The following is a 72,089-nucleotide window of genomic DNA, read 5'->3' as shown; positions in this document are numbered from 1 at the left end:
AAATTAGGACCTGGGTCCTCCAAAAGGTACACTAGCTAGGTGCTTCATGCCATAGCTGCTGCATTGGCATAACCTTCACGTCTCTCTATATCTGGCGGTATATGCTATGTTGGCCAGATTTTACCAAGTCCCCTCATGCAAAGGGACTCAATTCAGGACCCCCAGGCGATAGGGTCAGAGAAGAAGCTGTACAGACGGTAACAGGAAGAGTATACACTTGGCCGACCATCATGTCTAATACACGTACATGCACTCCAGCATATGAAAACCCATGGGTTCTACGCAGGCTCAATAGTCAACGTCAAAGAGAATCTTAAGATGTGCCTGGAACGTGAAAGCCTCAGCGGATTGTTTGTGTCCATGGGTATAAGCAGCGAGCACACTGCAAATGTAATTGATAGGCAAAGGTCAAGGCTGTAATGGTGCAATTTTAACCAAAAGAAATGGTGAAAAATATCCCAATTTCAAACTGCATTGATGTAATATGGGCACGAGTGACGTTACATGGATGTGCACTGTAAATACAGTTATCTGTGTGTTAACTGTACGTTAGCACTCAAGTGATACAATCAAACGGAATGGAGGCCCCACTGCAATTGCCCTGTTATGCTTTTTTGGCGTTAGGTTATGTCGGTGGCTGTCAATTGCACAAACAAGATTCTGTGATTTCATAGAGAAATAGCTGGAAAGTGTGTATGGAACTTCCACTGCTCTACACATTTTCTGTACTATCTTATTTTTTTGAAGTTTACAATACAATTGATGTCATTTGTTTTTCGGGCAAAGAAGTCTTTTTAATGAACAAACCTTGTATTTTTTCATCATAGCCTCTGTAACAGCCTGCCTACTGTGCCCCTAAACAGTGGTCGTTAAACAAATGCCCACTTGCTAGCCAGCTTCAGGGGCTTGTAATGATTTACTAGGATTTCTCATGGCCAACATAAATTCCAAGGAATCCACGGTGGTACACTCCAGGGCAGTGCAAGTCTCACAAGAAGTTTGACAGCAGGACTGGACACTGTAACACAACCAACTGGCTTCATAGGTGGAAACCAGAAGCCCACCCACACAATGCCATGCAATAAGCCAATGCAGTGAGTCTGTAGTATTAAGAGCGTAGGTTTTCATTGATTTTTATGAGAGGCATTCAACGTGTGGGTCGACTAGTGAGGTCTAGCTGGCCAGTTTGGGCACAAAATACTCACTTTTATGATTTCAGACAGCTCTCAAAGGCCTATCTAGATGTCTTTGTTTTTTTTTTCGCAAAAAAAGTGCAAGCTCACAGTTGGGGATCTTGAAAACGTTGTTTAGCTTCTCCAGCAATAGTGCGAGCCTGAGGCAACCCTGCCCATACGTGGTCATGTTTGCTAGCTCCCTCAGCAAGTACATGAATGCAGTGACTGAGAAAGATGGTGGCCAAAGGGAGAAGAGAGGGTGGTTCCTGAACAAAAAGCCCTTGATCATCAAAACAGCAGAAAAGAGCACTGACGACTCAGAGTCCTCGGCTGGGGTGTCAAAATACCCTCTGGCCTAAATGAGGACACTCACTGGCCATACAGTGCATTCACAAACTTTTCTCTAAAAAACATCCCCCTCGCGAGGGGCACGATCAAATGCAGAGCATTTCTGCGGGGGGGGGGGGGCGCACCTGCAAGTCGTATGGATTACGTATTGGTTGTTGTTGTTGTAATTGTTGTCTTCCAGCGTAGACATTGTCGATGAAGTCGATGGTGAAACGTGCCGTGAACCCCCTGCCGCGGCTATGACGCAACGTGGAGCGGCTATGACGCAACGTGGCGCGGCTATGACGCAACACAATCCAACACAATCCACTTTAATCCAATCCAATCGAAATCCAAGCCAATCCAATCGAATCCAATCCAATGCCCCTCGCGAGAGAGTGTTATAGCGCCGAAATCGCCACCACGCGAACGCGTGATGGTGACGTCACGATCACGCCACAGATGTTAGCGACCGCAGCGCGCGCGAACGACATATGTGGTTTAAGCGCGAACCGACCGCGGCGAGAGAGCGCGATGCGAGCGCCCCACCTGTTCTTGCGCGCGAACCTAACGCGGCGAGAGAGGGTGTTGCGCACGTCCCCACCTGTTGTGCGCCCGAACCGAACGCGGCGAGAGAGGGCGTTGCGAGCGGAGAGAAGGCGAGGAGGACGCGGTGGAGAGGGCGCACCTCTGGCCGACGGTTGAATGAGTCAAGGATATAAGGCACGTTCGTAACCTTCCGTTCTGTGTCGGCTTTGTGGCTCAGTTGGTAGAGTACCCTGCACCTTGCGTTCCGCCCGCAGAGTCGTAGAATCGAAACCTGGCGCCGGCAAGTATTATTTTTTTATATAGTGTAGGGGGAGCGATGCGGACGCGGACTACGGACGCCAACGCGGGTGACATCGTGAGTTACGAAATGCTCTGCATTTAAAAGAAAGAGCGCCGTGAGCGCGAGAAGGCGGAAAGGCGGGAACGGAGGAAGGAAGCTGAAAGACAGGAACGCAGGGAGGAAGCCGAAAGGCAGGAACGGAAAGCCGAAAGGCAGCTCGAGTGGCTCGAGTTGATGAGGCTAGAGTCGGAGCTCCGGCAGGGTTCGCCGGCGCCCAGCGTGACTTGTCCAACAGTTCAGGCGAGCGGTCCGAGAAGTCGGGACCAACGGCCGCCATTCGTTGTGGAGAGGTTAGGGCCGGAAGACGGAGCGTCGAAGGCCAAACGCGAAGCGACCGCAATCGTATTCTTGGACAGAGAAGCGAGCCAGGAAAGCGAGAACGGCGCGGAGGCAGAGAGGCCACTTCGAAATAAAGATCTCGAAACGCGCGCATAGTCCCCGAGCAGTGGCCAGTGCATGGCACAGGGCATGGCACTTTCGAGTTCGCAAGCGGGGAGGCTCTCGGAGAATATTGACTCTTCCCTAGCGAGCGAGAGGCGAAAGGACGCCGAGAAGCTTAGCCCGAACTACGAGCCGACCGAAAACTGTCGCGGTAGGCTAGTGGAACTGCCAGCAGCAGAACGGGGTTGCGTGAAACCCTTCGGTGGAGAAACGCAGCCGGGTGACACGAAGAGTACGTTGTCACCGGTCGCCGATCGGCTGTTGCGCGAAAACGAGCTCAAGGTCGAAGCGCTGCCGAGGGAGAAATCCGGTGAGCTCTTAGCGAATGACGTTGACAGAGACCGTACCGCCGTCTCGGAGAGCAATGGCGTACCTAAGGCTGATAACGCACCTTCTGAGACGTCCGATAGAGGGCCGTACGAGTCCGCTGATCGAGTTCAGGTGTCGGTCTCGGGTTCAAAGATCTCGGCAGATCGCTCAGAGTCAAGGGAGGCCTCGGAGACTGCTTCCAACAGGATCGCGCACAGTACGCGAATGAATGAATAAAGCTTTATTGCGAAACTACCAGCCGGGTTAGGTACCCTCAGTTCAGGGCACCTCTAACAAATTTCTTTACAAAATCTGCAAGGCGGCGTTGGTCGTTTAGGGCTGGTGATTGGAGTGCTGCTCTCCCTCCGGGGAACGGGCTGCATCCTTCGAAGATGTGGTCCTGGTTAAGGGCCTTGGAGCACTTTGGGCAGCTGGGGGTTGGCGTTCCGTTGTAGAGGGCCACTCTGGCTGGGGTTAAGAGGGTACCCATTTGCGCTTGCCTAAAAAGTACTTGTTCGTGTTTCGATAGTTGTGGGTGTGGGCGAACGTACGAGTTAGGGTGATGGCGGAGTTCTTGAAGAGTAATGGATTTCGGGGGCGTAGGTTCCTGGGGTTGGCTGCGGCTGCAGGGAGCCCGGAGAGCGGTGTCACGGGCGAGCTGGTTGACTCCTTCATTGCCCTGCAGCCCGGCATGACCAGGCACCCAGTAAATCCTTACGTCTCCTTTGATGTTTTGAAAGAGGCTGTGTGCGCTAAGTGGAATGTTATTGTGTAGTATGCGGGTGCATGCTTCTTGTGAGTCAGTATAGATGTTAAGGGGACTGTGTGGGGATGCATGGGGGACAATGGCTTTTCCGATAGCGTAGGTTTCTGCTTCTGTGCTATTAAGGCAGGGGCATACGTCGGAGGAGGAGAAGCGAGCCTCGCACGTACTTACTGCCCAGGCCCAGATGTTCTTAGTAGGGTGGCATGCCGCGTCCGTGAAAACATGTTTTTCATCAAGGGCTCTAGTGATCTTTTTCGAAAAATATTTGGCTCGGATTTGTCGTCTTTCGTCGTTTTTGCGAGCCGCCATGTGCCTAGGTATTGGTGCTACAGTGATGCGGGCATGGTCTTCGCGGGGAATGGCTAGGTTTGCCGTGATTGCCTGATGAGCGGAAAATCCCAAAGAACTTAATAATTCCCTGCCTGGTTGGGTGTTCCGAAGCCGTATTAGTTGATTGTGCCGATGGGCCGCGATGATTTCCTTGCACGTAACATAGAGCACCGTGTTCTCTATGTGGGTGTTCGCCGTGCAGATAGGAACACCTAAAGCAAATTTAGTCGTCTTTCGAATGAGGGCGTTAATCCTCTCGTGATGTTGATTTGTGATAGTGCAGTATGGTAGCGCGTATCTAATTCAGGAGATAATAAGAGCATCCTGTAGTTTTATAGATCAGCTTCATTCAGGCCGTGGTTTCGATTTGCAATTCTTCTGCAGACACTGAGTAATTGCGCTCCTTGTCTTAATATATGCGCTACCGCAGAGTCTGCTTTGCCATTGCTTTGGATGTGTAGTCCCAGTATCTTAATCTCCTTGCTGGTTTGGATGGGTTGGTTGTCTAAGTGCAGTTGAATACTTGGAGGATTCCAACGTGGGTGGTGAACTTGGAGGAGTTGGGACTTTTCAGGGCTGCATTGAAGACCGATTTCTTTGGCGGCTGAGCTGATGGCGAGAAGGGCTGTTTGTAGAGTGTCTTGAATTTGTCCTGGGGAGCCTTTCGAGGTCCAAATAGTGATGTCGTCCGCATATATGAGGTGTTGGAGGTCGGGTATATTCTTCAAGGCCCTGTGTATTCTTAGCGTGGCCAACGTGAACAGTGTCGGGGAGATCACTGCTCCTTGGGGAATTCCTCGTTGTGGGTGTGGGATAGTAGGCGTTTGGTGGTCTCCTACCCGTAGGGTCAGTTTGCGTTCCCTGAGGAAGTCCCGGATGTAGTTATACATCTTTGGCCCACATTTTGTAGCCTCCAATTCACGTAGAATTGCATCGTGGGCTATGTTATCGAAGGCTTTCTGTAGGTCCACTGCTACGATGGCTTTGAGTTGCGCTGAGCTGGGCTCCTTTGTGACGTCTTCATATAGGTCCAGCAGGGCGTCCTGGGTTGACAGTTTGGGCCGAAAGCCAAGTAAATTGTATGGGAGGCGGTGAGCGACTTCCAGGTGGTCCTGAAGTCGTCTAAGAGCCATCCTCTCTAATAGTTTTCCCGCATTGGAGGTTAGAGTGATGGGTCTGAGGTTTGTGGTGGTGATGGGTTTTCCGGGCTTTGGTATGAAGATCATCTGGCCCGTTTTCCACTCCTCGGGGAGCGGAATTTTGCCTGCCCAAATGTCATTAATTTTTTCCAGGAGAAATTCCTGATCGGCATCGCTAAGGTTGCGGAGGGCTGGAGTGGTGATCTGATCAGGCCCCGGGGTTTTGAAGCCTTTGCAGGTGTTGATGGCCGCTTTGAGTTCATTCATTATGAAGGGTGCGTCCATGTATTCATTTTCAGGACCTTGATAGTCTACATACTTGGGGGAGGCCATTGGTGGAATATGTTTTTGCTGGATTTCTGTAAAGAGCTTTTGCGGCTCTTCGTGTTCATTGACCAGTTGGGCTATTTTCTGAGTGCCCACTCTCTTGGAAATTGCTGGATTGAGCAGGTGTCTAAGTAGCTGCCATGTCTTCTTCATACTAAGCGTTCCTTGAAGGCTGTCGCATAGATCCGACCATTGCTGCGCTAATAATTTTGAAGTATATTGATGAATGTAATTGTTCAGTTTGTTGATACGAATACGGAGTGAGCGATTCGTTTTGTTCCTTTTCCAGCGTTTCGTTAAGCTATGCCGAGCTTGCCAGCAGTGAAGTAAATGTTTGTCTGCAGCGGGTTCCCCTTCGTATTGTACTGGATATTGCGTAAATTTTTTCCACGCCCGTTTGAGCTGATCGGTCCACTCTGTGATGTCTTTTGCTGAGACTTGCGAGCGGGTGGCTCTGACTTTGTCCCAGTCGGTGAGTTGTTGTCGTCTCCACTTGATACGAGGTGGTGCAAAGTCGATGTCTATTAGGATCATGTTATGATCACTACCGAGATGTTCTTGTGTGTTGTACCATCGGATGTGTAGTCCTGCAGTGGAGAACGTCAGGTCGGGGGACGTATCGCGCTCTACCGAGTTCCCGTGACGTGTGGGCTCATGGAGGTCGTTGTGCAGCACGTACTGATTGGCGGTGGTGTGTTTCACCAGTAGTGCTCCTTTCTTCGTATCTCTGATGTATCCCCAGGAGGTGTGGGGCGCGTTGAAGTCGCCGAGCAATACATGTGTATGGGGACTTCCTAATGGGAGGAGATGGGAGGAGATGTCTTGCAGTTGGTGTTTAGGGGGGCTGTAGATATTCGTAATTATTAGCATCTGCTTGGGAGGGCCGATTTGTAATGTGAGCACATGCTCGTCATGATGAGTGATGTGAGCTAAGAGCTGCTTGCTCGTCAACATTGCAAGATTGGGGTCGTATTGATGCGTTACGTATCCTCTGATGTTCGGTGTTTTACCTGGTTCTTGAAGGGCGATGATGTCCGGTGTTCTATCTTGTGTGTGAAGCCATGCGGTGAGCTCTCCTTTTTTCTTCGGTAGGCCTCGGCAATTCCATTGTAGCACTCTAAGCGGTTGTGCCACCATGTTGTTGCTGAAGAATGCGTAGAATGGAATCCATCTTTGATTCGAGGTTATGGATACGTTGTGAGAATTGGGCGTTTATTTCTTCTTGTTTTTGGATGGACGACAGGATGGCTTCGAGTTCAGTTTGCTTTTGTTGAAGGATGCAATTTTCCCTCTTTATCTCTTGTACGGATGCAGTGAGTGTCTCTATAGCGGACTGGATGGAAACAATGGCTTTCTGAATGGAATCTAGCTTGTCTTGCGTAGGCTCTTCCCGTGTTCGCTTCTGCGATATGTGCTCTGTGTCCATCGGAGTGATGTGCTGGCTGTACGCAGAGCTTTCATATATCGGTGGCGCTTGAGGTGTTGGTACATTTTCGGTTTGTGGATGCATCGGACTAGGTACTTGCGGTGGGTTGGGCGCACTTGGTGGTAGTGAGGGCGTGCGGGGCTTCTTAGTAGGTGGAGGAAGTTGCGGAAAATGTTCTGCTGTATCGGGCGGTGGTGTTTGTTCCTGTGTTTTTGTTAGGGGTTCAAAGGGGTTGTGTAGTTTTGTGAATGCTGCCGGTCGAATAACTTGTGCGTAGCTAAGTCCGTTGTGGCGCTTCGAGGAGTTAGGTGTAGAGTTTTGTCTACTGTCGGGATTGTTGTGCCGTTCGGCCTGCGCTTGCTGGAATTTTCGGGTGGCTAATCGTTTTGCATACTCTTGTTTTCGAGTAATTTTGCTTGACTCGATACGAGCCGGGCATAACTCATCCAGTGCTGAGTGGGGGCCAGAGCAGTTAATGCACTTCGTAATGCAATTGTGGGCTCCCGATTTGTTCTGGAAGCCGCATTCAGGACATCTCTCTGTCGGCTGAGTACAAACATCCTGTCGGTGGCCCAACCCTAGACATTTGTAGCACTGTTGTACCTTTGGGCGATGAGTGTAGCATCGTATTTGTGTGTACTCGTATCGGACGGTGGTAGGGACGTAAGTGCCTTGAAATGTAATCAAAGCTGAAGTGGTTTGTCCCATCATACGTGCGGCCAAGATTTGATATCCTGGGGCTGATAAATTGCGAAGGAGTGTGTCCGAGGAGGTGTTGGCTGGAATTTGGTGAATCACTCCTCGGCACGTGTCGCGGTCTGCTGCGTGGTATACGCTCACTGGGTACAGCTGGCCAGAAAACTCTAACTGTTTTACCCGCAGCAGTTTCTCTTTTGCGGTAACGGAGTGAGTGATTATAACTATTATGTTCTTCATGGCTTCTACTTGCATGGTGGTGTTAGCCGATTCATTCGGGGCAAGCTGAGCAGTCAGGCCTAGCTTCTGTGTCACACTGATGGGGCTATGTGAGGCAAGCGCAAGGGTACCCCCTGCCCGTAAAATCAATTTGGTGGCCCTCACCTGTTGGTCCTTGGCGAGGGGATGGTGCCATCCGTTTTCGTCCAGACGGTAGTACCTTTTTGGGGCCATGGCAGTCCTCGCTCGAGTCGGCGTAGTCGGCACTGCCGTGGTCGGGTCGGCGTCACGGAGGTTGACCGAGTGGCCTTCCAACGTGCAGGGTCGAAAATTGGCTTTAAAAATCCAACTTTTCGGCGAAACCAGAAAATTTTGGTGTCATCTTGTTCAGGAAGGTGTCCTGAGTCTTCTGGTGCCGATGGTTTTGGCTGATGGTCAAAATGTCTGGGCGATTTCGGTGGATAAAGACGGAGCGATGTCACAGTACGCGAGAATGCGAGGTTTCGCGGGAAACTTTGGACAGCAAGGCTAGCCAGACGAAGCCGCTAGAGCCCCCGGAACCAGGTGTTCCTTCGGGAGCGAGCTCTAACTCGGGCGATGTGGTGGCTAAGCCTGCGAGCGGGACACGAGAGACGAGCGAGCAACGAAGGCCGAGCGGCGAGCGGACCGAAAGGTCGGGCAGTAGCTTAGTGGAGCCGCCGACGGCCGAAGCGGGTTGCGTCATCCCCATCGGCAGGGAAACCCAGGTGGCCGAGTGCTGCGAGGCTAACTCGATGTTGTCCTCAGTTCTCAATGGCTTGCTTGAAAGCAATGTGAGGCACTTTCACCCGCAGTTCAAGCCAGTGGAGCGAAGACGCACAGTGCGGAAGCGAAAGTTCAGAGCATTGTGCTCTGAGCGGAAACGCGGTTGCGAGGCATGCGTGCCGGCCGCTGTGTTGGCCTTGAAGTCAGCTCCGCGCGACATTACGGGCGTAAGCCGGCTTAAAGCGAGGCTTGTATATGACCGGGGAAAGAGAACGCGTTTCGAATAACGAAACTAGCCTGTGGGGAAGAGCTAGTTGTTACGCTGCTTTCTTGTTTCCCCGTTCGGACAGGCCGTCCCGTCATGTTCAGCTTTCTCGAAACTAACGCATCAAGTGTTTCGTGGCCTGTCAGAGTACGCGCTGGGTAGGAGCATGTCGTGTTAGAGTCGTGCTCAGCAGACGCAAAGAAGCAGGCCTATCAGACAAACAGTCGAGTGTCACATAGGATACGCCGAAGTGACGTATCTAGCGCATGTGGCGGTGGTAGCGCGGCCGACACAGACCGTCGGAAATCGAAGTGGCCGCAGTCGTAAACTATCGCCGACCAACGACTAAGTCAAAGATAACGATCCTCGGGTTTGACTGGATATGGCTAGACTTAGGGGAGAAATTACTCCAGACTGGCTAGTCCGTTACTGACGCTCTCAGAACGACGGAGCCAGTGGGGGTGAAATGGGGCACAAAGTAGGAGGACGCGCTATAAGCGCCCAAATGAGCCTTGAGCGAGGAGCCAGTTCTAACGCCCCGACTTTTCGAAAGGTTCGTTATTCAGTGCGGTCGTGGCATAGAAGCTGTACTATGCCAAGAGGATGCTAACGGCCGGGAGCGACCAGTTTTGTACTTCAGCCGCAAGCTAACTTGCAAGGAAGAGGCTTACAGTACTTCCGGAAAGGAGTGTGGTTACTGTGGGCAGTACATAAGTTTGCGTGCTATGTAGCCGGTAACGCTAACGCAGACGCCCTAAGCCGGGCGTTCTTAGTGCTACATTCGTCCTCCCCGTGTCTTTCATTTCGTCTCTTCGTGAGCAGCTTTTATCTTAGCAGGTAGATGAGAGCAAAATTATTGCCCTCATTTGCTACCTCAGTTGATTATTTCCGGACCGCGTGATTTCAAGTAATCAAGCTTACTTATCATTTAATGTCGCGTGTTACGTTTGACACTTAGTGTGAGTTCTTCTTTTAAGAGTTTTACGTCCCGCATGGGCCTCTTGGTGTAGATGGTCCAAATTTGGGATATACACTTAGCTAGGAGAGTTTGTCAAGTTTTGGAGTCTGGTGTTCTGATAGAGGACAGAGGGTGCTTGCTTGCGCTGGGTGTTGCCTGTTGTCGGTCGGTTCTTTGCAAGCGCCAGAACGATGAGCAACCGGTGCTGAGGACAGACCGGAAGAGCCAGACCAAGCTGGTCGAAACACCTGGGCAGCACGGCGAGGTACCTGTGATCCGGACCTGGCAGGTGGTACCTGTTCAAGGAGAGGAACTTGGTGGAGCCGCCCTTTTCCTGGGGCACTGGAGGTGGACCTGGATGAGCCTGGCGAACGAGCGCGCCCAGCATCCGAGCCACGTGGAGGCAGCTCGTCTTCACGGCGCATTGTCTGGCGGCGGGGGTGCTGTTGTGCCAGAGCGCCTGGCCCAAATGCGTTGCCCGAGGCGACGCCGACGCGCCGACAGCGAGGCTGAGTCACGCCTGTCCCTTTCGTCGCTGCGGCGCGGCCGAATCCCGCATCTCAGAACGCTGCGGTGCGGCCGAATCCCGCATCCATCTCGGATCGCTGCGGCGCGGCCGAATCCCGCATCTGAGAACGACCAAACAAGGGCATGTCTCTACGCCCGGAGGCAAGGTCACGGAGACGGCGGGGGCATCGCCCTCCCTTTCCCCATTGGCGGCGCAGCTGACTCACCGCTTCGCTACCATTCGTCGGAATTCAAACTTCAGGCAGCGATAGCCCTGATTGGAGCTTTTCGAACTTCTTGGGGCCACAACGAACTTCCCGGGCTATAAAAGAAGCCCCTCTCATCGTCGGTATTCCTCGGCGGCTTCTCTCCGGCACCAGTCTCTTCGGAAGCACCGAGTGAAAAGGGTGCTGTCGCCTTTGTGCGAGTCATGTAACGTTTGCTTACCCTGTATATACTGTATATAAATGTTACTTCAACTCTTCGACGGCTCGAGGACTTCGTCGCTCTGCTCTGCGCCGCGTCGATAGCGGACGGAGCAAGGCAACAACGCTACCGGTGACTGCGCTCGGGTGGCCAGTCGCAACAGTGGTGGCAGCGGTGGGATGGCTGATTCCCAACGTCGGTGACGAGCTGGATGCGAGTCACAACCTTGGCGACCGCCCTGGGATGCTCATTCCCAACACCGTGTAGCTGCAATGGCGGTAAACTATAGGAGCATAACACGCATGCATGCCCGCCGACGCAGATGGCCCTGCTATGAATCTCAACCCACTTCTTTTAACGCGGATTCGAGCGTTGTTCGCGACATACTGGTCTCAGTGTTGGCGCTGATAGCATACCCAGCTAAAAATATTAGAAAAGAAAAATTGTCACTTCAGATCCTTGCGATTGCAACTCTTCTCCAGCAGCTCGCGTGCGCTGAAAGTGTGTGAGCGACGCTGCCAGATACCGCCTCTACTATCAGCGCCACCGCTGAGACCAGTATGCTGCGAATAATGCTCGAAGCCGTGTTAAAATAAGTGGGTTGAGAAGTATAGATGGGCTATCACCGTGAGCAGGCGCGCATGCGTGTTCTGCTCCTTTCGTTTACCGCTGGTGCAGCTACACGGCGCTCCTATGCAGTTCGGCCACAGCTCCCGTGCTCCAATTACTTCTGACGGCACCTGTACATTAAGCTCGGTATTAATAAACTTAAAACCAGGGCAAGTGAATATAAATTTTTGTAAGCATTCTAACTGTCTACCAATACTTTGGGGGTAACTCAACTAAGCTCACCCTTTTTTCCCATGCCTTTATTATTGTTGTGCTCTACAAACACATTCCCAGCTGGAACATGCCTGCTGAATTTAGGGCCCAAACCATTCTTTTGCTATATCACACGATTTGAGCTGTATGAAACATTGCTTTTGTTTAACTAGGCTTACCCCTTTTTCCCATGCCTTTATTATTGTTGTGCTCTACAAACACATTCCCAGCTGGAACATGCCTGCTGAATTTAGGGCCCAAACCATTCTTTTGCTATTTCACAGGATTGCAGCTGTATGAAACATTGCTTTTGTTTAGTTTTAGCCAGCGATTTCCAACAGGCCACTTTACTGTCAAAACCATATTAAAACATTAATTGCTATTTATAACAAACAGTATTCCAACATTTTGCATAAAACATTTTGTTGTAATCTCACTTGACATTTCTGTTACACAGCCAGCCTGGTTCATATTTATCTAGGTATGAAGGACATCTACACAACAAATGCCTTACTGCAATACATTCACATGCCTGTCTTACAGCTAATCAGCAATGACAGAAGCCACACGTTTTGGCTTCGCAGCAAAGCTTTGGTGTCAACAAATTCTCTCCAGAGCTTTGCACTCAAGCAAAATGATCACTTGGTGGTTTGGCTTTCCTGCAGGACTGTAGTGTAGTGCTAGAAGGCATCACTTGCTTATTTGGCATTTTGTCGGTGTATTGTGCCAAGAAACCCTTGTGTTTTGTTTGGAAAAGGAACTTCGCACCACAGACTGTGCAGAGAAAGTAGAGCTACTCACTGACGTTTTTCACAGCCACGGAAGTTTGGCGGAATCACTTGTCATTGACAAACACCATGTTTGCTTTCTGTATGAAGGTGTGAAGCTGGGAGAGTTGGTTTATATTTTAGGGGAAAATACAGCGACAATAACAGTACTGAAGTACAAGGAAAGGTGCTGTGATTAACAGTGTCCATGTGTTCACAGCTTTTTTGTCCAGTTTCTTTCCCGTGTTTTTTCATAAAGTCTTGCTACAGTGCCTGATCAAGCCTGTTTTTGTGTAACATAAATGTGAACAGCGAAGCACTAATCAATGCTCACATGCTGCCCATTGACACCAAAGCAGAAGTACGTTCATTGGAGTCATTTTATTGTTGAAGCCTTCCAGGATACATACAGCTTTCAGCTGTACTGCAATATTCACAACCAACAAAGACATTCACGTCCACATAGGTGTCCTTGGCTCCAGTTCCTGCACAAGGTATTAAGTACTCGGGAGAGGGTAATGTCAAGCTGTACAAGAACCATTCCCTGGTAGGTGTGCTCCATAAACTGTTTTTAGGCTTGTTAGCTTAAAAATTATTTTCAGTGCCTTTTTTTTCAAGCTAATGACCACCACCCGAGAATGTGCTTTCTAGCAGTTGGACTCTGCTGGGTCTGCGTCGTGTTGCAAACAAAATATGGGACACTGCATATTTACTTAAGCAATTAGCCGAAACAGTTTTTTACACAGGACAGAGTTAAAAAGCAATAGAACATGAAATATCTCCTTGCAATTAGAAACTTTTACTTTTCACCCCCCCCCTCCCCCAAACACAGAGCGGACAATTACCAGTTGTGAGCAAAAGTACTAACGTCGAGTTGAATTCCACAGGGTGCTCCAGATAGGTACATTGATGTCACAGTCAATCAGAATTCGTGAATCCACTGTAAGCCTTCGAGAGAAGCTCTCACCATCACCGGCCATCCAACTGAGTGGGCATGAAAGTATTGTTGTTAGTTATGTTGACTTCCAAGCCAAACACAAGAGTAAACAAAAAAACTAGCGTACCAAAAATCGGTACAGATGCAGGATGAAGTTTTGTGGACTAACCGGGTTGAAGAAGGCAGAAGGCAGTGGGGCAAAGGTTAGGGAAATAAAATCTATGCGGTAATTGCAAAGTTATGAGACGCTGCCAGATGATCAGCTGATGAGGAGGGAGGGCTATCCTATCTATTCCTTGCTACATCTTTACTATAATTGAGCATATAACTAGCTTTCATTAAACTTGCTATCTGGCAGTTCCACGTACCCTATGTAGAAAATTCCAAGGTAGACAAAACGTTGTTTCCTGTGCATTCAATAATGGCTGCCTACAGATTGCTTAGAATTCGCAGCTCATTTGAGGTCTTGCCTATCATGAAAGCACAATAGTATTATTCGAAGCGACAAATTCGAAAAACATTGATGAACAACACGTGTCACTTGTTTACCTTGAGCACACCAAACTTGAAAGCACTATTTAACACAAGTGTCAAGCTTGGCACAAACGGCGATCTTATCGGCTTGACTTGTCTCGAACTTGCACATTTGGAGTTTGAGCCTCCTTGCACAGGAAGCCAGCCAGTGAGCGGCTGGTTTCAGCGATAGCCTGAGTACCTATGCTGCCCATGGACGGGCAGCCGCTGGGCTCTCCCATTCACCAAGCCACCCACGAAAGTGGAGGTGCGCTCTCTGCATGCAGCGTGCAAGGATCGTTTCCGCGGGGTAGAAAGGTTTCTTGCACTGCCCCGCGAGAAAAATTGCAGAACAGGCTACATGCGAGGATGGATTGCGTTCGACGGTGCCCTGCGCTACCTGACGATACTTGATTCGTGCACACACTGACGCCGCTGACACTGCGTCGCTCGCGTTATCACGTCATCAAAGTCAGCTACCTCGTTAGCCACGGCGCGAAGCGGTGGAAAACTGATCCGCACGTTTTACGTCAGAATCAAAATAGATGGCTCGGAATGCAAGTAGTGATCGGAACAAGTAGACAACAAATGGAGGAGCATAAAGCCGATGTCACGCGAACTGCAAGACAATATGAAGCTAGCACCATATTTAACGGCAACAAAAGGAGCACGGAAAAAAGCGGGGCGAAGCAGCTTGCCAAAATAGGATGCGTTAGGCTTACCAAGACTAGCAGCAGCACGTTCACGAAAAATGCTGAATAAATAATTGCAAACAATCCTCCCAACAAAAAAAAAGCCACGCGAGGCAGCCGCTGTGCAAGGCGATAAGGACGTAACGTTGCGCAGGCTTGCGGTTGGAGCCACGGCCGGAATCCCACATGGCGCACACACGCCGTAAAACAACGTCCTCAATTGTGCAAAAAAAAAATAGTGACGTCACAGGAAGTCACGTGACTAGTTTAGTTTGACGTCACTTCTGCGGGGCAAGAGCCACCGCGAGGGGGCTAGATCTCGTGCCCCACGCTGGGCACGAGACTTACCCAAAGCAAAAACACCCGTGTTTTCGAGATTTCGGCGCACGTTAAAAGGGCCATGCAGTGTTTTATAGTGCCATCATCGCCTGTCAGGCAGCAAACGATGCCGTATTAACTGAGAAATTAATTTAGGTTAAAATTCTGATTCTTCCTCCATATCGTGTGATTTCGTGACGTCTGACATGAAGTCACAAGGGTGGGTATTCAAACGAACTTCTATTAGTGGGTCATTAGGCTCTGCAGCCTTGCTTACCGTCAGTCCTAGCTCCCAAATGACGCTACCATACTGAGCCGCGGGCCGTTGTCCGCCGTTAGTTTGTTTTGTAGCGTGAGCCACACTGGCTGGGGTTGAGCAGTTTCGCGTGGCTGCTGGAGAGCCGTGCTGCGCAAGCGCGTCACGTGGCGGCCCGGGCCACTTGATGATCACACGAGGGGTGGCCGGGCGTGGAACCGATGGTTCGTGCGTCGCGGCAACACCGCCGTGCGCCTGTGGAACCAGCTTAGCTTTGGGGCGATTGGTGACGCTGTGCCAGAGCCGCTTGATAAATATACATGTGTCACATAATGCGTATACCGTGTGTGGGTAATTGAATCAGCAGTAAGCATGTTAATCAAGCTAATCCTAGATAACCAGGAAAGCTAAGAATAACCAGCTGAACCTTAACTCACGCTACGGATATCCTGGCATAGCCGATCTAAGCCCCTGCTAAGTTGACCGTATTTGCACCTGGCTTGTTTTTGTTACGGTAGAAAGTAATTATTTCGTGAACACGGGGTATGCTTGGCAAACAGGGTCACCTAAGACAACATCGCTTACGCCAATCGGCCAGTGCCGTGTACAACTTCAAAGCGACGGACTGCTACATGTGCAGCTAAAACAAGCAGTGCGCCCAGTACCAACAGCAGTGCGCATTGGTACTTGTATGTTTACGTGTATTAAATGCAGAGCATTTCAGTAACTCACGATGTCACCCGCGTTGGCGTCCGTAGTCCGCGTCCGCATCGCTCCCCCTACACTATATAAAAAAATAATACTTGCCGGCGCCAGGTTTCGATCCTACGACTCTGCGGGCGGAACGCAAGGTGCAGGGTACTCTACCAACTGAGCCACAAAGCCGACACAGAACGGAAGGTTACGAACGTGCCTTATATCCTTGACTCATTCAACCGTCGGGCAGAGGTGCGCCCTCTCCCCCGCGTTCTCCTCGCCTTCTCTCCGCTCGCAACACCCTCTCTCGCCGCGTTCGGTTCGGGCGCACAACAGGTGGGGACGTGCGCAACACCCTCTCTCGCCGCGTTAGGTTCGCGCGCAAGAACAGGTGGGGCGCTCGCATCGCGCTCTCTCGCCGCGGTCGGTTCGCGCTTAAACCACATATGTCGTTCGCGCGCGCTGCGGTCGCTAACATCTGTGGCGTGATCGTGACGTCAGCATCACGCGTTCGCGTGGTGGCGATTTCGGCGCTATAACACTCTCTCGCGAGGGGCATTGGATTGGATTCGATTGGATTGGCTTGGATTGGCTTGGATTTGGATTGGATTGGATTAAAGTGGATTGTGTTGGATTGTGTTGCGTCATAGCCGCGCCACGTTGCGTCATAGCCGCTCCACGTTGCGTCATATCCACGGCAGGGTGTTCACGGCACGTTTCACCATCGACTTCATCGACAATGTCTACGCTGGAAGACAACAATTACAACAACATCAACCAATACGTAATCCATACGACTTGCAGGCGCGCCCCCCCGCAGAAATGCTCTGCATTTGATCGTGCCCCTCGCGAGGGGGATGTTTTTTTGAGAGTTTAGTATGTGGACGAGGGAAGTGCTGTCGTTAAACCGGTAATATTGAGTAATATCTTGAAAGTCAGTAGAGGGACGGACGGTGCGGTATCCTAGTAGCCTGGAGCGACAGAGCGCAGGCTTGCCGTTGAGCAAAGTTTTTTCGCAACTTTCATTGTTTACCCCACCATTGTTACTGCTGTAAAATGAATACGCATTACACTTAAGCGCAAGCAGCTCGTTCGGAAAGCTTATAAGCTTTGTCTAATTTGCGCTTGCTTTTGCCGGCCTCAGCCAATCGCCCAGGTGGGCATATGACATCGTAGGTACTGTTGCGGGAAATGAGCTAGTGGGTCGCATATGGCCATTTCATTTTTCCTAATCATATAGCTTATTTGAGCGAAGTGTGCGTTAAGTGTTGTAATTATGATTCTAACGAGGCAATCTTTTGAATGAACAAAACTTGCATCTTGTCTGCATGGCCCCTTTAAAGATTATCAGGTGGTCAATACTAATTCGGAGCCCTCCACTACGGCGCGCCTCGTCGCCTGTGAAGCGTCGGAGCGTTAAACCCTCATAATCAATACATCTCTGTAATCGCTCGCTCCACTATCGCCTGATTCGTCTGCTCCTGCCGACCATCGGCTGCAGACTGGGCCGCGCAGTGACGTAGGGCCTCGGTATAGTGAACTCGTGGAGTGAAATAGTTCACTGTAGCCACTGTAGCCTCGGTTGGCCGGCCTTCGGCGCCGTTGCTACGACACCGGATGATAAGCGTCCCCAGTGAGCGTGAAAAAAAAAAAAAAAACATCTGACTTCCTCCACACTTCTCCCAATGCACCGGCACGGCCGCTGGATGACAGCGCACCTTTGATCAACCGGCCGTGGCAGCGGTGGCCGCCTGGACCTCCCCTATGCTTTTCTTTCTTCCATAGCCTCCAGTAACAGGGTGATGGGGACAAGAATCGCACACGAGTGTATCGCCACGGGGCGGCACCCAATCAAATCTTCAGGCTCGTAAAACTGTGTAACCCACCAGGGCGGATGGTAGCACACTGGCAACAGCAACACTTTATACCGGATGTACAAGTGCAGCTGAAGAAGCGGCCATAGCATTAGCGGTGGTGGACGCTCCAAGCTCCAACATTACCGTGCTCACCGACTCACAGACAGCCTGCCGACGGTTTGCAACGGGGAATATCACCGGCCTTGCAGCTGCCATCTTCCAACAACGACGAGAACTGCCAGAGACCCGCATTGTATGGATTCCAGCACATACTTCCCTAACTGGGAATGAGGTGGCGCATGCCACTGCCCGTGACCTTAGCCACCGGGCATTCCCAGAAGGGGAATAAGACGAACCACTTAGCGGCCCTCCGGTGCTGCACCCACTATCACAGAAGATTCAGCGTTAAAGGTCCAACGAGACGAAAGATCCAACGAGACGAAAGGTCCAACAGTGAAAATTCCGTCTCGTTGGATCTTTCGTCTCTTTGGACATTCAAACTCGGTGGATATTTCGTCTCGTTGGACATTCAGGCTCGATTGGACCTTTCATCTCGTTGGATCTTTCGTCTCGTTGGACATTCAGACTCGATTCGACCTTCCGTTTCGGTGGATCTTTGGTCTCGTTGGACATTCAGGCTCTCACTATTAAATGAATGTCCGGAGCACTCTAAAGTTACCGTGAATTACCTCTACCGCAATATGGCTGTGGGACCTTCTGCATTTTCTCATGCAAAAACTTTTACACGATAATTTGAAGTGAAATGTACGCCTGGCACCTCTGATTTCCGTCGCAAAATTTGAGTCTGCTTGCAAGGCTATTGACGACAGCAAGCTTGGACGTGAGTACTTTGCTGAGAGTACCCAAATATGACTTCAGTTTTTTCATTCGGACCTGTTTTATCATTCGTGCAAACTCTAAGGGTTTTTCTCATTTTTTTGTGTGCGATATCAGCGATAAAATAATGTTCCTGAGCATGCGCGTGGAAGGCACGTGAGCGCTAAGCAAACAAGTAAACAGTCACGTGCTATTCCATCCAAAAAAGGAGGGTGCTACGGCAGTCGCCTGAGCCCTCATTCGCACAGCCGTCACCTTCACCGTCACGGCACCGTCAGGTGAAAAAACCGCGACAGAGACGTAAACGGAGTAGCGTTCGTACTGGAGCTCTCCGTCAGAGTACAGGGTCGTCTACCTTGAATTGAGCGTGCTTAATATGAAAAATAAAGAAAATGGCTTAGATTTTACGTGTGCGCCCTTCTTGCGAAATTTAGCCGTAAAAATTTGTTTTCTGATTGGCTGGTTTACCACGCGTTGTACCGTCCCGTTGACGGAACGCAAATTTAGAGCTCGGCTTCCCGTCACCGTCGCACCGTTTTCGCGGAAAAATCTCCCGCGAAAATGTGGCCCATGACTGTGGTACCCAGGCTGACCTGGAACACCTCCTGTGGTTCTGCCCGCTGTAGTCGGCTCCCAGAGCTCGGGCCCTGGCCTCACTCCCGAGTGAGATAAGGCCGAACTCCCTTCAAAGCTGGGCTGCACCACCCCCGTGTACAACTGCAGCGGTCGCCAACGAACTTTGGCGGTCGCTAAACCAGTTTATGGATGATGCAGAAGCTTCTGCCACCGGTTCCCGGCTCGGACACATTGCCAGAACCACATCCCGTCACGACCGATGCCAGTGATCAAACGACGAAACGTTTACTGCTTTTTTTCTTTCACAGCAGCGTTAGATTGGCTTCAAAATGTGAAATAAACGTGTTCAACAACAACAACATGGCTGAAGACGGTGACGTGACGGGGTGAAAAACGGCTGTGTGAATGAGGGCTGACACTCACCGAGTACGCGCGCGAGTGTCCGTCAACTGCTCGCAGCCCGTAAGAGGTCGATGCGGATGAGGGTTGTATATTCTGTGTTCGGTCTCATCAAGGCGCCAATTTGATGTGTCATTTGTCATCCAGGATTTCACATATTGATCAGTTATTGAGATAAAACATCCAACTTTAATATCTTCCTTTCTGTAAATTCGTTTAAATTTCGCGTCCACGTATACAAATGATGTTATTGTGCTTCATGCTGTCACAAGAGCAAGTCCAAATACCAACTTCAAGCCTTGGAACGCCGTATGGAGGGACAAGGCGAGTGAATGAGATGCAGTCGCATCTAATAAAACGGAATAGCCGTGGCAATAACGACTGCTACCTTGACAGTTGTCCTTACCGAGTCCCTCATCCCGTATCTTTGTGTTTTACTATATATATATATATATATATATATATATATATATATATATATATATATATATATATATATAGCGAATCAGAAAATGGGAAATGAGGGGCTCCGTGAAATAAGACAGAAAATAAGGGTTGGCAGTCAAGAAAACCTCGGAAAGCAAAGGGGAGGTTGTGGTGGGTCATAGAAAGAGATGAAGAATTTTTTGAGTCGAAAAGAAAGTGGTGAAAAAATGCCCGCCGGGTGGGATCCGAACCCACGACCTCCAGAATACCGGTCTGGTGCGATAAACACTACGCTACCAGCGGGGCTGTTTCCCCAGCACTTTCTCGGGTATTTTATGTTAAGGTGTTTTTGTTTCCTGCACTTGGGGGTGGTAGCCAGCGCCACTCGGACTACTCGGGGTGAAGGGGACCTTCTTTTTAACCCCCGGGTCGTGACTCGAGTGTCTACGACATGTCGAGAGTGGTCGACCAGCGTTGAACCCTCTTAAGCTCCCTTTGGCACCAAGACTGCCAGAACAGAGGCCCTCGCTAAGCATGTAGCGAATCAGAAAATGGGAAATGAGGGGCTCCGTGAAATAAGACAGAAAATAAGGGTTGGCAGTCAAGAAAACCTCGGAAAGCAAAGGGGAGGTTGTGGTGGGTCATAGAAAGAGATGAAGAATTTTTTGAGTCGAAAAGAAAGTGGTGAAAAAATGCCCGCCGGGTGGGATCCGAACCCACGACCTCCAGAATACCGGTCTGGTGCGATAACCACTACGCTACCAGCGGGGCTGTTTCCCCAGCACTTTCTCGGGTATTTTATGTTAAGGTGTTTTTGTTTCCTGCACTTGGGGGTGGTAGCCAGCGCCACTCGGACTACTCGGGGTGAAGGGGACCTTCTTTTTAACCCCCGGGTCGTGACTCGAGTGTCTACGACATGTCGAGAGTGGTCGACCAGCGTTGAACCCTCTTAAGCTCCCTTTGGCACCAAGACTGCCAGAACAGAGGCCCTCGCTAAGCATGTAGCGAATCAGAAAATGGGAAATGAGGGGCTCCGTGAAATAAGACAGAAAATAAGGGTTGGCAGTCAAGAAAACCTCGGAAAGCAAAGGGGAGGTTGTGGTGGGTCATAGAAAGTCCGAGTGGCGCTGGCTACCACCCCCAAGTGCAGGAAACAAAAACACCTTAACATAAAATACCCGAGAAAGTGCTGGGGAAACAGCCCCGCTGGTAGCGTAGTGGTTATCGCACCAGACCGGTATTCTGGAGGTCGTGGGTTCGGATCCCACCCGGCGGGCATTTTTTCACCACTTTCTTTTCGACTAAAAAAATTCTTCATCTCTTTCTATGACCCACCACAACCTCCCCTTTGCTTTCCGAGGTTTTCTTGACTGCCAACCCTTATTTTCTATATATATATATATATATATATATATATATATAGCGAATCAGAATGGGAAATGAGGGGCTCGGTGAAATAAGACAGAAAATAAGGTTTGGCAGTCAAGAAAACCTCGGAAAGCAAAGGGGAGGTTGTGGTGGGTCATAGAAACACATGCAGAATTTTTTAGTCAGAAAGAAAGTGGTGAAAAAATGCCCGCCGGGTGGGATCCGAACCCACGACCTCTTGACTGCCAAACCTTATTTTCTGTCTTATATATATATATATAGATTCTGCTTTACAGTGGTAATAAGAACTCATCTGCATCTGGAGCATATTTTGTAGTTCGTCTTTCTCGGATCTCTATGTGTGCGAGCATTCTTGTAAGTTATTGTGAATAAAAGGTTTAGGTCAAGTTTAAAACTTGTTTAAATTTCTTGTTCTGTGTTGTACACCAGCTTTGATTCACAATCTCAACATTCCCAGTAATGTTCACAGACTTTCTCACTTGATTTCTTTCACAAATGTATAGTAATGACGCCTAAAGAATACACATCACAGGCTTAATTGCATGGGATTCGTTAGGTGCACTTGTTCAAGATGCTTTATAAAAGTTTTTATTGCAATGTTTTCAAAGGCGCATAGGTTTATCACAACCGAAATTTAGAGGCAATCCTCAACCACCTTATTCTGCTAACACTTCTAAATTTTGGTGCCGAAATCACAGCGTGAGGCTTGACGATCCGTGACTGGCGACCTTCTTAACACTTAGTGAAGGTAAAAAAGAGGTATGGTACTTACCTGATGCGGCATTCTCCAGCTGTGTATAAGACTTCTCTCTGACCGTCAAAAATCATTTAAAAAGCAAGGTGAAGGAAGATAATGTGGGATATGCCGGGTTTGTGGGCTTGGCGGGGCTGCAAGCTACCCAGACCACAAATACGACACAGCAACTATTGCCTTCTTTCAGCCGCCCTGTTTTTAAATGATTTCTGATTGTCAAAGAGGCGTTTTATACACAGCTGGAGATCACCGCGCAGGGTAAATACAAATTCTCTTTTTCACCTTCACTAAGCGTTAGGGCGATAGCCAGTCACGGTTGGCAAGCGTGAGAGCTTAGCGTGATAGTTTACCACGCCTAAAACAAGCGTGCAAAAATGTCATTTACTTACGCTTCGCAAGCGTTACGCATCGTGTGACTCATGCTTAGGAAGCGTGGTTTTTCAGCGTGAAAGTACATCACGCTTGGAACAATCGTGCAAAAAAATCGCCGACTGTATGCTTGCTAGGGGTGAAAAAATTTAGTGTAGCTGTAAATGCATTTGCGTCGGTGCCCATTCAAAAGAAAGGCGGTACAAAATAGTTGAGCTGCGACTCCAGTTTGACGACGCCGAGCATATGGTCCGTGCAATTACTGTACCAACGATTTGCCCGAACGCCCCAAGTAAGGCAATGAACGGTGCTTTCGTGAAACATGTCCGAAACTTATGTTACCCAATTGCTGATTAACGGACTGTCCCCAAGGATGGGTGGACCAAGGAATCTACCTACTCATAGGATCCGACCAGCTGTGGACAATAATGAGAGGAGACTTTATTCGCAGTGATGAAGTGCAAGGTTTAGTAGCTATAAAGACCTCGCTTGGATGGACGCTTCAAGGCTCTGTCCGGGAACCGAGTCCTGCGAATCAGACAACGGCAGGAGTGACTTGCGTGCTGAGTAGGTAGGCGCCACGCAACGAAGAATCAAAAGGGGACCCTGTATGGAGTCTACACAGCATCTTTGTTGTCCTATCTCCAGGGGCTGCATCGATCGCACGTCACACCACAAAAGGAACGGAAGCAAGGGCACTTAAAGGAGTACTGACACCAAATTTTGACGCCTAAGAAATGATATAATTGGCTTCATTAGTTTGTACAGATGCCTCACAAAAAATTTTGCAGCGATCCGAGGCCGGAATCACATCTAGAATCGATTTTGATTGTCCCGGCCGCGAGCTTCCACAAATCGGCAGCACTAGCGAAATCGCTTTCGGAGTAACGAAACATCGGCCGGCGTGTCTGGCCGGTTCAGGGTGACGTCATATAGTCGTTTTCGGAACCGGAAACGATATCCTGCGCTGCTGTTGTCGGTGATATTCGTTTAGGCAGGACACGTACGGGTGTAGGTGTGTGAGCAATGCTTGTAAACTTTGCGCACTTTGCGTGTTCGACGTCTTTGCTCTTCAGTTTGTGGCCGGCGCATGGTGTTCCCTTGCACTGGTGCCGAAAACCGCGCGGTGCCGGTACTGCGCGGTGCGCGATGTCGACGCGCCCCGCGGCGACGCGGCGGTGCGCGTCGCCGAGCTGGCCCAAGTTGTGCTATGGCAAGCTCGCGGAATGCGAAGTACTGCGCGTGGAAGCCTGTCCGAGCAAATCGACGATGACGCCAAGGTGCATTATTTTCCACGCGACGACATGCAGCGCTAAACGTGGACTGAGTTCGTGTGCGGCGGCCAACTGTCGCCCAAGCCAGCGGGCTCGGCGTTGCTCTGGTCAGCTTGGGTGTTGGGAACTTCAGGCTTAGTATCGTGGCGAATATTTGATCGCCAGTATCTGTACAACTGCGAATGACCATCCCTTACACAACTTTTCACCACACTATCATCCCCTTTTTCGCATACTGAGCTTTATTTTGGCGATAATTGCCGTTTCAGCGATCGGTGACCAAGACATCTGCCGCGGCCTGTTTTCATTCTAGCGCGCAGGTGGCGCGATCTTTCGGCCGCTCGCCGCACCGCGGAGCCGGCAGGGCTGTGTCGGAGCGCCGAACCTCCGCTGCCGGTGAGCGAAGGCTTACCATTGTGGCAAATATCAGAACGCCGCTTTTAAATTTAGCGCTGATAACAACCCCTAGCACACTTTTTCGCCACACTAACATCTATTTTCTCGCATGTGGAACTTCTTTTTCGCGATCAGATTGATTATAAGAGTGGCGACAAGCTGTTGCTATCATGAGTCTGCACCGGTTCGAGCCGCAGTGATATTAAAAAACGGACGACGGCGAAGACGTCGCCGGCCTAATCGCCTGGTCAAATAAAGTTGCTCTGTCTGTCGGGTGGCAGCGACTCATCCGAGTCTGACGATTCAGACGACATGTCGACTGCTCGGACGAGTGCGCACCATGTGCAATCGTAGCAGACGATGCGGCAAACGTCCCTGACGTCACGGGTGAGACCGTGACGTCAGACTGGCCCCTTGCAGGCTCGCCTTCGAACGGCCATTTTCCCGCACGGCGACCGAATTTGAAACTGGTTGGAATAAACGGGCTATAATTAATTCTGTGTTGGCGGCTGACGGCTTTCGGTTCGATTTTAGTAATTACTGGGCCAATAGGTATTCTTTACAGCATAAAAACTGAAAGCGAGAAATTTAGTGTCAGTACTCCTTTAAAGGGGCCATGCAGACAAAACACAAGTTTGGTTCATTCGAAAGATTACCTCGTGCCCGTACTGACACCACTTTTAGCGTAAACTTCGCTCAAATAAACTACATAATTAGAAAAAAATGGAATGGCCATGCGACTCACTAGCTCATTTTCCGCAACAGAACCTATGATGCCATAAGCCCTACTGCGCGATTGACTGAGGCCGGCAAAAGCAAACGCAAATTAGGCAGGGCTGATAAGCTTGCCGAACAAGTTGTTTGCGCTTAAATGTGAGGTACATTTTTTATAGCAGTAAGAATTGTGGGGTGAACTAGGAAGGTTACGGACGAACACGTAAACACGACAGTTAGTGCGGCAAGTTGCCGGCTGACACCGCTAACGCAGCCGTCTGACGCGCTGGACTTGTCTGAAGCAACACTGACCAACTGACACATGGTCGTTTACGTGAACATGTTTGTCGAGTCATAGCTGAAGTTTTAGGACACGAATAGTGTGAATGCTAATAAACATACGGCAGGTGTAGATGTCCGCCCAGAAGCAAAGTGCGAACACTAGCATTGATGATGATAATTATGATGATGATGATGATGATGATGATGATGACTAGAGGCCCCCCCCTTTCTATCGGGACGTCGGTTGTTACCAACCGACTTGCCCGTGTTATTCTACTTATTTGCCTTACCCTTAACTAACCTAACGGGTTAGCCCCCCTCCACCCCGGTTTTAAACTCCCATCGCTTCCCCCTCTTCCTGCACTTGCACACCTGTTTACCCCCCCCCCCTTTTCTGTTATACATTCTAATTCGATATATTACTGTCCCTACGTCCCACTCTCTTCCCTACTTTTCTTCCAGCGGTATTGCCCCAGGCAGCACAGGACTGTTCGGCCTTACTCAAGCCGGTGTACTTTGCCCGGTGATTTTCTGCCCGGCCTTTCTCCGGCAGCCATGTTCGGCCCTTGTCCAAATGTGGGCATTTTGGCCGTATACGGCCGTACTCCCATCACTGCCCAACGGCCAGTGTCCGCCGGCCAGTCGACCGGCTTACGTTCATACGGCCAGATTCCAGCCGTAGGGCTCCGGCCATCCCAAAGCCACCCGTGTGCGGCCGAAGTACGGCCACCGGAGGACAGCCGAGATGCGGTCGTCGGACTCCAGCCGGACTAAAGCTGCCGGAAATTCGGCCGTGCTACGGGCATTGTAGTTCAGCCACAGTACGTTAACTGTACTGAGGCCGGTGGACGAGCACTGCATGCAGCGCAAGCAGATGACTCAATCGCGCTGTGCAGCAGCACAAACCCACCATTTTGGGTCCACTGCACCCACATCAAAGTGAGCCCGCGCGCAACCACCAGCCGTCCAGCTTTCAGAGCAGCCTGGCTTAATTATCAGCGTCAGTTTACACCAAAATTAATTTATTGAACAGTGCTCAAATATGGTCGTTCCTTTAATTGCTGTGCCTCTTTTACTGTCGAATACAGCAAATATTCATTTCTTTGCAGAGCTGGAATAGATGTATTGTCCAGGTCCTGATATCTTCTGTGGGGCAGCTTACCTGTAATAAAAAAGGAAGGAGGGGGGGGGGGGGGGCAGCGGAAGGCGCATACTTTAGTTGGTTGAATTTCACAAAGATGAAAGCGCCGCTTTTAGGCAGTTTCTTTTGAGACAATACTTTCATTCTCTGACTAAATCAACTACTTTTACAATAGCTATATGACCAGTTTTTTGTATAGAAAACTGGTGTGAATGCCCTTATGAAGCGGTTCGGTACCGCACAAAACACTCAGCAGCATTCAATATAATTTACTTCACACAAAAATTATGTCCAGAATTTGCCCATTTTTCTTGCAAAGAAATTTTCTACTCGATCAACTTTTCAGATGATCTTTCACAGGGCTGATCCTAGAAGGGATCAAAGAAGTACTTTCAGTTTCAATATATTTTCTATGTTGTTTTCATGAGTTACGTGCACACTCCTTAATAGTCCAAAAGAACTTAATTTTCCTCTAAAGTCGTACTACGTTAAGAAAATTCTAGAAGTGTTGCGAATGACGCCCTTGTTCAGATGGCTGCAGTTGTGTCCCTCTGTGTTCACGCAAGGAAAGGCGTAAGACAAGAGTTTCATATTTTCTTTCAAACAAATAACTTAGTATTCATACAGCAAACCTTGCATACTGCAATGAATAAAGCAATAAATATTTCATTGTTCAAGTTTGAATGCGTAGGGTTCTCAACCCGTCGGAGGCGAACTTCCGGCTCCGCAAGTTTATTTATTTATTTATTTATTTATTTATTTATTTATTTATTTATTTATTTATGTATTTATTTATTTATTTATTTATTTATTTATTTATTTATTTATTTAATTATTTATTATTTATTTATTTATTTATTTATTTATTTATTTATTTGATACCTGCTTGCCCTTGCATGCATTACAGCAGGGAGATACATAACACTAAGCATCAAATATGAGACCAAATAACAAAATAATTCTACAAAGCGTGGTGAAAATCGTCATTATAAACAGTGGATAAATCATACGTGGAAGATAATTACACTCTCATCTTGATCTAAAATAAAATGAATCGCGCAAGGCGTCACCTTTAAGGAAAGTTAATAATTTGCTTCAAGCTAGCGATCCCACTTTGGGATATGTAGAATGGCGCTTGGATATACTCCTCCCCTTCTATTCTAGTTTTCGATTAATAGATATTACGAAAAAATTTCAACTTCAGGTTTCGTCTATGATCTTTCCCGTCTTACCATTTAAGTTTAATTTTACTTTCCCTCATCCTAAGTTGACAGTGCCAATACCTAATACAAATCGCACTGCCCTATTCTGTATGTTTTCGAGTGTATCAACCAGCTCTTTGCTGTAGGGATCCCAGAAAACACATGCATACTCCTACATTGAGCGCACATGAGTGAAATACGGTTGTTCTTTTAAGTTAGGGTGAGGTTCGCTGAAATTTTATTTCGGTAAGACAAAAACACGTGCAGCCGTAACTTTTATGTTGTGAACGTGCCTGTTTCTCTAACAACTCGTTAAATAAACTCCTCGTTATTTATATTCCCCGGCCGTTCTTAAAGCAGTGTAATTTACTGTATACGCATTCAATTGGAACGAAGGTTTTCTTGTAAAGTTGACGTTAACACACTTTTTAAGATTCAACGACTTTTCTGATCAGCACACCAGGATGTTATTAATTTGAATCATGCGGCAAGTATTCGGAATCACGTTCATTCGCTATAGTCCTGTAAATTACACAATTATTCGCGAATTCGCGAACATTTTTAACAAATATTTGAGGCCACACAAACAAAAGAGGGCCCGCAACTGAGCCTTGGGGAATTCCTGAGGTCGCGGGAACATATCCGGACGAACAACCATTGAGAGCGACCAACTGCTGTCTTAGAGAGGTATACTCGGCTATCCATGCAATAACCGATTCATTCAGTTTATTGCCCGGAATGTACTAACAAGAAGCTGATATGAAACACCGGCAAATGCTTTTTTGCCGCACAAGAAAATAGTCAGCTACTTTAAGCTTATCTATTGCTAGAGCCAAATCGTGCGTGAACTCAACAAGCTGCGTTGAGCAAGAAAAACCTGACGAAATCCGTGTTTGCTAGGATGCTGGCGATTATATTTAACCAAATGAGTCATATCCCAAGTGTAGCTAATCTCAATTTCAAACACCGCAACTAAATTAACATCCAGGCTTTGTGATTCACAAGGCTCTGTTGTTATGGCAAATTCAAAATAACACTTGTCTCTAAATAGGCAGTCATAAAATCCCATGAAGTAACATAGTGCAATGCACGAAGTTGAGCCTACCAATGCACGAGCTTAGCCTCTTCTACGTTTATCACAAACAATATAGTGCACATTGTTTTTCGCAGTATTATTGTGAGAAGAATAGCCGCAAACATGCGCTTTGGCGCGCCCTGCCTTTCTTTGGTGGGGAGTCCTTGACATGGCGCCGGTTGAGCTCCTGCGTGGTGGCCGCTTGCTCGACACCCTTTAAGGCCACTTATTTCGGTGAACCACCGCCATCTCGGGTCGGACATCGCTGCCAGGTCGATGTCTCCACTGGTCTCCATTTCTTGAGGGGGCGAATAGCCTCGAGCTGATGCGTCGACGAAACCGGCGGGCGAGGCCTTGTAGTGGCTATGACTGGCGAGGCTTAGCTCACCCGTCGGTGTGGCACAGTCTTCTTGTGGCAATAAATGGCATTTCGATGGCCTAAACGTTTCCCTGGTAATGTCCAGTGAGTCCTTGCCCCCTGCCCATTCACCTAGAACACTCATTACTGTTTGACAAACGAGGTTCGTTCATTTAAAACGCATAAACACCGAGCGGATGAAAAACGTGTCTGCGCCATTCGACTCCCTAACGGCTCTTTCTTCACCCAGGGAAAAACCGGTCCTACATCGGCGGGTCTTCTTCCAAGCACGTCTGTGCATGAATTCTCGGTGCCCAGACGCGCGCCGTTGTTGTCATAATGACGTATAACCTGATACCTTACGAAGGCCGGTCTCCTCTTGAACAACGGTTGCCGAAAATTCTGCGGCCGTTCGCTTGCCGTAATTCGGCCGAGGACCGCTAACCAAATGAACAACGTACGTTCTGAGGCCGTAAGTCGGCCGGTCTCCTTAATAACACCGGCTGCGCGAAGAAAACGAATATTCTGCCGCCGAACGCGCGGTTCACCGCTGAAAGAGCGGATGCGCGGCAGCCGCGCTACGGCCGGTCTCCTTTCGAACCCCAACCGCCACAAGAATACGGATATCCTGTGGCCGGTCGCTTGCCGTGCTTCGGCTGAACACCGCTTCCCGAAGGAAACACGGATGCCCTAAAGCCGTACTCCGGCCGATTTCTTTCTCAACATCGGCAGCCGAAAGGCAACTGAATATCTTGCAGCCGGACAGCTGCCGTTATGCGTTTGAACACGGGCAGCCAGAGAAATACCGAAGCGCTGGTTGCCGAATGTTGGCCGTTCATCGTATGATCAGTGGCTGCCAGAACCTGGATGCTGGCCGGACATGCCAGAAAGCGGCCATAGACGGGCCGGTCTTGGGACACACTTTCTGTGCCGCCTGGGGCAGCGCCGTCTATGGAAGTGGGCGATAAACAAGATAATCAAACGGGTGCCTGTGAGATGGGAGTATCCCCGGTCAGCAGACCATATTTATAATTTTAAGGCCCTGCTCTTAAGACGTCATTGTCAACGTCACGAAAATGCACGAATTAGCGGGATAATTGAAATTTTGACTTAAAATGTTTAATTTATCAGTGAAAAAAGCTTCGTTTGCTGCCGAACAAGCGCTTAGTGCCCTATAAAACACTAAATATTTCGAATAAAACAAAGTTGAATTTTGTCTGCATGACCCCTTTAAGGGATTTGAAGTGGATTTATAGGATCAAGGACAACCCAGCAAGCATCCAAGTTGCCCAGAGCCAGATAAGACATGTTAGATGCGTGAGCGCGAACATTCGCTTTTTAAAGAATTGAGGCAGTTGCCGACACCACCTTAGGCTTTACAGGTCACCGACATGTCCAGTGAGCCAAAGCCTACGAATTGTGATTGTGAGCCAGGGATCAGACGCATTCCATGCCGAAGTCAAAACAAGCTTTGCTAACCAATACAGCCACGAGGGATTACCGGAATGGCCACCGGCCCCGTGAACACAGCAAATACTGTTTAAGTTATAATAATCTTAACACGTCGGAAGCAACGCGGGTTCCAACCTGGACGCGCCGGAAGAAAGCAAGTAACCAACGGTGGAATAACAAGATTCTCAAAGTTGAACTGGCCTGAACGTTAGCGTTTCACAACGAATTGCGGTGCTATGTTTAAGCCAGGAGCCATTTGCTGCATTACGTTCTTTGGATCTTTTGTGACCGGGACTATGTTGAGAATTGTAGAACAGGGAGCTCCTGGCACATACCGCCGCACTATCATCATCATTGTACATTTTATCAGTCATCACCATTAAAGGGGTTCGATCGGGGCTCTCACGTCTCCGTTCCCTGGCGGCTCAACCGCAGCAGGGTGGTCGCTTCGCGGCACCAAGATTGCTACTCGGCACTAGAGGGGGGGACGGAGGGGGGGGGGGGGGTTCAGGGGACAAAAGAGAGGGCAGGCGAAAAGGAGGGGATAGGAACGGAGACGCGTACAAATGTTTGTCCCTTTGCGGGCACTATAGTCTTTCATCTAAAGCTGTGCCCTTCATGAAACATAGAGGGGCTTTTGTTGCCTCCTGCAAAGTCGATGGCAGGGGTCTATGCCCTAAAATGGTCTCTACTGTGGATGGTTGATTGTTCAATCGGCTGAGCTCGGCGGCCAACACGCCTCTTTCCGATGAATACGGGGGAGAACGACAAAGCACGTGCTAAATTGTCTCTTCAACCTCGCAGACGTCGCAGTGGGTGCTACTGGCCATCCGATGAGGAAGAGTGGCCAGATGATGCGCTGGGGGAGGGTAGCCGGTATTCTTCCTAGTATGGTGGTTGCACCTATATAATTGCGCCACTCTGGTAAGTGCGAATGTTATTTTTTCCAGACGAGGCTGCCCCAAGGCATTGGTATGTACGATACGTCCGCGGTGTACCCCGCCGCGTCTTTTTTATTAGTGTTAGCGAAGGTGTGCACGCAGCCACACTGCCATGGCCAAGGAGCAAGCGGTGTCTTTTGCGCGGCGTTAGGAATCAAAAGTACCACCAGAGTCCTTGGACTTTGGTAACACTTTGTGTGCGCATTGCCTTGTCTGGACAGGCAGGGAGAGTGGTTGTGCTGTTTTATAAAAACCAGTATCTTTCATATTCTTTGCTTATGAAGCAGGACAAATTAAACCCATGTGCGAGGACGGGTTATACAACGCAGTGTTCATTGCAGCTACCTGTGGAAATGCACTTTACGCAAGTGTATTAAAGTTGGTCGCATATCTCCGCGAAAAGGGAGTTAACTTATACCTCTAATGTAGACTTTATGCCTTAAGGCATAATAGCGCAATAAAAAAAGAATGATAAAGGACCAAATGAAAAACCAGGCTTCTTGAAATGCACATGCCGACATCGAAGTGGTGTAGAAACCAGAATTCAATCCACCGCTTGAATAAGTGAATCCAATCCACCGTATGAATAAATTAATGAAACCGCTTCTTTCTATAGACGTTGGTCTCTGCAATGATGCTTGTAATAAAAGTACCACTAAGGTTCTGAATTTCGGCATAAACGCTTTGCAGAATCAGCACTTATAAAACGTACGCTTTACCGCTTTTGTTAGCGAGCAAAAGTGGTCGCAATAAAGTTTTCTTTAACATGTGATATTGCTGGTTGTCCTGCGAAGAAATATGATGTCAAAGCCTTGGACAGATAGTGGCAACATCCGGTGCCTATTAGTCTAGTAAAACCTGCTGCACTGAAACGTAGCCAAAACGGCGGCATTCAGCAGGATGGCGTTGCACGAGTTCTGCGACATTAATTTTGTAATGTTCGGATAATAAGTATTCGCATTAGGCGGATAACCATCGGCCGTGAAAAGTGCAATACTTTATTTCTTTAGTGCATAAAAAAGAAACGAGAAACTGCTGGTTGTCGTTTGAGGTCATCGCGTGTGCGTCTTTCAAGGACGTAGCCGCCAGGCCAGTGGACCACGTATGGCCGGCCCGTCTTAGTCTCCTTAGTGCTTGTGCTCTTGAGCATCGGGGTCACAGGCGGTGGCCGCGTTGTGGATCTCCGTGATCTGCGCAGCCTGCGAATATGCGGGTAGACAACATTAGGAAAAGCCTCAAGCAGTGGAAGCGCCTATTCTGCCCTCATCGTGCTATCGTATACCATACAAGAGGCAAACTTCACTTATAGAAATGTCTTCGTTTGGTAACAGGTGCTGTACAATGTTTTAAACAGCTACGAAGAAAGTAGGGTCCTTAGCAGCTTTCCCCTTGCGAGGTGCCAAAGTTGCTTCTAACGAGCCACATCTACAATTCGCGGTATGTTGGCCGGCCCCACATTTGGAACATATTTCTCCTGGATAGTGAGTATCTTCGGTCGTGGGCGATAGCTCAAGAATTTGACAGTGAGCTCGTACACCGCACAAAAAAAAGGTGTCTAATATAACATTATTCAGCGGGTACTCTGGATATTTCATATTAAAAATTTTCAGATATGCATAGGGTGCGTCCGTACGGTTCTAAAAGAAGTCTCATTCACGTATTAGGGCACCGGAGTTGCACTTGGGATATGTGGCGCAACAGTAGAAGGTTCCAGAATATTTCGATTACATGGTTTTTTACATTACGCAGAAATTACAGCCCGTTGTCCACGTAAATATGTCTATATACGCCATTCATAACAAGATATAGCAAGACGGGGGTGTCGATTATGTCGGCAATGACTACTGTAAACATATAACAAGTGTAGGCGTTGCTGTGTCAACGGTAGTAACAACTGCAGTCGATATAACGTTGGCTGAAAACCTGTAGGCATTCCAGTGTGACTGCCTGAACGCCTCCCACCCTTCTTGTTTATAAACATGCTGTCGTACTGATGCTGAGGGGGCCGCATCTTTTTGTGCCTCATGGCATTTGTTACACAGGGCAAATGAAGCAAAGCTTAAAATCCCCTACACTCTTATGACCCAATCAATTTAAGTAAACTAAGAATGAGGAAGTCCACAATTACATCGCTTGGAGGAGCTAGTACTCACCGTGAAGTACTTGGCCATTGCACCCTCCTGTTTGGAGAAGGAATACAAAAGAGCTGATTAGCCATCTTTACCAGCACACAGAGTTCTTTTTTCTTCTTGATAAGATTTTGCGCCCCAGAAATCGATTTTTTTTAAAATGTATGTTTGAATGCAACATTTTTGTTCACCCCACTATGAGAAACTGCATATCGCAGGCAAGCCATACGGAGGAATCAGTGACCCAAGCAAACAAGTAATTTAAATTCTATGAGCGAACAATTGCGCTGTGGCTTTTTTTTACTGGCTCAATAATATCTGCTAGCAAATCTACTTAGGTATTCACGCAATACAGAATAACAACAATTAACGAATAACTGAGAAAGTGGGTACTCAATAATGCAGTGATAAAGTATACCGGACATACGAATTAACACGAAGTCCGGACTTTTCAGGCACCAATAAAACAACATAAACGCTATTACCAACGTTGAAAGTTAACCTACGGCCCATAAAGATCCGTTTATATTAGTTATGAATTGCTGTATTTGGGACCAGAGGGCTACATTCTGAAAGGGACCATGAAAAAAAACTACGATATTGTTCATTAAGAAGACTGTATTGGCGCAGTAACCATAGTTCCAATTTTGACGCAAACGTTCCGTAACTCCGCAGATATTAAGGAAAACAGATGAAGCAATGGCCACTCACAGGCCGCTTTTATGTCTTAACGTCACACGGATATGTTTGTGCCACTGGCGCCAGCAGGCTTACGCCCCGCTAATCTACATTACTTGAATTCCAACGTGCAGTTGACACACTAGTAACCAAATGTTTTAGTAATTTCTCTTTTAAGTTACTGCTGGCGTAGTGTAGCGCGAAATTTAAAATTTCAAAGTTTGTATTTTTTTAAAGGTGAAAACTATGTTTCGGGGTGGAATCGAGCCGAGTGCATTACCAAAAGCTATGTATTTCAAACAAAGACGTATTTTGTCTTCATGGCCCCTTAAAACTGCCTGCGAGTCTGATTCACAACAACAACCTGATTGTCCTATCATGGCGATCAGTCAAGCAACGTATGCTATCAACGCTGCGCTGCACAAGATTTGAGCAGAAAAATCTGGTCTGCGCAGATGGCGTTGTACATTTCGCGATAGCGTAGCGCAGATAAAATTTGATAAACCATACCTCTCGTCCCGCCTTGCAATTTGTGAAATTTTTTTCTTTGGACCCCACGAATGCACATTCAGGTGCATTGTGCGACTTGTGGTGCAGCAGACCATCGGTAGCTATTTGGAGTGTACAGCCCCAGTATGCGCAGCATCTGAGCCCTGCCACCTTCACTCCACTGGTACCATCTATTTATTTTTTCTTTCTATGCGCTGTTGGCGCAGTCGCGCCTTTCGCGTTTCTTCATGGCAGAATCGCGAAATTACTCAGTGCAAGCGGCCTCCAGGGCCTCATGAATTACGTGCAGCACGGCTGGGGTTTCCCTACAAAACTTAATGAAGTGCTCGTTATGCTACACCCAAGTTTAATTCAGGAAGCTAAACAGTATCGCATGCTAATGGTACGAGGTTCCGAATGTATATCGCCGCGGAACATGGATATCGCCGCGGGAAATAAAAGAAAACTGCTGCATTTTGTTTGCCTAATTGCTTCAGCTATTTTGAGTAATCGCAATGCCGTGAAAATAACACGTTCATTTTAAGGCTCGGGTGTTTTTCAAAGCCTGAAACTTGCGAATACATGGAACAAAAATAACTACGCGATAGTTCTGTTGCACCCCATGAACTATTGCCACTCACTCCCTTCCCCCCCCCCCCCCCTGTATATACGTAAAGACAGCGCCCTTAAAGACCAATCATTGCTATTGAATTGGTAAAAGTAGATCAATGGCCAAGTCCACCATATGGTTCGACCGGAAAAATCGGGATCTGTTCTTTGTCATTAGTCATTCCGGGCGCGGCGTTTTGTATTGCGTGATGTGCTCCAGCCCAGCAGTAAGGTATCATGTCGGGGCTCGCCATATCTTAAACTGCATCCGTAGGCTCAACGATTCGTCCTTAAGGCACATTGTGGGGAAGCGCATTCAGTGGTGTCTCTTAGGTTATTTTGTTGAGGGCTAGCACTGGTCGCTCTTTGCTGTTTTTTTTTTGTGCGTGCGCAATCCCTGTGGTTTCATTTCAGTAGTCGTTCTTCGTTTATAACACGTCGTTTCTTCAGAGAAACAGGAGAAAATTACCGTGCTCTACATTCGCATAGTGTTTTTAACATCTAATACCACGCTGCGGAAGCCGTTTATCTGCGAAGGAGTAGCACTACTCCCTCAAAAAGTTGTATCAAGAAGGAGGACACCAGGAAGACTTACCAGGTCGTTTCCAGCGCAGAGCTTCTTGATAGCGCACGCCCTGTCGGTGCAGTTCAGCTGTTTCACGGCCTCATCGAAAGCTGCGTTCGTCTGCAAACAAAAGGAGGCCCATTACAATTCAGCGGCACTATTACACGACCTCATGTTGTTTGGAAGCGGCATGGCAGGTGTATGGAGGAAGAAGGTTACCTGCCCATTCCAATGCTATACGACCGTCTGGAAGCCTTATCGGGCCTCCGTACTAGATAAGTACGCTTAAAAACCACGAAGCCACTTCGTAGCCACTGAATCTATTTATTTGCCGTCGCTCAAACATCTTTCTCGCCTATCGGGAGCTTGACATTCGGGCGGGTCATGAAACCGACTAGATGTGTCTCCTTCTATCGGCCGGCCCACGAATCGATAAGAGTAAAAAGTATGATTCATATTTTGCATAATGAAGAAACTCGGTTCCACACACATAAAGTAGAAAGCGTACTGCTTGTCGCTAGTTCTAGGGGAAAGGTGAAAGCAGATTGGGGTTGGCGGGGAGGTTCACCGAAAGCTGCTTTGGCTAGACGGGTAGCTGAAGGCGGGGCGGGGTGGTCGAGGGAGGGGGCGCGCCAAGCAATCTACGAGCTGGGATAATTTAACAGTTTGCATCTTTTCTTCGTTCTTGGAAGCACTAGGAAGGTATAGTCACTGCAAGCACAGACCATCGTTCTGGGATTCGCTCATCGCCGATGATAAAAGTTTTCAATGTAGCAGTGACTGATTTTCAGATTGAGGCCAAAAGAAAAAAAAACGCTCTTGTGTCGAGATTTAGGCGCCCGTTAAAGATCCCCAGGTGGTCAAAACTAATCCAGAGTCCTCCACTACGGCGTGCCTCGTAGCGCAGCTTTGGCGCGTTAAACCACAAAATTTGAAAATACTGTTTTCTGGCTCTTTTTTTTTTTTTGAACTCTTCTCTAATGTAGTTACCAAATCGCGTCCATTGGCCGTCTTCAATCGCAGCAATAATGGTGAAACTGAAGTCGGCCAATGGCCGCCATGAAATCGCGGTGACATCGCGTGGGCGCAGGAAGAGCGCCTGGGCTTCGAGGAGAAGGAGGAGGAACAACTTTATTTGGTCAACAATCATTTAGTTGTTAGATTACTGATGAGCTTCTTCCTGACTCGGTGAGGTGGCCAGAATGGCGACTTCCAAAGCCCAGTACACGGCCTGAATTTGGGTCTTAGGCTCGGAGCTGGTCACCGCATTCTCCCATTCTCTTTGGTTCGACAGGTGCCATTCGGCTTTATATTGGAGCTCAGGGCTTTCATATAGGATGTAAGCTAGGTCGGCTTTTTCGGCCTCACACATTCTGCATTTTGGGGTGTACAGACCTGGGTACATTAGGGCCAATTTATAAGGGTTCAGGAAGGCATGAGATTAGAGTTGCCTCCATGTCGCTTGCCGGATTTTCGTTAATGAATCATGAGGGGCAGGGTAAACTAGTCTTTCATTTCTGTAGTGAGACGTAATCTCTTGAAAAGTAACCTTACGCTCCTTAGACCCTCGAACGCACGATTGGTCAACCGCCCGGTTGACGCGTTAGCGGGCGAAACTGTGGGCCGCCTCGTTCCCTGGATGGGACGAGTGCTCAGGAATCCAGATAATCTGGATCTGGCGGGGTTAGAACTGATTTCTTAATAGAATTTGAGAGCTTCGAAGAACGCGGGGAGTTCCGCAGCTGGTGCATGTCTAGAGTGCACTATTGTTTTTTTTTTTCTGCTTTCAGTTCACATCTCGACTATGCGAAAACAGTGTCGTTATCAGGCTGCGTATATTACTCCCGCCTCTGTCAGCGATTAAGCAGCACAAAATTGAGATAGTGGAAAAAGGAGTGCTTTCAAAGCGAAGCTATGGTTTCTCGTATTAGCTGTAATGCATATATGCTTCTTCCTTTTGGAGTTCAAAATAAACTGCGTGAGGACACTGCATGACAGTAAATGATAAAGGCAGCCAATTATATGAAATCAACGACAAACACACTTTGCTAAACTCTCCTTTTGAGCGATTTTAAATACTACGGCCTACTGAGCAGTCATTGCCAAATCAAAAATCCCAACATGACCTTCGATTGTTAACTCAGCTTGAGAAATATTGTGGCGCCTCCAGAAAATGAGCTGAACTCACCTGTTTAGAAAGCATCCCCTTAATGCAGTCCAACTCCTTGACCAGATCCGCGTCGCTCTTACCTGAAAACGCGTAAAATAAAGAAATATTTAGCGATGGCCTGTTCAGCCCAGCCCTGATAATGATTCCCCGCGTACCTTATCCTCGTTGTCTTGCCCCGACTACGATAGTGGCTATAAAGGCCTTATTTCGGCCTTAACGTAGCGACGTTAGTTTTTTTTTTTAATGGGGGGGGGGGGGGGGTGTCGATTTAATCTTGTCATGTACCATAAGTAAGGTTGTATCAAACTGACAACGTAGCATCACAGCTTTCTTCAATGTGCAAAGGGCTGCCGAATTCCTAACTGTTTCTTGACTCTTTATTCAAAGCAAAGCAAGCCATTATTCACATAATACGATGCCTCCGATTGTAGGTGATAACCAAAGGTGATCCGAATTGTATGAGTCTGTACCTGTGCTGGCAGCAAGTTCAGGATTCCTTTTCGTTTCTTTTCGTTTCATGTGTTGCATATGTCTGCTTATGGAAGGGAAGAGAGGGAGATGTGGCGGAGAGGCCTTCTCGTATTGTCTGCCGATCGCCGCCGGTCGTCTGGTTCCGTTTTACTGAAAGGCGATTAATTTTTCGGAGACCCCAAAGGCACTAGTCGTAGTTTCAAACCAAGGGTGTAAAGTGATCACTCTAAAAGCTAATTTGAGAATTAAAGCTAATTAGGTACAGTTACTTCCCAACATTTTTGTTTTGGGTGGCAGATGAGTATACCACCAACGTGTTTATCGTGGAATCTAAAAAAAAATATTAACTCGACTTTGTCGTATTTTTTGACAAGTTGGTAAATCAAACTACTCGTAACTTGTATACTAGAGCTAATCGGCCAAAGAACTGGCTGGTACACGCACTGAAAAATCATAAGGTTCATCATCATTAACTTTTCATTTTCTCGTTCGAACTATGCTAAGTTGTGTGGGCAACTTTACATCACTCGGTTTTAACATGGTTTCCTGAGACTATTAACCTTACGCGATCGATTTTGTGCGGCACTGAGCTAAACTTCTACGCCCCGACTCGTTCGGTTGAGTCACGTTGTTGGCCTAATCGCACTTGGCTGAAGGGCTACCCACTGAAGCACAACGTAGAAGCGACTTTGGCCCGTCTGGGCGAGCTCACCAGTAGCTTTGGGATGCAGGGTTTGTAATTTAACTGTGAACGACTGCTTTTGGGCTGCCACGTTTGTTCACGGGCCTCGGACTCCTCTTTTTCTGAGCTCTTTTCAGTGGAGCCAGTTATTTGAAAGAAGAGAAAATGTATTTCAAGTCTGCGGGATGCTCCAGATGGGCCTTGTATCATACAGCGACAGAACTAATAAATATCCGAATTGTGTGCACGCGACAAGTAATTAGAGATGAGCTTCATTGCCCTGGAGCGTTTAAAACTATCCAGACGTACAACTTCCTGAGGCAAGATAGAGTACGGCGCGGTAAATTAATTTGTTGTGTAGATGTACTAGTTTTCGATCGAAACTTTGCGGCGCAAAGATATACATTTTATTCGACCACCATACTTTCATTCGAATACTGCCGGCGTGAGGACGCAGTTACCGTGTGAAGGCTTGTACTACGTGTTCAAATCGGTACGGGATGTGCCTTCCTGGCTTGCTGCCTATTTTCGCACATTTGAAGATTCTAGAGTTAAACCTGGATATAACGAAGTTGATAAAAATTGCCATTTGTTTTATACATGCGGGTTTTTGTTACATGCAGGTTTCGAGTTAAAGCTCGCGGGAATGAAGCAGAAACAAAACCAAAATGCTGGGCATCACTGAAGGTGAACTCACCATTCAAGGATTTATTTATCTGGGAAAAACTGAGCTAGGCACTATACAGCGCTGCAAAGAAGCTAGGTCACTAACCCCGCTTATTCACAAACGTTCTGCCTTCTGACACTTTTCGGTGTCTTAACAAGTTTCAAGAATCAAACTTCTGCTGAGAGGGCGCCTTTTCTGGAACTTGATGCTCTTTTCTGCGCTCAAAATTGTCGAGAGGGTGCTATCTGAGATACCGTATACCGGACGGCGACGTTCCTCGTTCTCACCGGCACAAACGGAATTTAAAATTGCGAGGGTGACTTCAAAGGACGAAACTTTTCGTTTTATGGCAGTAGAACTCATCACCGATGAACCGAAACCAGAGGTAGCAGTGGAGACGCGCGATTAAACGCGGATAGGCAGGCCTAGCACCTCAAAAGTATCTAACAGACACAGTACTCACACATGGAAATGCACAGTATTTTGCCGTGCGGGCGACATTCACTAAATTCGTGCATTTCGTTAGCTGGTTTTTCAAAAAAAGTGCAAAAACTAAAGGCCCACCATCGTAGCGAATTCGTTACATAACGGTTAACCGTCACAACGCCTTCGTCACATAGAGGTCGCAAACACATCGATTTCAATGGGGCTGGAAATGGGGAATCGCGAAACTTCGTTAAATCCAAGAATTCGTAACATAGACGTTCGTTGCATCCAGGTTTAACTGTATTGCGAATACAATTGACACAGTCTACGACCCATTTCACTGAAACGTGTTGTACTCCCTCCCAGCCGCAGCTCAAAACGTGGTCGGAGAGATATGTTCCCCGCAAATCCCTAACGACGGCGATCATACGTATGTAAGTATTTCGTGCTGCGTTTTGCACCCATGGGTGGTGCGGTATCGCATTTTTGGAGCTGAGCAGCAAGTTTAGGTAACTGAGACTGCTACACACTTGGCATTCAGCATATTTGATTTTTTTGTTGGCCAAGAAAATTATTTTAAAATTTCTAAGGAGTGGAAAAGGGGAAGGGAAGCAACAGGAGATTTTTTTTTCTTCAATAGCATACAATGGGGGTGGGGGGATGCACGTGCCCAACTTATGAACAGCTCTAGGCTATTGCCCCATTTTTTTCTGCTGTCCCTCAATACAGCCCAGGAGGTTGATGATCGCCGTATCGAAACTTACTGCAGAGTTCCAGATGATGGGCCGAAGCCACAACCACGAGGGCGACCACCAGGAGCGAGGAGGCAACGACAGCGTTCATGGTGACCGTCTAGTCGAAATACTTGGTGGCTCTAGAAGAAGGTGTAGGGCTGAAGACGTTCTTGCTAGCAACAACCCAGGTGCTTATATACACGTTTAGGCGCCCACGGGGTTCGGAAAATAACGGAAACCCGCGCTCCTTCTCATTGGCTGAGGATGACGATGGGCTCCGTCACGGCTCCCCATTGGTCCCCCTGGCCAGCCGCACACAGACCGTCCAACCACAAAGCCCGCACGCTGCTTGCGCGTGCTGTCGCGAGTCCCGCTTAGTCAGCGCTCAACCTGCTTCCGATGTACGATTCAAGGACGGCTCCGCGCGCTCATCGGCACGCTGTGGGCCAAATAAAGCAGGAAGCAGAAATAAAACGTCGCCATTGCGCCAAGCGCAGCAATTCGGGGGAGAGGACCCGCGGGGTTGCTTGCTTCTCGCTTCCCTTGCAACGTCAGTCATGGCGTTGCAAAGCGAGAGCCGAGGCGCCACAAGGAAGTGCGAGCGGCGACGACGACTCGGCCGCTCGGGATTTTCTGGCGGGGAGTCGAGAAATCGCCGTTTATTGTTCCCCGCTCGCCGGTGCTCCTCGTGCTCGTGTACGTGTTTTCTGTTTTAACGGAGGCGGTCGGCATAGGCGCGTGTCAGAGGCGCTATAACGAGGTGGCACCGCAGGGACAGCGCACCGACGAAAGCGGTGGTCGATAAGCGGACGACCGGAAACGCTCTCACCGTCGTCGAGCACAAAAGCTCGTCTCGACGGCCCTCGCACTTCCCGAGTAAAACGATGTGCTTTGACGTTGCTGCGACCACAATCGGTGAATGTTATGACGGGGATGGCTGTTGTGGTCGATTGAGTAATAGCGGTGTTTTGATCTCCGTCCTAATGGGGGACGCGCATCTGGCGTCATGCGTCCGTCTAGGTTCCGGCTGCACCAAAAGTGGAAAACTTTTGAGAGGACTTAGAAGTTCTTATTGGTGAAGGTTCTTATTGGTGGTGGAATCAGTAATAATAAGGCTTTGGGAATATCGCACATCGCCCACTCAATGAGGTTAAAGTTTTCAGCCCCTGCGAGCTCCGTCGCGGGTCCGGTTCTCGGACCTGTAAGCGCTCGATTCCTGCAGCCCGCCAGCCACTCTTGTAATCTAGACCAAGAGTGTTCTCATCCGGGCCGGTCATCAAGAGAAGGTGTGTGGAGGCCTCACGACCGTCCCGCGCGATACCCTGGGACCCACAGCACAGACGGCAAATTTCGCCCACTTCGGGCGGACTTTGCTGCAGCTCGTTCATGTATCAGTCGCAATCATTGAATTGTTCTGAAAAGGTTTACGGTGATACAGCGAGATATTCGAATACCTGCGACCATTCGCTGTTGAGGTGATATATAATACCCGGAACGGAGTTCGTGCCTTCAATGTACGAAATTTATTCTTAGGGGAATAGACAAGGTAGAGTGGCCTATCAGACGGACATGCGCGCCGACACTCGAAGTCCCGTAGGGCGTCTTCACCACAATGCTTCAGAATGACCTATAAGGAGCCTAGTGCGCACATCAAACCAATGACGTGTCCGAGCATACAATTTGAGTGATAAAGGTCATCTGCGAAGGGACATTGCGCAATGCAAAACGCCATTCACGCCTTGCGTGTTGTTGCTGGGCGCATGCACCTTTTGTAAGTCAAATCATATGCTGAGCTTCGTCATTCGCCGAATTCGCACACGTGCTCTCTTCACTTGGTCATTCTGGAGTGCTGTGGTAAAGATGACCTACGGGAACTTCTTGGAGTGTACGGTTTGGGTAGGTGTGAGACGCTTTGACGAGAGAATTTTGTTTGCCAAATTAAATCCCCGCAACACTTAAAAACAATTTTACTTGGCGTTATTTATTTACATGGACGAGATATAAATCCAGAATAGAAAATAAATTTGGTATGCAGTACAGGCTGCTGGGCTGCCCTTCCGACATGGAGCAAACTGTAGCAATGCTTGGAGCCCAATTTATAAGTCCTGCAATTTACCCGTGCATACACCCAACATAAACTTGTGTGAGCAAATATGTTCACCAATGAATGGCGTAAAGTTAGAATAATAATGGACACGTTTTTTCCGTCTACTCAATAGAACTAATAAATAATGTAATCAGCTAGGTTTAATTGCACAAAATTCTGTGCAGTGGCGTCGCGCCATTTAAAAAACTGCAGTTTAAGTAGGAGTTCTTTTCTTTCAGCTATTCCCATTTTCCGATGGTCTGGGGTGCATAAAAAATTCTTATTGTAGACCTTCGGGGTGTCCGTTACCCATTTTGCACCAAAGCTGCAGAACCGCAGCTCGATTGTGAAGTTGAAATACCATCTTCACTATTCTATTTTTTTTTCTCCTCGGTGTTCTGTATGGTATACGTCAAAATGTCGGTGAGTTCAATTTGTGTCGTCTTAAGTGGTCTCATTTTTCGTTAGTGCAGGGTGACATAATTCACCAAATACGAAAGTTCAAAACCTAGGAAACAGGTCGTGCACCTTATCGCACCTGTTAAGGCGAAACCTTTAAAGTGCCACATTCTGAGAAAAACCGTCGTTGTAAAGAGTAAATAAATAAAAAAAACACATGTGGGATCACATGGGATGCGAACCCGCGTCCCCACAGTAGCAGCACTGTGCTATCTGCATACGTTGACAGCTGTGAAACAAGAATTGTCATTTTTGTTGCTGATGCTGATGATTGCTATTGGTTTTCCCTTTGTAGCGGAGTGATGACATGTCATCTTACCAAAAAGGACTAATGTACCTATCTTTTATACTCTTGGTTTAATACTAGCGCTGCTTAGGGCAGGCACAAAAAGCTTATTAGGTACAAAATACTTTTTTTTTCTGTTACAGGTGGTAACTGTCCTAGACAATATTCCCTTCTCTGCTTTTCGTCCACCAACATTGTAATCTTCTTTTCGTCGCCTCGACAGCCTTGAAGTTAACTTCCTTCGCGGCACATACCCGCTTGGGGGATGGGCAAGAAACCGGTAGCTTTGAGGGGCTTATTTGCCCGCTTCACAAAATTCGCACAACTGTGAATTTGAAACGTAAAAGTTTTCCAATAGTGCGTGCCACGTGACACCTAAACGTGACCGCATGCGAGTAGAACTGGTGCGCACCAGCCGCGCAGAAGCTTTATTCTAGGGAATCTGTGGCGTGCGAAACTCTGCTTGCTGGCGTAATTCGCGCGTTGAAAGACAAGAGAGAGAGAGAGCATAATTTTTTTTATTCGTCGAGCAGAGACTGATGTTATGGGCCTCACCCCGTGAAAGACATCTCTTGTCTGGGATTCCGTGACTTAGACTGGCTGTCTTCGCTACGGTCACCAAGTTGCGCTGGGTATCCGGGTCTGGGCTGCACAGGGATGCGCTCCACTGTTCTGAGTTGGGATTGGGAAGTGGGGGCGAAGCGAACAAAGAGACGCGAACGCCATGCAGCGGTAACGAAGTTGTTAACAAGTATCGCCAGGCTTTCGCCTTCAAAGCGCGTACTAGTGCCCGAGGAACGTTGTTCTTTTTACTCTTATGTATAGTCCTCTAAGGTCCATATAGCACCTACAAGATCAGTAACTATACAAACAGGTGAAACCAGCGAACGTCAGAATAGAGTCATCATGCAGGAAAGCTTTAAGCCTATAAGCTTTAAGTGTGTAACGCTGTAAGGCGAAATTAAAATTAAAGCATAAGGAAGCTTCCGCCGGGTACTGAAGTCCGCTTACGCATACACTTTGAATGCGAACGCATGATGGCTTCCCCACGTGCGCTATGGATATGCGAGGGGTGTGCGCGCATTTTTAGTTTTATTTCTCCTCTTGGCACCCTTTCCTTCATATTCAAAGTATCTTGAAAACCACCTTTCATTTGGCATAGGCGAAACATATGGTAAAGTCGCTTGCTTGCCACCACGCGTCCCTTGGTTCAATGCCGTCCCTGCCATGTTTTTCTTTTTTTGCTTAGATTACGGCGCGTGGGTTTTCCGTACCATCCATCCGCTGAAAGTTTTTCGTCTCACGGGGCACGTAATGCTTTCACATCCGTAATTATTTAACACAGACTCGTTGCCGCGTAGTAAACGTAAATCAGCAAGAACTATACGGGTAGGCTTTCGTGTTTTTCTTTTCATGCAAAAGTGTCTTAGAGCACTGCTGACGGTAAAATGGTGTTAATATTGGTTGTGATCCAGATCGGCCATTCATTCAAATAAAAAAAAAATCGCGTTTCTTCAGTACTAAGAGTTTAATCCACGCCCCAGCATTTCAGTATTTGCAGCAACGTAGCAGTCGAGACCCCTTGTTTATAGAACGGCTTCCTCTATAGAAGTCACGACTGTGGCGTTTTATGGGCTCTTTATCATGTCTAGGAGGTGAAATGACAATTCGCCGTGATTTCTCGATTTTGGCAAAAACAAGAGCAGAACAGGGCTTTGGAACGCCGCTCTGGAGTGTATTCAAGCAAGGAAACTGTCCCAGGTCCGTGAACACAGACCCGCACATTGCACGGGTGAACACCCACGCGGGCGATTGCCAGGAATGAATATAGAGAAGCGCGCCCCGTGTTAATAGCGGCAGTGTTTGCTTGCTGTTAGGAAGCGTGAGGCCTCCAGCGTTATGCGGAGATTTTATTCTAGGTTGGAGAAAACGCCTAAATTAACGTTCTTTCCTTTCTCTTTTCTTTTCGCGCCAGAAATTTCAGCACTGCATAAGCGCGCGTGCCCCTCCAAGGACAAATGCATGGTGGCGGACGCAGTAGGAAACTTTTCTTACATTACAAAACAGCTTCCTGCAGTCAACCGATCTACTGCTTCATGACGTCGCCCGCTGGCGATGACACGTCCGTCTGAAATGGCCCTGAATAGCAATGAAAAAACGACCGTATTTCTGTATCTCCCGCCAGTTCCGTCACAAGGCTGTGAATTTTTCTTTTCGCTTTGCGTTCATGGTCTGCGTCTTGATGTAGCAATCAGTGCGTGCAATGAACACCCAAGTTTTTCAAGTCTAGCCTGCATGTGGAATGTCAGCCCCTTTTGCTGTAGTTTAGCCGAGTTAAATCCCAGAATACAGTTTCAACGCCAATTCAGCGGGTCGGAAAGCCGATCAGTTAATCCCGCAGAAAGGGAACATGCGCTCCGAGCTCACCGGCAACGAACGGAGCCGGCCGAATGCTGAACGCAAGTGAGATTCGTTTCGTAGCTTTTTGTTCTTCGCGTCGGCGCTAACAGCCTTTACCGCGTTTCATCATTTTCGAATGCGACATAATAATTCGCTGTCTTTCTGTCCTAGTTAACACGATCTGCTATTCCCAGATCGCTTCACGATTACGAATGTTACTGGGTAATCACAAACCAGCATTTACTCAGGCTTCTTTTAGGGAAGAAATAAAATTACGCGAGAAAAAAATGTTACATCATATTTCAGTGTATCGAAGCGACGATCGGTTTAAAGAACCGAGCGTAATTGAGAACTTCGGGTTCAGTGAGGCCGCCTGATATTATCGATCCGAATTTCCACGCCGTGCGAACGGCGTGTTAGTATTTGTGCTCAATTAGAAATAAATCACCGTAATGGAACTGAATCTGGGATGTTGCGTTTAGTATCCGAGCCTCTTTACAATTCCACTCCGCCGAGGCACGTGTTGCACCAATTGTCGGCCACATTGGGCTGTATTTCAGAGGGTTTGATGCCCGTCGTACAATTCTTGTAGTTCGAAGTCCGTCAAAGCCGCTTTAATTTTTTTTGTTGGTTTTAGGCATTTTGGCTGGGTTTAGGAAAGAATATTCAGCAATGGGCCACATCCATGATGTCAATCAAGTAATAGGAAAATCCGCGGAGTTTAGCAAGCCACTTTATATGGCATTTATATAATATGAAAAAGCGTTTGATTCAGTAAATACCGCAGCTGTGCTTGGAGTATTGAAACACTAGGAATAGAAGAGACCTGCATGAAACTCCTACATTACATATGTAAGGGATGTCCGGGTAGGATAATCATTCACAAGCAAAGCGATCATTTTCCGATCCGAAAAGGTGTACGACAGGGCGATACCATCTCTCCAAAACTGTTCACAACGTGTCAGGAAGCTTGACTGAGACAACACAGGATTATGACCAAGCGGAGAATAGTTAAAGGGGTACTGACACAAAATTTCGAAGGCGAGATAACTTCGAAGATAGATTGGTGTGAACACACATACATCATCTGCAAAATATCAGCGGCGAATACAGCCTAGAACATATTTAAAATCAATTTTGATGTGTGCGAAACGCAACCGAGCAGCCAGCAGAGACCTCGTGCAATCGACATCCCGAGGATATTGTGTAAATAAACAACATCCAAACACGACACTAGTTTGTGTTTGCCGCTTCCGCACTGCCGGCGTTTTTCTCCGGCTCGCCCGGCTCGCCGCTCCAATCGGAGGGCGGAGCTTCTGCTCTCGAGAACGAACGACCCGATCGTTGGCGGCGGAGGCGCCGGGATTTCGTCGGCTCATCGGGCAGCTGGCCGCGACCAAAGTTCTACAGCGATTACAGGCACTCTGTTTTTATTAGTTTTTATTTACATTGGACGCTAAAACGCGCCGGGGACACGAAAAGACCACTGAGCGATCCGCACGGTCGCTGTGCAGGCGGCGGCCACGGCCGCGAAGTGGCGCAGGCCGGCGCAGGTAGCTCGAGTGATAGCTTGTTACGCTGCACGAAATTGTACCGAAGTCCCAACCATGGCAGCTTATATGAGAAAGGAGTTAATGATGCGATGGCGGGTTGCATTAAAAATTGTCATCTGCACCGGTTACGAGAGCGGCAATCGAATATCCGCCGCAGTGCTCAGCCGAACACATCTGTAGGCGGACCTGTAGGCAGACCGGCCGGTTGCTCCCAGCGCGCGTCTTGCCACACACTGTCTCGAGCGTCGCGCGTAGTTCTTTAGCCGCGGTAGCATTAGCACTCGCAGCGCCTACGTCACGTCAACGGTCGCTTTTTAATTAAGCGGCTCATGAGATCAGTACGTGGGGGCATTCACAGAAACTGCCGTCGATGCGGATTCGACAGTGCTACGGCAGCTCTGCTCTGTGATATCCCTCCGACGGTCACGTGATCAGCTTTGTTCACACAAAATCCATCGTTTCGCGGCACCTGCTGAAACCGAAACTGCGACAGCCGCATTGAAAATGCCTCTAATTAAACAACCGTCGTAGCTGAAGCAAATGAGGTTTATACAGGTGATAAGTACTTATCGAAAAAAAAAAAACAAGATGCAAAATTTTTGTGTCAGTGCCCCTTTAAGGCATGTGAGGTTTGCAGGCGACATAGTCTTGCTAAGTGAGTTGGTAGGCAGTTGAAAAAAAATGCTTGAGGAGCTACAATCAGAAAGCTTGGCTGTGGGGCAACAAAAAATATGAATAAATCTAAAGTAAAGATAAACAAATATGTCGAAAGCGGCCTCTTCAGATTCGAAAACACAACACTAGGACAAGTACAAGAATATATCTACCTCAGACAAGTTGTCAGTGCGGACCCAAAACACGTGAAGGAAATCCGGCGCAGAATAGGTAGGGGCTGGGGTGCCCGTGGCAAACACTCCCTACTAATGAAAAGTAAGCTGCCCCTATTATTCAAATGAACAATACACATTTAAAGTGTCCTACCGGTGATGAGTCACTTGGCGCTTTGCTACACAACTGGAAAGCAAACTTGATTGATTGATTGTAGGGTTTAACGCGCCGACGCAACGCAGGCGATGAGGCGCGCCGTAGGGGAGGGCTCCGGATTAATTTTGACCACCTGGGGATTTTTGACGTGCGCCGAAATCTCGTACACACGGGAATTTTTGCTTTTCCCCTCCATCAGAAAAGCGGCCGCCGCGGCAGGGAATCGAACTCGCGACCTCGTGCTCAGCAGCGCAACGCCTTAGTGAGCCACCGCGGCGGGTGGAAAGCAAACTTAGGTCGGCCCAAAGGGCCATGGAACGAATAATGACACTTATTCACTTAGGGACAGGAAGTGAGCCTCTTTGATTATGGAACGAACTCGAGTACATCATATTGTGGTTGAAATAAAGAAAAAGAAATGGCCTTGGGCTGGCCATGTAGTGACACGAAATGACAACCGATGGACTACCAGGGTAACAGATTGGATAGCCAGAGACGGCAGAAGGTGAAGGCCGATAACTCGATGTAGATACGAAATAAGAAAGTTCGGAGGCAAAGAATAAACTCGAGCAGCGCAGGGCAAGAGCGGTTGGAGGTCAGTGGGTGGGGTCTTCGTCCTGCAGTGGACCTTAGTAGGCTGTTGTTGTTAATGATCATGATTATGATGATGATTATGGTGATGATGATCACTATTAGCCCTGTTACTGTTATTCATACGAAAGAGAAAGGTTGGGTTAGAAGCGTATTTTACGTGAGAGAGAGCGAGCGAGCGAGCGAGCGAGAGAGAGAGAGAGAGAGAGATAGAGAGAGAGAGAGAGAGAGAGCGAGAGAGAGAGAGAGAGAGAGAGAGAGAGAGAGAGAGAGCGAGAGAGAGAGAGAGCGGCATAATATCGCTCCTACAGTTGCTTGTTGGCGGTGGTTCATTGCACCCTTTGTGTCTCCCCCTGGCGCAACGACGGCGCGTGCCAAAGCACAACCGCAAGGCACTCTCCCACCGTTACGCCGAGGCGAGCAGGGCGTCGCCGCCACGTGCGGGGCGCGGCGCCACGGCAGGCATCGTCACTAGCCTCGACGTGACAGCGCAGCAAATCTAGAAACATGCTTCTTTTTTTTCATTTGTGCTTGCAACAACCGCTACTTGATGCTCTGCCACGTTTGTAATGAGCTACGTGTGGCTCTACATTCATCAAAAGACGGTTTGGTCTTTTGGCATTTGCCCGAAAGCTTTTTACCACAGTCTACACACGGGAAAAAAATTCTGCTGGTTTTCGTCGCCCCTGTGTCTTAGAACCTATTTAGTGGCTCTACTGTGGTCCCCTGAATGTCCAATCCAAAGACGCAATTTCGACGGATACCGATGCCGGACATTCAATATGACTCGAAAACAGAGTCTTTGCTCAGACCCCCTACAGTGCGAAACGTCTGCATTGCATAACGTCACCGCGCAGAGCACACTTTTCGGATAAAGTGAGGTGCTGGTAATCGCCATTTGCCTGTTTTGTGCCTTTGATCGTAGGGAGAGGTCATTCGTGTGCGATGAGGGAAGTCCCGACACAGGATATTTTTAAAGCGAACATAGCCCAGGGGAGTGGCGTATGGAATACTCGAATTGGCTGCACCGTACATGCTTTTAACTGGGACTAATGCCTAAGCACAACCTGAAATTGAGGCGTCTGCATTTTGGGTGCTGATATCCGTGAAGTGTTCACTCCCTCAACATCGAAAAACATCATTTTTTTTTGTTTTCGCTCGAAAACCTCGACTATAGGAGCAGCCTCCGTGTCCTCCGAGTTTCGTGTAATGCCGTAATAAAGTCGTAGAACTCACAGGTGGGATAAAAACTGCATGTTCGCACTTTATTTTAGTTTGTTTCGATTTCTGTGTATTACACTATTTGCGTCAATTTAAGTTTGGGATGAAGTTTAGGTTCGGCTGGCCGGGTCATTTAAAGTCATATGTCCGCAATAACGAGTTTTGAGTGGTGTTGATTTTGTCGCACTGCAAAAGTCTCAGCAGCGAAGCGTTACGATACTAACCACGGATTATGTTCCAAGCCGTTCTCTGCTGGAGACCAAGGAAGAAACGCCCGTGTTCACGACATTATTACGTACGTTAAATATCCCCAGGGTACCTAAATTATTTCATTGCCCTCCACTATACAACGCACCGACGAGATCGCCAGTCGTTTCTGTAGAACCCGAAATTGATCCAAACATTTAATGCGGAGCATTCTTAATGCCTTCTGGCCGATGTGGTCTCGTAACACGAGGAGCTAAACCACCGCCGTGCGATCACCCTCAGAGCGGCAGTAGGTAGTGCTTTACATTCGCACCTTCTTCCAACATCCGATCGGCTGCGGGGCAGGGAGCTGAACAGGCGCCACACGTACAAGGAGGGGCAATGCACACTATCTCACATTCTCACCCGGGATAGGGAGCAATAACTGAAAACTGGTTTCAAAGTGGTGCGCTGCACTCGCGCCGACGTCCACGGCATGGTTACGTCGCAAGCCGGTTAAAAGGCTGTTAGCGTCTATAATAGCAATGAACGAGAGTGCATGAATAACATGTGTACCGAAAGTGCTTACTTGCAACCGCTGCCGCAGCAGCGGCAGCGGCGCAAGGTTTCAATGCTCTAAAGCCAGCACTTCTGTGTGTTACAGGTTAGTAACCATATCATTGTGGTGCTGCTTTCACTTTTGCTGCTGCTGCTGCTGTTGCTGCTGCCACGGTCTGACATGCTTCCTGAGGAAACCTGTAACGTGTGGGATGAAAAATGCACTGATTTCACGAAAACTATAGCATGCAGTGAATGTAGTTGTCGTTATCATACCGGAAAGTGTGCTGGTGTGTCCGACACCACAATAAAATCTAAGGGCAAAGCATATAAGCAAGCATGGCGGTGCACGGCATGCCGGCGCTCTAAGCCACGTTCACCGCCGGGAACGGTGGTTACGGAACCTGATGCTCAGGAAGATATACGCGTGTGGTTGAAACTATACCTATACCTATTGCTAAACTATACCTAAACTACCTATACCTCAACTATACCTATTGCTACCTCTGAAAGAAACAGTTGATAGCCTAGAAGATTCTGTTCACTTCATGAGCGAGCAGTACGATCAGCTTCTAGCACGCACAGATACGATTGAGCGGGAGATCGCAGATATCAAAAGCAGACTCGATAAAACAGAGCCACGAGATGACGTCACCCGACTGACGGCCAAGGTTGACTATTTGGAATGGCAAAGCCGCAAGCTAAACCTGGAATTTCACGGAGTTCAGCAAGAAGGAAAATTTACTTGAAAAGATAGACCAGCTAGCTGAAAAAGCCCAGTTTCCACAAAATCTGCGGGATGACATTGTGGCGATCCACGGACTGCCAACTAAGAAAGAAAAAAAAAACACCTGGGATAATTTGTCGCTTTGCTAAACAAGTAATGCGCGATGAATGGTGGCAAAAAAAAAAAAAAAACTGAGCACTGCAGACAAGAGAGTGTTCTTGCAGGAAAATTTAACCAAGCGCACTCGAGCTGTTCCTTTCGACGCGAAGAACTGGGCGAAGTTAATGGTTTTAAGTTTGTGTGCAACCATAACGGGAGAATCCTGATGCGCAAAGCAGAAGGTGAGAAGGCAGTGGCAATTTCAAGTTCCTGCCACTTAAATAGGCTACGGTAAGAAACATGTCAAATTCCTAGATTACATACTGATAACCATGGCAGGCGCCGATGGTGAATGTTACGTACTGCCACACAACCTTAAAAATTACCTTGGACAAGCACATATTAAATTTCTAAAATGTTTTCACTTAAACATACGGGAGGGTATTCATAAAGTATCTGAGCTTAGTGTCCTTTTTCAGCAGCTTGGAAACATATTTGACGTGATAATGCTCTCAGAAACATGGAGTACAAATGCAACAAATGTTTATCGTTTACCTTCCTACCAGACATTTTATGTTAATTGGGCTACTGGCCGCAGTGGTGGAGTATGCCTCTTAGTAAAAAATGATTTCACGTGCGAGCTACTAGAAAATGTTTGTATATATATCCCCAAGTGACTTCGAGATTATGTCGGTTAAGCTACAAAACATTATTCTTTCGGTTGGCTATCGACCTCCAAATGGGTCGGTGACACAGTTTTTAGAATATCTAGAAGGTTTCTCTGTATTCATAAACAACTCTCATTTTGTTCTCATTTTTGGTGGAGACGTGAATATAAACATGCTAAGTAATGATTTCTCAAAATTTCAACTACCGTATAAACCGGATTATAGGTCGACCCGGTATATAGGTCGACCCCCTACCTTGAGGTGGGAAAAGTTCACAAAAAAAAATAATTCGGCACAGAAGCGCACTCACAATGTCTATATTTATTTTCGACGCCCGTCCATCACTGCCACTCACTATGCCTGCCGAAGTCACTCGTCCGAGCTCTCAGAGTAGTCCAAGGATGATGCTTCGCACTGTCATCTTCCATGCCATCAGGCGCGTTGCTGATGGAGCACTTCCTGAACGCTCGTGTAACCATGTCGTCGGGCAGCGACTGCCCAGAGAAGGACACCCAGATTGATACGGTCGCAACCGGCCCGTATGGGTCTTTTTGTTGTCGCCGGCTATCCACTCATTGTACAGTTCACGGAGCCCGTCCGCGCATGGCCTCCGGAGCGATCGTGAGCGAAGTTCCCGGACGAAGTCCGCCACTTTGTACTCCAACTCGGGGTGGCACGCTTGACGTCTACGGAACGATCGGTTTCGGGGGTTGCACGCGCACAGCTTAGCTTTCGGGCTCCGCCAGTACCGCACACTTTTCTCCGAAACGCCTAACTGGCAATGCGCCGCCATATTCCCATTCTGCTCGGTGATTCAATCGCCGTCAGCTTAAACGCCGCGTTGAACTGGCGTCGACTGCCGCCACTCATCTCGGAACAGAGACGTACAGAAATGTATGCACACACGCACAATAAATGAGTAAAAGACGAAAAACTAGAGAAAAGCGAAATCAAATAAAGGCCTGATAGTGCGAGAGAGCAGTCCGACACGAATGGCGATGGCGACGAACTGCGCTTGCACATTGTTGCCAGACAACGATTTATATTCTGCCAATGACCGCTATATAAGACGAGGGGTGACTTGTGTGCGGATTTTTTTGGAAAAAAACTCGACCTATATTCCGGTTTATACGGTAGATGTTCTCTTAACCACAAATGGTCTTTTAATTGTCATTAATCTTCCAACCAGAATGACACAGAGTACGGCGACACTAATCGACATTTTTGTTACAAATATGACACCAGGGAGGCTCAGAGCAGTCGTTATTATGGCTCTGTTGAGCGACCATTTGCCCATTTTTCTGTGCTGTGCCATAAAGGTCAACACAAACAAAAATTTACCTGAAACTGTATTGCAGCGTGTTACACCGCAAAACCTTTTGTCATTTAAAAAAAAAAAAGTCTCCAAAGTTTCATGGGACAGTGTGTACAAAAAAGTGGATGCTTGCGAAGCTTACAGAGAGCTATATAATATCCTCAAACCCATATATATGTTTCCCTTTTGTGCAAGTAAAACAAAACAGAAAAATCCATGAACCCTGGGTAAGCACCGATCTAGCAGCGAAAATACAAGAGAGTAACACAATGTACAGTATGTTTGTCTAAAACAAAGACCCACCCGCCGCGGTGGTTCAGTGGCTAAGGCGTTGCGCTGCTGAGCACGAGGACGCGGGTTCGATTCCCGGCCGTGGCGGCCGCTTTTCTGGTGGAGGCGAAAAGCAAAAACGCCCGTGTGTACGAGATTTCGGCGCACTTTAAAGATCCCCAGGAGGTCCTAATTAATCCGGAGCCCTCCACTAAGGCGCGCCTCATCCCCTGCGTTACGTCGGTGCGTTAAACCCTACAGTCAATCAATAGAACAAAGATCCAAGGGCACTGAAAAAATTTAGAACATTCCGTAATCGCTTAGATAAGGAGGTAAAAAAAGCGCGAAAACAGTACTTCAATAATTTATTTTCTTCTTCTTCCAAATGTACGAATGCTCTATGGAGAAATCTGCACTCATTGTTAAACTATAACGTTAGCATAGAGCCAGTGCGGGAAATTAACAATAATGGCATCAAGTTTTCAGGCAAAGCATTAGCAGCCAATGCTTTTAGTAACCACATTGAGAACGCGGCTAACCAATTGACCGTAAATAACGATCTACATAATGTGTATCACAACAGTAGCTCACTTTTTCTCAACCCTGTCAGCGAACCCGAAGTAACAGAAGTAGTAAAGAGCCTTAATAATTGCAGCGCTATAGATATTGACAGAATGCAAGGGGCCTATGAAACACGTCATTTCTTACCTTGCACCCTGCTTAAGCTATGTATTCAATTTATGTCTTGAACAAGCTGTATTTCCATACCAAATGCAAGTTGCTCGTGTAAAGCTACTTTATAAGAAAGGTGACAAGAACGATAATGGAAACTACCGACCTATTTTCATACTACCAGTGTTGTCAAAAGCATTTGACAAAATCATTCTCAAGCGTTTTTCGAATTTCGAAAGGAAAGATAACATCATAACTGACAGCCAGTATGGTTTCCGTAGAGGCTTTAGCACTGAATCCGCACTTCTTACGCAGAAAGAGTACATTTTAGACAACATCGAAAAAGGAAATAACATATTTTAGACATATTTGTGGATTTTTCAACAACCTTTGACCTTATTAATCATGACCTCCTCATCAGAAAGCTGGAGAAATATGGTTTTCGGGGTCTGGCTGCCTCATTAATTCGCTCATACTTGCAATATAGGAAACAAATTGTAGATATAGAGGGCTTTTACTATGACCCCTTAGCAGTTTCCTGTGGTGGGCCGCATGGTAGCATTCTATGCCCTTTTCTTTTTAATTTATACATAAATGACATCACCAGTATAGCTCCAGAAATAAAAATAAAATTCGTGATCTACGCAGACGACACCAGCATGTTCTTATCAGCAAAAGGAACTGATCAAGTTATTCGTCACGCCAACGAAACCCCCGTCAAACTTGAAAAGTGGACACAAGAAAACCTACTAAAAAAATGTACAGAAAACCAAGGCAGAACTATTTCACGCTCGAAATAAAAACATAAAAATAAAAGAAAGTGTATTTTCTGAAATCAGTCCCAGTGGAAATAGTTCCCTGCATAAAAACATTAGTTGTCATCTTTCACGAGACCACGTCCTGGGACGAGCATAAAAACGGCTTGGCAAAGTCTTTGTCACAAATAGTCGGACTCGTGTACAGAAACGCACGTTTACTGCCGCGTAATGTTACTATACAACACCTTATTCTCTTCGACGCTCAACAATTGCCATTTAATCTGGGCCTCAATGACACCGACAAATCTACAGAAGTTGCACATTCTCCAAAAACGGTTTTTGCGCTCAGTTGCGAATGTCCCGGTGTACTTTCCTTCTGCATCTTTATTTTACACGTACAATGTGTTGCGTGTTACTAAGACTTATGATTACCGCCTATGCAAACATTATAAACTAGTCCTGAAAAAATACCGGGTTTTGGGGCCAGCTGGCAAACCTGAAAAAACACTCCACCCCATATAGCACGCGACATTTTGAGAGATGGAAAGTTGACACATGTACGACAACATACGGGCTACAATTGTTAAAGATCAGGCTGCCAAGAGAGCTTAATACATTGCTTCAGGGAAACATCGAACCTGAAAGATTACTTTCAGGATTTCGAGTACTACTTTAGCAACAGAAAAACCGTCTCACTAACCGTATCTTTTTGCTACTATGTGTACGCACCTCTGGCTGTATAACTGTAAACTGTATAACTGTCGTCAGAATGAAACTGTCTTTTTGAATGAAACATTTGGGTGCCTAGATATGTTACCGGCGTAATTTGTTGTGACGTCTTTGTTATGATGATGTGCGTGTCTGTCATGATGTTTCGGCGCATGTGGCTCGTATTCCTAAGTTTTGTAATGCCATACCGTTAAATTTGAATGTGTTGCTTCGCTTTACGTCCGCGCAATTTTCATTGGAGTGCGTTTTATATCGTTTATACTTTTATGTTCGATTTTATGACTTTATGGACCACTGCTTATAAAGTTGCCAATTCGAGGGCCTGCGGCCTTGTCAAGCTGCCTTTATGAAAGCTTTTTCCGCGGCCCTCCAGCATCATGTAAGCGTTATGGGATACATATAAAGGCTTATTATTCTTCTTCTTCTTCTTCTTCTTCTTCTTCTTCTTCTTCTTCTTCTTATTATTATTATTATTATTATTATTATTATTATTATTGTTATAAGAAAACGAACATTGACATCGACCACTCCACAGCGGCTGAAGACAACGTCGAGACTCTGGGTGAATAAACATTGCTCAATACTACAAGAAAAGTCAGTCTCGGAGTGATGCTCTAGCTTGTAGTAGACAGAGTCACCGTTGTGGTTACTGCAACATTTGTTTCCTGCAAACCTAGTAGAGGTCACCAGCATACATTCGGGGGAGGAGGATGAGGGGAGCGCTGTGTTATATGTGGAATTTCTAAATTCCACGGGGCACCGAAGTCTGCTTGCGTTCTTTCAAGGCGTGATATTTCAAGGCCTGGTGATATTTATCAAAGACTTCTTTACTGCTATATGGTGGGCCTCCTCGATTATCAGTGCCGGATCGTCTGCGGACTTCCCGAGACGTGATCCGGCGCACGATTTATCCATGTATTCCTATGGGACTTCCGGTCCGAACGCAGTACTAGGACTGCCCTCGGACCATCCAGGACTGGTAAATCGAGGATGCGGGGTATTTTCGTCCCTTTCTTTGCTTTCGTTTCTTTGTCTTTCGGCGCGAATTACCTCGACCGACTTCTTTTCTGCTACATCGTGTTTCATTCTTTCTTCGTTTGCGCTTATTCGTCTTTTGGCGCGAAATAGTTGAACAACTGACTGGAAAGGCATGGCGCAGTTTCCCCAAAATCCGTGTTCTGAGCGGCTGGGGTGCCCCTGTCCTAGTCACGTGTGGTCACGTTCACGTGTCGCGCAACACGCACTATTGTAAAGTTCGTTCCGGCGCTGGCAACAGGCGGAGACAGCGCTGTGGTAACGCACTGGGCTCCTATTCTAGGGAGCGGGGTTCAAATCCCATGCCAACTCACAGGTGTTTGTTTGATCTACTCTCCGCCGCGGAGGCCATTTTCTGTACTGGACAACAACGACGACGACAGTTCTTCTCAGGATGGGGCCCTTATGGCTCTCGCCTTAAAATGTGTTTTTAACAGCGGAGCTGTTTAGGCCGTCGCACCAAAAAACCTCCAAGTGTGCGGGAAAGTGGCGCGGAGGCAAGCCCACGAGCAGGTGTGGGGTTGCGTGCCTCAAGAAAAAATTGCGCCCACCTCCCCGCGAGGGGAACCCTGTGTAGATGCGACGCATCGTGGGGTTCACTTGGTGTTTCCGTTGGATTGATTCTGAAATCGCGTGAAACGTGTCGGTGACGCGTATGATTATTATGTTTTATGATTGTTATTATGTTTTATTGGCCAATCTTGGTCAATCTCTCTAAGTGGTATGCTTGGGGCTTCGCTGTCGCAACGACCTTTTTTACTCCATCATTGTTGCTGTAAGTGGGAGCTTCTTTTCTTTTATTGCAAGTGTTAATCATTGCCCCATCATGCGTTGTGTCAGTAGCTTCTTGACGTAGTTTGAATGAGTCAAGGATATAAGGCGCGTTCGTAGCATTTGATTCTGTCTCGGTTTTGTGGCGCAGTGGAAAGAGCACCATGTACCTCGCGTTCCGCCCACAGGGTCGTGGGAACGAAACCGGACGCCGCTAACTATTACTTTTTTTATAGTGTAGAGGGAGGGGTGTGGACGAGAGAGGGGCATCGGAGAGGAGAGGGGGTGAGCGGCGGAGAGCGCAGCTCGCGCGGCGAGGAGAATGGGGGAGGGGCGGACGACAACGACGCCGACGCTGCATGGACAAGGCGAGTGAATGAGATGCAGTTGCATCTAAAAAGTGTGGCTAGGGAGGTCCCGGGAGTCGAACCCGGGGCCTTCACGCCATGAAACCACTGGCCCACTACAAAGGTCCGTGGGCTACGGCGTTAGCAGCGGCGGAGGTCGATAACATGTGCAGCAAATTGCAAAGAAAAAGGAAGGTTGTGTTGGCGCGCAGTGCGCAACACATACAAGAAAAAAAAAGGCCAGATAGGCATTTTCACAAGCATTTGAGCCAAATGGGTTAATTTTGAAGCTTAAAAAAATAAACCTAACAACAAATTTCGTATATGTATATGTATGCGGCGTGCAAAAACCATTCCATTTTGGACTGATTGATTGAACGGTTTAACGCGCGGACGCAACGGAGGCGATGAGGCGCGCCGTAGTGGAGGGCTCCGGATTAATTTTGACCACCTGGGAATACTTTAACCTGCGCCAAAATCACGTAAACAAAGGCGTTCTTGCTTCTCGCCTCCATCAGAAAAGAGGCGGCCGCGGCCGGGAATCGAACCCGCAACCTGGTGCTCAGCAGCGCGATGCGTTAGCCACTGAGCCACCGCGGCGGGTTTTTCCATCCTGCCTTCATAGGGCGCCTCATTAAAAGAAGGGAAAGCAAATGAACCCATGTGTTTGAAAGGTTAGAAATAAATAATAAAAGAACGACAAACGCTATAATATAGGCCCCCAAATAAAGCACAACAGAACACAATTAAAATACCACTTCCGCATGGAACAAAAACAGAAAGAGAGAGAACCTTTATTACAAAAGGATGACCACTGTTGACGATGGACAAAAGGAATGGGGAGGGAGAGTAACAGAAAATGAACAAATTCTGGTCGTTCTCAGTAGAGTTAATAACTGGGCCAGTTCTTGGTATCTGCAATTAATGGGCCAGTTCATGATGATCGCAATAGAGTCAGGTGTTCGTACAGGTTTTCCAGTTCGTTCGGGGGAGGACCCACTCAAACAACCCGTGCTAGACCACTTTTAACTGAATAAACTGCAATTTCAGATAACAGCTGTGCATCGGTTTGTTGTGGATGGGGACGTGGTCGAACCAGGGGAAAAAAACGCTTTCCGTGGTCGGCATAAAACGTGGGTCCCTTGCGTTATGAAACCGGCTTCTCTGCGATTACGTTCGTGGCGTGATCGCTCGCGTACTGTTCTTCTCGCCAGTTCAAGGGCGTTGGGGCCCGAAGTGGGGAGCACCGACGCCGAATTCGCGCTACAGACGCCGAGTTCGTGAAGCCGGTTGCCGTGAATTATAGCGCGTGCTAACGCGGTCCACTTTGGGAGAGATGTGGAAGGCTGCGAACAAAACGATCCGGGCCTGCCAGTCATTGAGAACTTTTAGCGGCAAGTTCAGAAACAAATGTGAGGTGAAAAAGTCGGGCCAGCAAATGGAGAGGGGCCGCCAGCTCTGCTGTTTATCTACCCTAGCACCACTAGTGCAGGCTGCGCCAATTTTTGTTAATTTGCTCTTTGCAACGGCGGAGATGTTTTGTACCGGACTAAAACCACGAGGTCTTTCGCAGACTGGGGCATTGAAGGCTTTCGCCTTAAGAACCAATGCCGGTAATTACGTTGCTGATACAAGCGTGACTTTAACGGGATACCCTGGATCAGCTTCACAAAAATGCACTCCGTTGACCAATCCAAGCAGCCAACGATTATATTTCGGCGAATAGCGATGTCGAGCTACGATTTTACTCGCAAGTTCAGCCTGCGCTGCGGCACCACGCAATGCAAGCATGGCTTTCTGCATTGTGCGAATGGTAGGCACGTTGCTGCCATTCGCCGAATTCGCTTCGTTGGCGGCATGGATTGGTCACTCATTTGCATTGAAATGAAGATGAACTGAACCGGAATAACTACATAACAGATGTTTTTCAGCATTATTTTAATCTAACAAAGATATGTTGTATTTAAACAGCCACGTAAACGAATAAAATCCACTGACTGTCACCCACTCGGTCTCCGCATCTGCAACCATGAACGAGATACGTTTTAAGGGTGGCCATGTACGCACACGTCACGCGCACGTCACTTTTAAAACTTTAAGAGCCGCATTCCGCCAGGGGAATGGTCTTAGCTCTTGTTCTAACACAGGTGCACTAAAGCCTGACTCCTTGTGGCTTTTCGCCTGGAGCGTTCTCTAAGCACTAAAAGTTATGCATACTACGTCTAAATGCGTACCGGTCACAGAGGCTCCCCGGACTTGCTTATGCAGGCCATCGGGGCTACTGAGGGTTGGGAAAATCAGGTACTACTGGCCATACCTCAGCGAAGTGTTTGATTAGAAAATAGCAAGCTACCGTTTCTCAGAGGTGGGACTACTTACCTGAGTGGGCCAATATATCCCTTTACATTCCTTGCCAAGCCCTAGATACATCTCCTTAAAATTCTGCCATGGTTCGTTAAGTTGTCTCTTAATGCATACTTAATTCGTAAAGTGCAGGGCTTTGAGCCACTCACTGGTTGAAAGTGTCGCTTACATTCTCAAAAAAAATAATCAAATTTGTGCTCTGCGCGCTGAGGCTACTGATCGTTTACGAGACGGGAATTTGTGTCGCTCTATACGAAGAAACTCCGACCACCTTGGCTCCCTAAATGTGCGAAGAAGCCTTGCACGAAACGTTTTGTTCTTCGACTGCACCACAAAATCGGCCGTGGCCGGGAATCGAACATGCTACCGTGGGATTGCTGTACCCCTGCGGCGTCCAGCACCGTAACTCGCGTGGCCATGGAGACGTGGTGACCCGCGGTCCTTACTCCTTCTTCGCATAATTTAAGTATGAATCCAGATAATACGCGCTGAATCTAGAACGCGGCATTGAGACCAACCACACAGTGGACGCAGAAGACCTCGGGGTTCAAATTTTAACTACTCGGAAACAGGCAGAACCCGTACCGAAAGATCAACGCACGGGCATATCTTTGCGCGCCACCCCATCAGAACACGCTTATCCCCCCCCCCCCCCCCCAACCCCTTTTCCTACTATACAGAAAAAATGGATTGATTTATAGAATTAATGTGTCGATGTGAGCTAGTTGGTATGCCATAAATGAATTGTTTAAGCGCCAACCACAACTTCAGGAAAAAAGGGTTTTGACAGGACAGAGGCGCTTCTGTCCTGTCAAAACCGCCTTTTTGTTCTGAAGTTGTGCTTGGCGCTGAAACCTAATTCTATTATTAATTGATAGGCTTTAATGAGAAAGCGGCAAGACTGCCTGGTGGGGAGAGGTGGGAAATAGGAAATAAAAGGGGTTGCGGAAACGAAGATATCCATTACTGGTGTGTCACATTCCGTTCTTGTGTACTGCGCTTGAGTTCATAAAAACATCTCAGGGTCGCTATGACTGTTGTCCAGTTTGGGCCCATTTCCTTAAAGTACACTGAGGGGCACTATAACCACTGTGCAGACTGTACACATTCACTTATAAATCTTTTAGAGGACACACTGGAGAAGGAGTTGCCGTTCATGTATATTAAAGAGACCATTTTACAGAGAAAAGCGAATGTGCCACTGCGAACTCTTTGTAAATGTTCTTGTACATTATTGGGGAGGGAATGCAAAGCGAGCAGTGGACCTCCACCCCGGGAAAAGTCAGGGCATGTCCGTATTAGATGGTAAAGGTTAGGGTCAGGGTGCGACTGACAAAAAGGATACCCCAGTAACGTACACACAGCGGATGGAAGAATTAGTCACTGGGCCGTCACGGGGGGCATCGTTCCTGTTGGCCCTGATAGTGCAACACACGTGCTTTCGCGTGCGTCTTTGTCAGGTTTTTTTAGCTTAACCATAAAGATAACAGCGACAGCAAGCGTTTCCTTTCCAGCTGCGTGTCTGCGCATTTCGACGAAAAAGGCTTATGAACAACTCGTAAAACGTGTGTACCAGACATCCCTGCGTTTTTTCACTGAGCGGTTTTCTGCGTACTGCACTAGGTTTCCTGGTAATGTATAACCGTTTCTGTCTGTTTGCTTCCGTTCCCCGCGAAGAGATCTGCCTGTTCGCCTGATGCATGATACATATCCTGCATAACGGAAATGTGTATATAGATGTGTATATATATATATATATATATAATTTAAAACAGCCTGATATATACAATTTTTCTCCCACTTTACCGTTATATAGAAACAGCAAAATATTTTTTACGAGTATCTCAGTAAAAAAGCCACCGGAAATGTGAGAATTGCGTCAAAATCAAGAAAATGTGAATCGCAGTGGCAGATATAAATCACACATGCCGACCGGGCTACTTTCACTTTATACTTTTAATTGCCCCAGTGCTACTTTAATTGCCAACAAATGTACCCACCCTAAAATAATGCAATAATTAACCCTGATTCTTCCGCAATTACGGCAGGATTTTGTCGCTCGTTCAAAATTTTCAGGCTGTGTTAACTTAAACGCAGCCTTCCACTACAACTCGCTCTTAGCTTCGGTGTGGAGAGTAGGCCCGTGAAGCCCCAATCGAACTTCGAACAATTACAACAGTACATGGCGCTTCTCACAGTTCGAAAAACTGTCACGTACCTTTCTGGGGGCGTTTTGAACAGAAACCGCTCAAAAATCGATGATCAAGTGTGTTTTCCTAAAGGCCACACAATTCATTCGAGTGAGTGATAGAAGTTTTTTTTTATGGCTTCTTACTGGAATGACACAAAAAATAAATGCGTAATTACATAGCCGAAGCGAATACATAAGAATGGATACCTCTTTGAAATCAAATTAATGCTACCTGTTAAAATAAAAAGAATTCATAATTTCTTACGATTTGTATTTCTGGCACCCACTTTTGCAGTAGCCAGAGAAATGACCGTGGCGTTCTGGTTCCGAACACTTCATCGAACGCCGTTTCATTGGGGGCCGTTTCGTAGAAGCAGATTTAATCGAAGACGTTTCATGGAGCGCCGTTTCATCTATTATTTAATTACAAAGGAGGTCGTGCAAGAGAACACAGCGTTCGTGCAAGCTTAGTGCCAGTGCCGTCGAAACTGTTTAGAGACATAGCTGATACAAAAATAATGTACGGTCACAGACAGATGAAACGCCAACACGATCATATGAACCACCCCACACAAACACGCGATGCCTTTCCGTACAAGTGAAATCGTCGCGTGGCTTTATTACAGTAACAAAGACTGAAAATGTGTATTTCCAAATATACCACTCGAGAGCCATTACTTTATCTCCTCTATCCATTTTTGCGTGTTTTGGTTCATATTTTCGTGCTCTCATTTCATTTTGGTGATGGCTGCACCATGTTCATATGCGCGCTGTCTGCCAATTATGTGCGCATGCCCGTGATCACAAATCTTATACGTTTATTCGATGTTGGGGCGTTTCTTTGATTCCTATGACAATTTTCACCTGTTCGGTGGTATATAAATAGCGTTTCCTTGACCCCGAAGCACTGGCATAAACGCAATGGACTTCGCTACGACTATCCGTTTGAAAACCGAAGCTCTGCGTTCGCGCCTGCGTTTGCAACAAGGAAGTTCTGTTCTGCACAAATTTTGTTGGGAGCGAGAGCGTTACGGACTTTGCTGGAGACGCGTCGTAACTATATGATGTATGGAACGAGGATCGCACGATTTCACAGCCATTAATTAAAGATCACAACCATCCTCAAGGGCGCATTAAAGTTGAAGTGCTCTTGGAAAATCAAGAAAGCAAGCGGGTGGCAGGGACTCCAGATGGCGTTCCATCGCAAATAGTCCTTGCGACTTTTCATGTTACTACCAGCCGTATGTCTTGCGTTATATGTTTCGCCACTAGCCTTGTGCATCACCAACATTCTTTTGTAACAGCAGAGCTGTTTAAGCTTTTTATTCCGCCGTCGAGCGTTACCAGAAAAAAACTCAAAGAAAAAATACCGAGCACACGTGAACGTGCGCCTCATAAAGAGTGCCCGGCGTCGGTCAGGATTGCGCACGGGCTTGCGCCACGTGAGGAGCTCGCAGAAAATAGAAAAAATACCCAGAGCACGTGAGCGTGCGCAGCGTGAGGAGCGCCCGGCGCCGGCCAGCTCGACCTTTGAGAACACTCTGGCCAGCGTTCATGGCATAATCTCTCGCGTGCTGTTCTCCTCGCCAGTTCACGTGCGTTTGCGCCGGAAGTGCAGAGCACAGACGCCGAGTTCGCGCTACAGACGCCGGGTTCGCTAAGCCGGTTGCCGCCGGCTCTAGCGCGTGCTAACGCGGTTCACTTTGGGATAGCCTGCGGAAAAAAAAAACGATCCGGCCTGCCAGTCATGGAGAACTTTCAGCGACAAGTTTGGAAATCCATGTAAGGGGCAACAACCGGGTGGGTCTCTGAACGAAGGAAAAAAGGCCGCCAGCTCTGCTGTTTCGCACGCCTTGCACCACTAATGCAAGCTGCGCCATTTTTGTGTTATAGCAAGTATTGGTCTCGCCGTCTTCTGAGGGATGACAGGCACGACATGCTGGCGCATGTCGACATGGCGCACGCCTGTCGCATGAATGTCGCATGCATGTCGACATGGCGCATGGCGCATCCTTACACGACATGCTGGTGCAATGTGACTGGGAGAAAAAAAGCATAGCATTTTCCACCAGAGCTCAGCTCAGTTTGAAATGGTCGGCGATGAAACGTTCCTTCAATTTGGCGAAATGTCACTTGGCGGAGCGCGCATTTGATCTTTGCTGTGTCCCAAAGCTTAAAGCTCCTTGTAGATGCAGGTTACAGTTTTGATGCAGAAATTTGATGCACAAGAGTGCCCCAAACCCCGTGGCGCTCATGTCACACATACAAAACTTTTTTTGGGAACACTCTGGGTTCTATTTAGGTCCTAAGAAAACCCATTATTTTTTTAACTAAACCGAAATGGTCGGTTGCTCACCTTTTCCCCGTTGAAGATGAAATGATTCATTACCAGCATCAAATATGCTACTCCAGACCCATTCCAAGGCACACATGAGGCACACACACACGGGTTACTGACCAAAAATGGCCACCTTACCATTTTATTAGATTTATTTGGGTGTTTAGGCAAACGACCCGGTGACTCTCCCAATGCTGCAAACATGCTACATGCCCATGGTAGATTTTTTCTGGTTTTAAAGCGACAACTATCACACATGCCATGTGAAACATTGTCCCTTTCACGGATCACCACAATGACATCGTTACGCGTCAACCGCTCTCACAATGGGTTAAAAAAAAAAACGGCCTGGAAAAGAAGCGCGATAACTGCACAAAAATACAAGTGGTCTCACGCCATGTATGTGAGCGTGACCATTAAATGCATTCCGTTGGTTTTGGGTGCCCAAATCTAGTTAAGTCTGCCTGGTTGAAGTTTAAGTGTACATAAAAATAAAAATAGAGAAAAGCGGCCACGCACTGCCGCCTGAGCTGCGCAGCTGGCGTCCCGTTCACGTGGCCCATGCCACTGCACCCGATGATTACATCATACCATTCGGATCCGGATCACCTACCCACGGTTTTACTGCCTTTTTCTACTAGCCCACGCAGCCTCATTCGCTTGACCTTATTGAAGGAGTTGAAGCTCGTAGAAAATAACTCCTACAGCCATATAAAACAGACTCGTTCTATAAAATGAGCCTAACAATAACTCACGGAGAGTATATTTACACGATTTCGTGTCAACTCCAAAGTACGCCTCGGAGGGGTCTCCGCTAACTTTTTGTTGACCATGTCTGTGCACTGAAACCTATGTATGGTTTCTTGAAAAAAAAAAAGAAAGAAAGCGCTTTCTGTGCTCTCAAGCATGGGTGAAATGCTGACTTCGTAAACTGGACGCCGGAGAGCAGCTGTCGTTATCGTGTTCGCACGACCATATTCGGGCTCGTTAAACAATGATGCACATCCTCTAAGAGATAGCCTTCAGAATAATGTAAACGACGAGTGGTTTTCGCTGCTGGCGTAGTTAGCTGAGTAAGTTGATCATTTCTTCGTTAAACTGCACGTGTCTGGGCAAACCCAACGCATGCATTAAAGACAGACGCTGACTACAGATCGTTTCTCGTGATGTCGCTCCTAGGACTCAGAAACTTTCTTTGGGTTATTCCTATCATCACCCTCAAAACAACTTCAACATTCAGTACCCGCAGTACCAGCGTCCGGCCATTGGCGAGCCGCAGTGTTCACGCTACCGCAAAATTCCTGACAGCGGAAATAGAACAAAAGCAAAGAAAAGAAAATTAAGCGGTACCTGGATTCGAGCCCGACTCCTACAGAAATCGAGTAGACCTAGCAAATTGGTTGTTTCCTTCGACTTAGAAACAATGGTTAGAGACATGCATTAAGTCCCGAGGAGATTATAGAGCAGCATAGCATGAACGCAAATTTGTACACCTCCTAAATTGTTTTTTCTCTTTCTCTTTCTCTCCTTACGTACCAAGAATTAGCTTCCTTGGAGCCAAGCCTCCAACTAAAACGTCAAACTAAAACCATCTCCAAACCATTATACATTGTACACCCTTCCCATCTACTGCTGTCACCAGGAACGCCTTGTTCACCCCTCCCTCATGTATCACTCAGGATATAAACACGACCACAGAACTTAGCGCCGCATTCAAACACATACTTACTACAGCATGACAATTTTACACCACATCTCCCCCACCACCTACAACTTCGCAGTTTTTGACGCACCAAACACCACTTATCACCTCGTGTTGGTGTGCGTTAAATATTCAAACCCACTCCCACCTCCCTCCCTGGAGCAGTAAAAGTATAGTGGCACCACCTCGCAGTTCGAAGATCAGGAGTACATCTTTCGGGGCGGGCTGCTTTGTTGCTTGAAGGCGGCCTGTACTGAGGCCACCAGCCAATCTCCTTCAGCTTCTTTCTCCGATTAGTGAAAATAAATTCTCATCCTCCTCTTCCTTTAACCACCCGGCCCAACTTTGCTGCTGGAAACACTCCGAACTAAGTTTTTTGCCTCCCCCTGTGTAACCGTACGTTTCACCAGAGGCCTGGTATGACGTACCCAACCACGCTTTGGAATCCTCGCCGGTTATCGACCCAAGAGCTACAGCCGCTAGCCTAACCTTGAATACGACTCCAGGAAGAGACCGCATCACAAACAAACTCCGAGAGCAAGAAACCTGCTGACTTGTTCAAGCGGTCCTGACCAGTAGCATAATATATGAGGCACCGCACGTCCAACTGAAACCAAAAGAACGCTCCCAACTTCCCAAAAGATGTAAAGCTGCTCTTGGGCTCCCTGAATTTGCTGCTACTACACACCTACTCATACTCGGCCTCCACAATTCACTGTATGAACTCCCGCACACTAAACTTCTTGACACCCTTATTGGCCGAAAAGTGAGTAAAAATTTGTTCATAGCACGCACCTATAAAAGGTGTTTTGTCTGAAAAAATGGTGGGCTTGTGAACACCCTAAAATGAGCGTGTGACGCTGCTAAACGCCATAAAATAATGAAATGGGCAGGACAGCTACTAGTGGCAGTGTGGATCGGTTAGGCGCGCAGCACGACATACGGATACCTTCAACACGCACAAGTCACATTTGGCCCACAAATGAATTGAGCAAGAAAGCCACCAATACGCTTAGAGAGAGAGGGTTTACACAAACCTACCTTAAAAGTACGCCTGCTTTTCTTGCTTGTATAGCCAAGAGGGGAAAGTCTTCGTTAGAGTCGGTGAGATTGTCGTAAAAACCAAATATTTTAGCGCTAATTTTGGAATTATGCGTTATATATAATGTCCGCATATACAAGTCAGCATGCGGATTTGCACAGAGGGGGAGAAGTGTTGTAGCTCTAATGTTCAGTAAATCATAAAATTTTATTTACTACCAAGCACATATTCCACACCCTTTCAACACCCTCCAAGAAGGGTGTTCATTATTTTAACACTCTTTTTGCCACATGAGTGTAAAGCTACAAATTGGGGCGTTGAAACCTAAGTAAAAGGATCTAGTGACCTCCCAAAACACCTATACTACACCTTTTTTAGACGATAAGGATTTAAAAAAGTTTATTGTGCAGAGGTGGACAACTGCGGTGAGGGTTCTGTCGCTCCAACATCTGTGCAGTCCACCCAGTTGCAATGATAAGGGCATTACTGTCCTCCCGGAAGGAAGGGCGCTGGGCCGTGTTGCGCAGCAAGTGGCCTGCGCAGGCGGCTACGTCGGATCTATAAATGCTTCAAGGTACTCATTTTTCAATATCCTTCAAAAATTGTATTTCACTGATGCAAGCAAACCATTATTAGACTGTGCAATTATCGTGTTATTCTGCTTGATTTAAAATTTCTAGTCTCATCAGTACTAACAAGAAAAGAATGCTAAAGCGATTAACACTGATTGGCGCGTTGTACAATTATCGCGTAGCAACTGTTAATAGCGTAACTATAATATTATCCAGATATGTAGTAAGTCGAAATGAGGGGTTACGGGATGGACCTGAAGGTTTTGTACTAGCGGGTGGATGTTTTGTACCTCACGGTATTTAAAGCAATATGAACTGGCATAATTTATTTACAACTGAGCTCTCATTTCACATCCTTTCAGCAACCACCAAAAATTGAGATGTCCATTTGGTGTAATTACACCTGTAACTAAAATAAGGGCGTTGGAGCGCAAAAAAGACGGGTGTAAATACCTCCCACCACCCTAACCTAATTACATCTATACAACACCTGTTTAGAGCATTTTGGTGCAGTGTTGCGGAATGGGCATCCCCATTCCATTCCAATTCCATTCCGAGGAATTGGAACTTGTCGTGATTCCATTTCTTTCAATTCCTCGGAATGACAGAAGTTAGCCCATTCCCACCCCTGGAATGGATGGGAAGTTCAATTCCATTCCTTTAATTCCTCAATGTAAAAACTGCCTCAGGTGCTCTATCGAATTACCGAGGAACGCAAAATGAACCTTACGTTACCATACGGGTTGAAAACTGCAAAAGTATTCAAAATGTGTCACTTGTCACCGAAGTTGAGAGGCGATAGCAGGTTGGTTACATATGTCGTGCATAACTACCAAATTCGAAAAACTATCGTCTCTTCCTAACGAAATCCGAGAGAAGCGCGAAAGCGAAAAGTTCACCCAACTTTCGCTGAAAGTGCGTCTAGCCGATCGACAAACCTTCAAACACCCAAACCGCAAGCGAAGAACGAACCCATGCGACGATTCTTCGCGCACTAAGTAAACGCAACTACGAATGGTATAAGTGTGCACCGTTACGTGGTTTATGAGATAAAGGTATGCTATTGTGGTCCTTTATGATCGACGAGTGTGTTTTTTATTTAGAACCGTTCGTTTTTTGCGATTTTCAATTAAGCGTTTTGCGTTTCGACACAATGGAAGCCCAATTTCAGAGAGAGAGAGAGAGAGAGAGAGAGAGAGAGAGAGAGAGAGAGAGAGAGAGAGATAATTTGCGGTCCCCGGTTTCACGCACGCACCGTGTGCGTAGATACATTATCAGAGCTTTTCGGTCGAGCAACCGGTCTAAGATCGAATGCATTAGTTTTTTGATACAATGCGATCGGTCCCACTAAAACAGCTTTCGCTTTGAAAAGTGGCCGCGTCACACTGCCTCTTTTTTCATAATAAGTAGCGGGATCCACACTACTTATTGTAGTATTTACATGTTAGCATGTTTTAATGGTTTGTTCTTGCGCGACGCGAGATGAAGCAGCTATTACGTTGATGCCTGCTTTTTTCGTTCTACTGCACAGTCTGGGGTGTGCTATCTTGCTGTCTGCTTTGCATACCGTCATACCAGCGTAATTAGTATGATGTGGATAACTCACAGGCATGTCACGCGGAGCTTGCTCACAGGTACATTCGAAATGCCTAATTGAATAATTTCAAGTGAATCTACAGCATTGAGCCCTTTCGCTACACTACAACGCTAGAGACTGGAGGGTAGAGTCACAGAATACCGTTTACAGGTTTTGCATTCACTCTAGGAAAGTCGCCACCGCTTCCACGTTGACCTCCATTGCGATTGTTTATTGACCTGGCAGTGCCGCAGCTCCATACGTCCAATACAGGACATTATTTATGACTCCCTCATTTAAAGTGACAGAACCATATCGTGACGGGAGCCCTGTCAAAGTAAATAAATATGGTCAGGCAGTTTGTTTCCATGAATGCGCAACCATATGATCGAGGACCTGATCAAAATTTTTAAATGTGACCTCCCTTCCTGAATATTATCAATCAATCAATCAATCAATCAATCAATCAATCAATCAATCAATCAATCAATCAATCAATCAATCAATCAATCAATCAATCAATCAATCAATCAATCAATCAATCAATCAAAGACGTTTATTTTTCGCCATATATACAGCGAAAAAAAGGTGGTCGGAGAAAAAAGCCGCACTTTGGCAGCTTGAAGAAGCTCCATCCACCCGTACACCGATGCTCCAACTTTCGAGCCGACGACTAAGGCTTCAGTAATCAGGTACGTTTGTACCCAGGCACAACAGCCACGTACACAGAAACACAGCAACCAAAGCACGAACAGGTTTGGCACAATTGGAGGAGAGGGCCGCACATTCAGATCGAAGCAAAACACGGTGTCGCACTCCTGAGAGCCGTCAAAGCGCTCGCAAAAATATTGCTATTGGAACCAGAACTGTTAGAAACAAACGCCTGTCGACAGCTGTGTTCTGCATTGTCTTATGTAATTGTATATCCCATCTGCTCACTACCGTAGCCTCCGTAGCAGAGCGTGGAGGTAGAAAGCTCAGTAACATATTCGAAGCTCGCTTCTTACGCTTTTGGCGGGTGCCGGGCACGCAAATCCCTCACCCACAATTTTCTTTTTGCTGCGTTGGCATTGGTTTACTGGAGCACCGCGGCCGCTGCAACACACGTACAGACGGTCGACAGGTTGGCGCCGTATTCCGGCGTGATGCCTATCAGGTCGGCTTGCGAGCTACAACGCTATTCATTGCGCGCCGGAGGAAAGCGCTTTTTTGTGTCATGTGCGAACGCTTTATATTGCTAGCTCCAATATTTCGCAGTATCAGCTTGTGGTGAGAAACACCGCGGCTTCGGATGCGCGCCGTTCGTATCCCCCCCTCCCCTCCCCCACCTCCCCTTTGGTTCTCCATGATATTTCCCGCCTGCTCGCCTGGCCACACGGCGCCGGCCACTGAGAGAGACGTTGGTCTGCCATCGGCACCACGGACGGTTCTACAGAGAAAGCTATGCCTCAAAAAGCCTACCGAAGCACGAAGAGCCGACCTAACGGCGCCACTGGCCAGACGAGCTTGCGCCTCTCGAAGTTCAGTTGCATACGCGCTGCGCGGAGTCAGTTACTGGAAATGCCAAGTACGCGTTCTCGCTT

At 47.5% G+C, this 72,089-nt stretch overlaps 1 protein-coding gene across 1 annotated transcript; it reads right to left on the bottom strand.

Annotated features, from left to right (window-relative positions):
- Positions 1-32,368: 32,368 nt before the first annotated feature.
- LOC144174939 (antimicrobial peptide microplusin-like) lies at positions 32,369-41,189 on the bottom strand. The gene is made up of 5 exons (XM_077703934.1): positions 41,037-41,189; positions 38,045-38,106; positions 35,887-35,976; positions 33,540-33,566; positions 32,369-32,585 (listed from the first exon to the last, which is right to left on the bottom strand). Exons 1-5 carry the CDS (start codon positions 41,113-41,115, stop codon positions 32,514-32,516), a joined length of 330 nt encoding a protein of 109 aa, XP_077560060.1. The 5' UTR covers positions 41,116-41,189; the 3' UTR covers positions 32,369-32,513.
- Between the last annotated feature and the right edge of the window lie 30,900 nt (positions 41,190-72,089).

Source organism: Haemaphysalis longicornis, unplaced genomic scaffold (genome assembly GCF_048455015.1).
Source record: "Haemaphysalis longicornis isolate Haplotype H1 unplaced genomic scaffold, Haemaphysalis longicornis Haplotype H1 scaffold_1, whole genome shotgun sequence".
Taxonomy (NCBI): Eukaryota; Metazoa; Arthropoda; class Arachnida; order Ixodida; family Ixodidae; genus Haemaphysalis; species Haemaphysalis longicornis.
This window is presented reverse-complemented; position numbering and strand designations above follow the sequence as displayed.

What these genes read in the sequence shown, in the direction of transcription:
- LOC144174939 (XM_077703934.1), bottom strand. Translation starts at nt 41,115, where the DNA reads ATGAACGCTGTCGTTGCCTCCTCGCTCCTGGTGGTCGCCCTCGTGGTT. An exon ending in CCATCATCTGGAACTCTGCA is followed by an intron (nt 38,107 to 41,036) that starts GTAAGTTTCGAT and finishes ACGCGTTTTCAG; the next exon opens with GTAAGAGCGACGCGGATCTG. An exon ending in AGGGGATGCTTTCTAAACAG is followed by an intron (nt 35,977 to 38,044) that starts GTGAGTTCAGCT and finishes TTTTGTTTGCAG; the next exon opens with ACGAACGCAGCTTTCGATGA.